The sequence below is a fragment of the Physella acuta genome, unplaced genomic scaffold (genome assembly GCF_028476545.2).
Source record: "Physella acuta isolate Inbredline_101_S28 unplaced genomic scaffold, ASM2847654v3 ptg000164l, whole genome shotgun sequence".
Taxonomy (NCBI): Eukaryota; Metazoa; Mollusca; class Gastropoda; family Physidae; genus Physella; species Physella acuta.
This window is the reverse complement of record NW_026731683.1, coordinates 901,204-962,151: the sequence shown is the minus strand read 5'-3', so window position 1 is coordinate 962,151 and position 60,948 is coordinate 901,204. Positions and strand designations below refer to the sequence as shown.

At 37.3% G+C, this 60,948-nt stretch overlaps 2 protein-coding genes across 2 annotated transcripts; one reads left to right on the top strand and one right to left on the bottom strand.

Annotated features, from left to right (window-relative positions):
* Nucleotides 1–1,661: 1,661 nt before the first annotated feature.
* LOC131936009 (sodium-dependent neutral amino acid transporter B(0)AT3-like) lies at nt 1,662–44,157 on the bottom strand. Its single transcript, XM_059292801.1, has 4 exons — nt 43,995–44,157; nt 4,608–4,742; nt 2,532–2,677; nt 1,662–1,721 (listed from the first exon to the last, which is right to left on the bottom strand). Exons 1-3 carry the CDS (start codon nt 44,125–44,127, stop codon nt 2,544–2,546), a joined length of 402 nt encoding a protein of 133 aa, XP_059148784.1. The 5' UTR covers nt 44,128–44,157; the 3' UTR covers nt 1,662–1,721; nt 2,532–2,543.
* Nucleotides 44,158–49,966: 5,809 nt separating this feature from the next.
* LOC131936001 (cytosol aminopeptidase) lies at nt 49,967–57,093 on the top strand. The gene is made up of 14 exons (XM_059292791.1): nt 49,967–50,080; nt 51,223–51,344; nt 51,662–51,822; nt 52,351–52,419; nt 52,567–52,678; nt 52,904–53,068; nt 53,385–53,540; nt 53,904–54,028; nt 54,405–54,493; nt 54,590–54,692; nt 55,024–55,103; nt 55,204–55,353; nt 55,891–55,984; nt 56,683–57,093. Exons 1-14 carry the CDS (start codon nt 50,078–50,080, stop codon nt 56,739–56,741), a joined length of 1,488 nt encoding a protein of 495 aa, XP_059148774.1. The 5' UTR covers nt 49,967–50,077; the 3' UTR covers nt 56,742–57,093.
* Nucleotides 57,094–60,948: the final 3,855 nt, after the last annotated feature.

Sequence of the window (60,948 nt, the reverse complement as noted above, 5' to 3'; positions counted from 1 at the left end):
TGGTCAATGTTTTCTCTAGTCCCTTATAGACAGACACGTTAGGAGTGGTCAATGTTTTCCCTTATAGACAGACACGTTAGGAGTGGTCAATGTTTTCCCTTACAGACAGACACGTTAGGAGTGGTCAATGTTTTCCCTTATAGACAGACACGTTAGGAGTGGTCAATGTTTTCCCTTATAGACAGACACGTTAGGAGTGGTCAATGTTTTCTCTCATAGACAGACACGTTAGGAGTGGTCAATGTTTTCCCTTATAGACAGACACGTTAGGAGTGGTCAATGTTTTCTCTAGTCCCTCATAGACAGACACGTTAGGAGTGGTCAATGTTTTCCCTCATAGACACGTTAGGAGTGGTCAATGTTTTCTCTAGTCCCTTATAGACAGACACGTTAGGAGTGGTCAATGTTTTCCCTTATAGACAGACACGTTAGGAGTGGTCAATGTTTTCCCTTATAGACAGACACGTTAGGAGTGGTCAATGTTTTCCCTTATAGACAGACACGTTAGGAGTGGTCAATGTTTGCCCTATTCCCTCATAGACAGACACGTTAGGAGTGGTCAATGTTTTCTCTTATAGACAGACACGTTAGGAGTGGTCAATGTTTTCCCTATTCCCTCATAGACAGACACGTTAGGAGTGGTCAGTGTTTTCTCTTATAGACAGACACGTTAGAAGTGGTCAATGTTTTCCCTATTCCCTCATAGACAGACACGTTAGGAGTGGTCAATGTTTTCCCTCATAGACACGTTAGGAGTGGTCAATGTTTTCCCTTATAGACACGTTAGGAGTGGTCAATGTTTTCTCTTATAGACAGACACGTTAGGAGTGGTCAATGTTTTCTCTAGTCCCTTATAGACAGACACGTTAGGAGTGGTCAATGTTTTCCCTCATAGACACGTTAGGAGTGGTCAATGTTTTCTCTCATAGACAGACACGTTAGGAGTGGTCAATGTTTTCCCTCATAGACACGTTAGGAGTGGTCAATGTTTTCTCTAGTCCCTTATAGACAGACACGTTAGGAGTGGTCAATGTTTTCCCTCATAGACACGTTAGGAGTGGTCAATGTTTTCCCTTATAGACAGACACGTTAGGAGTGGTCAATGTTTTCTCTAGTCCCTCATAGACACGTTAGGAGTGGTCAATGTTTTCCCTTATAGACAGACACGTTAGGAGTGGTCAATGTTTTCCCTTATAGACAGACACGTTAGGTCTGGTCAATGTTTTCCATAGTTCCACAGACACGTTAGGAAAAGAACAACGTCACATAAATGAAAACCTTTACCATGGAGTTTAATTTTCTTCCCTTTCAAATATAAATCAAATGTGTATTTTAGTCATATCTTAGATATGTTGATTATATTTGATTATAACAATTATTCCAATCATTATATGACAGAATTACGTGAATAAAGTCCGCTTTTCTTATCGGACTGAAACATTATGGATTAAGGCACCAAATATTTTACTCATATAATTCATTATTTTAAATATGGTGACATATAAAAGAAACAAGTTCTGCCAACGCACCAAATATTTGTACACATTATACTTTCATTAATTTTAATATGTTGACAATGACATAGAAGAAACCAATTCTACCAACTGAAACCATCTATATATATTTTGCACCATGTAATGATTGTAGCAAAGTTTACTTACACAAAATAACTGTCTTCTGGTGTTGTCTTGATGTTATCAAAAATTGTAATCTTAGCTTCACTGAAACAATAAAAAAATGTGTTTTAATATAGATAAAATAAATTACTATACTTTACTTTTCCGGTCTTTATACATTCTAAATTTAAAAAAACAGTTAAAATTTTTTAGTTGTTGAGCATCAAGCATTTAACTTGAAGCAATACTAAAACACCTTCTTTGTACTTGTGTCAGTTTGTCTGTGTTTAACGTTTTAGTGTGTTTCAACGTCTATGTTTGTGTGGCACCTACCAGGGTCAAAGTTCAAGTTTTTTTTTCAATATTTATAACAGCTGGCTAGTGACTAAATGGTCCGGTATTTAGGAGAATTTCGTGGTATTTCTACAGTCTACTAGCACGTGTTCTCTCTTAAAATATATCATTAATGCCATTTCTCAAATTAAATAACCCAATGTGTCCTATTGTAGGGGTGTGTTTCCTTCAGTCGTCTCTGGATGGTGTGGGGGGGGGGGGGGGGGGGGGGAGATTCACGTCATCAGAAACCCAGAAAAATAAAAAAAAATATTAAAGTTTGAATATATGCTTTAATTCCCCTCCAAGGAAGTTAAAAGTTCCTCACCCGGAAATTTCACCCCCCCCCAAAAAATGGTCTGAAAGAAACCCTTTTTGTAATGAATGAACATGTATCTTGATAAACCTAGTTTGTTGTCGTTTATTAAACTTCATCAAATGGGGGGGGGGGGGGGTGAAACGTAAAAAAAAATGCATTTCTTGTTATTTTTCTGCTGTTTTTTCCATGAGGAAAAGATAAATAGATTAACAATGTCAACTGATGATGCGTGCAGCGAGATATGAGGAGAAACTGGTGCTCACTGGGACGACATGTTAACCTCCTCCTGTATCCCCCAGGGGTAGGGCTGCTGACACGAGGCAAACATGTAATAGACGCCATAGCTGATTTCCAGAGCGTGGGTAATGGACCGGAAGTACGTCATGATCAGCAGCGCCCGCCGCTACACCTGCAAGCACAAGGGAAAATTGACACAATGTAAACAGGCGCTGGTGAATATTTGCGGTTAAAACAATTTCCTGGTGTATCCATTGACAGACTAGAGGTTAAAGGAGCTAGTGACAGACTCGCGGGAACTAGTGGGAACTACTGTTGTATCAATTGACAGACGCGTGGGAACTAAAGGCAGAGTTTCTTCCAGGCATCTCTTCGAGAGGGGGGGGGAGACGAAGCCCCCCCCCCCCCCCCCCCCGAAAAAATTCTACCTCCCCCCCCCCCCCCCCCCCCAACGAAATGAAATTTATATAGAAAGTATGTACTTTTAACAGTGTCCGCCCCCCCCCCCCCCCCCGAAGGTCTACCCCCCCCCCCCCCCCGAAGGTCTACCCCCCCCCCAAAGATTTCAAGTGCCCCCACCCCGGAGAAAAAAGTCTGGAAGAAACACTGACTAGAGGAAATTACTGTTGTATCAATTAACAGACACGTTGTTACTGGAATTATTGGGAACTGGAATAAAAATGGAAATGAGAATCAGTGTTTTTCCCACGTTTTCTTTAACTTGCTTTCGCGTCTGTTTGGTTCTCCAATCAAATCTTGCGATCGATATTTCGGGCACTTCCCAGTTAGCTAGCGCGCTGAAATTTTCAGGGAAGCTTTGTTTCCGATGACCATAGAATATTCAATTGTTATTATTACTAAATTGATCCATGGAAACATTTTATTGAGCATTTTAGACCGCTATATAATTGTAGTAAAAACGTGGGGAAAAGGGGACATAACCCAGTAACTGTAATTTGATGAAAACAAGGTTCGGTACTCTCCCTCTTTGCTTACTGAGTAGTGTTCACGCGGTGTTTGTGTACAAACAACCGTAACAAATGGTGGCCAGAATGGGGGAGACGATATGGTCGAGTGGTTGGGCACACGATTGCTATCCCACTCGACACGGGTTCAAATCTATGTGTTCTAGTCAGTAACGTATTCACACAACGTGTTTTTTACGAGTTGTCTTTTTACGAGTTGTCTTCGTTTACCCAAAAAAAAGTGAAAAGATAAAATCGATAGCAAGATTTTAATGCAAACAAACAGACAAAGACTAAAAAGTAGAAAATAATAATCATTAAAAAAGTTTTAAAAAAACCCACGTTTTCTGATTGAACTAAAAAGTAGAAAATAATTGCTATACATCACAATAATGCAAGCGATCACTCTACTATAAGCGATCAAAAACGTGGGGCGCCGTGATTTTCTTACAGTCTCTAATACTGTTGACTCTCTACAAGCTCCCTAATAAAAGTCAATAGTATTATCTAATCAATAGTAATATAACTTTTACTTCGGCGCCCCACGTTTTTCATCGCTTATAGTAGAGTGATCGCTTGCATTATTGTGATGTATAGCAATTATTTTCTACTTTTTAGTTCAATCAGAAAACGTGGGTTTTTAAAAACTTTTTTAATGATTATTATTTTTAATTATTTAACAGAGAGCTGGAGTGATAGTGTGGTCAGTTGTATGGCAGGCCGCAGTTTTCTTAACGTGAGTTAGGTAACCATCAGAACTGCGTGGACTCAAGCCCGGGATTCGAACTCGAGACTTTCGAATTAGCTGTCTTTGAGGATGGGCACCAAGTGTGTAACGAAGGCGGACCTACCTTTGAGGATGCGCGTCAGGTGTGTGAAGAAGGTGGACCTACCTTTGAGGATAGTACCAGGTGTGTGAAGAAGGTGGACCTACCTTTGAGGAAAGTACCAGGTGTGTGAAGAAGGTGGACCTACCTTTGAGGATGGGCACAGGTGCGTGAAGAAGGTGGACCTACCTTTGAGGATAGTATAAGGTGTGTGAAGAAGGTGGACCTACCTTTGAGGATAGTATAAGGTGTGTGAAGAAGGTGGACCTAACTTTGAGGATGGGTACCAGGTGTATGAAGGTGGACCTACCTTTGAGGATGGGCACCAGGTGTGTGAAGATCCCAATGAGGCCCCTCTTGTACAGGGCCCCCAACTTGATCTGGACGTAACATACCGGCACACAGACCAGCACCAGCAGAGTATAGTAGGCGAAGAAGAACAGGCCTGGAGAGTAAACAAAGGTCTCGTTATCATGTGACCATGGGGGAATTTAGCAGATAGTGTGTACTTCATATATATATATATATATATATATATATATATATATATATATATATATATATATATATATATATATATATATATATATATATATATATATATATATATATATATATATATATTCATATATATGAAGTATATATATATATATATATATATATATATATATATATATATATATATATATAATTATATATATATATTTATATATATATACATATATATTATATACGTATAACTTCTAAATAGCTATATTTACATATATATATATATATATATATATATATATACATATATATATATATATATATTGGCACATACATGCATTCATATATATATATATATATATATGTATATATATATATGTACATTTCTAATACAAACTACCTCCCTACTTAGTCAAACCCACTCCTGAATAATGTATGACTGTATGGTTATCATTTATGGTGATACAGAAACACAACTCTAACCCCCCAACGAAGATTTTAAGCTGATGAAAGCGTGATTTCGGGGATTTTCGGACACAATAGATGCCGGGACACGGGCTGCCATAGTGAATACTTAAGTGGGTATTAACATGCCAGAATAAACGATGATCAAATATGCGGGGTGGCGGGGGGCAAGGGGGAAATATTCCGCCATCTCCGGCATTTTTTATTACCAGAGTGGAGTGGAGTAGGGAGATATCCACTGGATATGGTGTTTTTATTGGAATTTCCCAACGGATATAGTAGCTATATTGTGGTATAAGCGTCATCATTATTTCCCTTTCGTGCCCACGACACAAGAGGCAGATGAAGTAGAGTTTGTTTCAGAGGACTTTACATATGAAGGGATAGTGTGGTCGGCACAATGCCCAGCCGTCTTTATTTTCCCTAATGTAAATTAGGTACCCATCAGAGCTGGGTGGACTCTAATGACTTGAACCCGGATTCGAACTCGAAACTTTCAGATTTGCAGTTTAGCGCTCTAACGCAAGTCCACTCCGTCACTATATTGTGATATACCAACTAGATATATTGGGTATACTGCAATATGTGGATACATTTGAATGCACCCAAAGCATATTATATTACACATAATGAAAAATACACTTTGTATGAATGATATTGCCTTAAAATGTTGAATATGAAGCAATATGAATTCATTAACGGACCAGGATTAATGGGACAATTAATAATTATAATAATGATCTGGTGTGATCGTTTGACAACACTTGCGAGAGAAAACTTTCAGCTGTGTAGATGTTTACCATGCATAAAGCCACGTTTTCTTGTACTAAATGAATCCAACATATACGTCGAGCATTTAGTTTCTGTCGACGCTTTAACTTGTGAGACTGTTTACCTTTGAATCTAGTGTTTTATAAGTGAAAGTTCTAGAAGAACCGGGCACGTGATCAGACAAGCCAGTTGTCCACAAGCTGCGGTCAGCTGATCCCATCACGTGACTGTCATCCCAATAATAGAACGATAAATCTTCTCACTAGCTCAAACGTCTCACCTATGACACAGATTCTTCCAAAACGAGGCACCGTGACTAAGTCATGTGAAAATCTCGACAAATCGTCTTCGATTTTCGGAGCTATTTTAAGTCTTGATTGAAAAATAGTGTGAGCATTACTATTATGCATTTTGTAAATATCGATGTCAAAATGCTAAGACATTTCGATAGCGCGAGTAAAATATGTAAAATACGATACAAAAGTCTGTCGATGTATTGTTACATCCACCCCCAATGCGATACCGGGCTCCAGATGTATCGTTATTGCCAGCAACAGAGCGATACCGCCAAGTCTCAAATTGTATCGATATCGCCATTGTCGGATGAATAATTTCTTTGTAAGCATCGGGGGTCCATGCATGATTTATAAGCCGCGAAAGTTTGGCACGGAGCTGGGGCGAGGCATCAAACGCTAAACTTGGAATTGGGACGTGGAATCAAGTGTTCCGACGCTGGAAGGTTAAGCCCAATGCTGCCGGACAAGATGATATATGGTATCGATCCTGCATTTTTTTCTGTAACAACTCGATATTTATGTACATGTCTCTAGCACCAGGATAAATATCCCTGGGATAATGTAAACAGCCATATGTTTTATACAGGCAGGATAATGTAAACAGACATGTGTTTTGTGTAGGCAGGATAATGTAAACAGACATATGTTTTATACAAGCAGGATAAAGTAAACAGACACATGTTTTATACAGGCAGGATAATGTAAACTGGCATATGTTTTATACAGGCAGGATAATGTAAACAAACATGTTTTATACAAGCAGGATAACGTAAACAGATATATGTTTTATACAGGCGGTTATCGTCGTTATTTAAAGCTATCTGTTGTTTGCCAGTTAAACGCTATATTGATCACCACAACAACTGGACTTGCTGCACAAGAAAACTGTAAATACACCAGCACTAAATGACATCTTTATGATAAAAAAAACGTATTAATATTTTTCTCATTCTTTGGCACTTTTCATACAACGAAACGATATTTACCCCCCCCCCCCCCACCTTCACTCCAACTATCCTACATTTCAACATCACATTATAAACAGAGATAAATCGCAAAGTTCAGATGCGTCTGTTGACGTGTGTGCATTATTTAGTAGGGTCTGTGCGTAGGGCGAAACTTTCGATTTGCATAGCATGAAAAAATAAATGCAATGATTTGATGAAACGTTTTTATTTCTATCTGGTCAGTTGGTGGTTAACATTTCATTACTTTATATATACATTTTTGAAGTCACAAAGTAAGCATGAAACATTAATGTCGTGTCAAAAAAAATTTCAAGATTAACCTGTCCCCCCCCCCTCCCACATCATTGAAGACATCTGCTCGTTAACCCAACTCCAAAACATTCCCTAACCATCCAAGACCCACGAGAATTATCCCCACCCAAACCTTAGCTCACCAACAAATACCTCTGCCTATCAGCCCCACTCCTAAACTTTCATTATCAAAGGTCTCTGCCCATTATCCCCACTAAGACCTAACCCAACCATCAAAGACCTCTGCCCATTATGCCCACTACTAGACCTGCCCCCAACCATCAAAGACCTCTGCCCATTATGCCCACTCTAAAACCTGCCCCAACCATCAAAGACCGCTGCCCATTATCCCCACTAAGACCTGCCTCAACCATCAAAGACCTCTGCCCATTATACCCACTCTAAAACCTGCCCCAACCATCAAAGACCGCTGCCCATTATCCCCACTAAGACCTAACCCAACCATCGAAGACCTCTGCCCATTATGCCCACTAAGACCTAACCCAACCATCAAAGACCTCTGCCCATTATGCCCACTAAGACCTAACCCAACCATCAAAGACCTCTGCCCATTATGCCCACTCTTAGATCTGCCCACAACCATCAAAGACCTCTGCCCAATTTCACCAACCATAAGATGACAAACCAGCATTGTGCCACCATGTTGCCTGCACCAGCAGTACAGCTACCCCCTCCCCTCCCCCTCCCGCCTATCACAATCACAAAGCCATTACCAGAACCAGTTGAATTCGATACTGGTGAAATTATCGAAAAATCAATTCTTGAAATGAACACCCGACCTTGGCGTTTTGAAATTCACTACAATCCAACAGGGATTCCTCGTACGATTTATTCTGTCTAATAAAAAGGGACGTTACTAGTGGATTTTCATTTTGACCGTAGTCATGTCCCCGTGATAGATTTGGAACATGTTAAATGTAGGATCCCCAATACGGTTTTGCTGAAGTATTTGAACGTGAGTAGATGAGGCTATAGAGAAAATTGAAATGAAGAACGTGTATATATGATATTTTAGAACGTGTTTATTTGCGATATTACAAGATATTTAGAAGAGGTTTTAGAACATGTTTAGTTTTAGAACATGTTTAGATGAGGTTTAAAAACATATATAGATGAGGTTTTAGAACATGTTTAGAAAAGGTTTTAGAACATGTTTAGATGAGGTTTTAGAACATGTTTAGACGAGGTTTCAGAACATGTTTAGAAAAGGTTTTAGAACGTGTTTAGACCAGGTTTTAGAACATGTTTAGATGAGTATTTAGAACATGTTTTGATGAGTATTTAGAACATGTTTTGATGAGTATTTAGAACATGTTTTGATGAGTATTTAGAACATGTTTAGATGAGTATTTAGAACATGTTTTGATGAGTATTTAGAACATGTTTTGATGAGTATTTAGAACATGTTTTGATGAGTATTTAGAACATGTTTTGATGAGTATTTAGAACATGTTTTGATGAGTATTTAGAACATGTTTAGATGAGTATTTAGAACATGTTTTGATGAGTATTTAGAACATGTTTTGATGAGTATTTAGAACATGTTTAGATGAGTATTTAGAACATGTTTTGATGAGTATTTAGAACATGTTTAGAAGAATTTTTAGAACATGTTCAGACCAGGTTTTAGAACATTGCAGTTCTTTAAAATATCTAGACTCGATGCTGCTTAAAATTTTTAAAATCCTAAATCAAATCCCTGCGTGACCAAACGGTAGTAGATTAACACCGCGCCACTGGTTTAGATTGATTAAGTTACCAAACACAAAGACCGCCTTCTGAAACAAATTCTTGAATGAAATTCACGACAATAATCGTCGACTGACTCTAATTATGAATATATTAATACGATGCCTGATTCAAAGAAATGACCACATGAAGATGCTCTGAAGTCTATCGTCAATTTAATTTTTACAGAATACAAAATCTTACGTCAATAAGGACAGATACTAACTAGCCTGGTAATTAAAAATGATTATGTTATCTAACATAAAGATCAGCGTTAACAATAGTATATATATATATATATATATATATATATATATATATATATATATATATATATATATATATATATATATATATATATATATATATATATATATAGCAACATTGTATTTATATTTTAGAGTTAATTATAGTTTAACACAATACCTAGCGTAAAAAATAATTATAAGTTAATAATAGAGTAGAATTAAAATTTGATTAAATTTTTACTCAAAGACTAGCGTCAAAAATTGATTATAGATTGACAAGCATCCTGGTATTTAAAGATGATTCACCCAGTAATACAATACCCTCTCGCCATCAGCAATTAACATTTTTAACTATCCCTTTCAGAACTACCACAAACATAGTTCCAGCTGTTTCATACTTTACTTCAACACTAGAGAGTTATCCTGGTATTTTTACAATCCCTTTCAAGTTTACCACAAACATAGTTCCAGCTGTTTCGTAATTTACTTCAACACAAGAGAGTTATCCTGATATATTTTTTTCAATCCCTTTCAAGATTACCACAAAAATAGTTCGAGGTGTTTCATACTTTACTTCAACACTAGAAAGTTATCATGGCTTACAACAGAGCAAATACTGTCCCTGTACATTGTAAAAGTGAAGAATCCTTTTAAGACCTAGCGATACATTGAACAGATAGATTTCATATGTTTATTGACCTCGGCATATGAAGGAAAGTTGTGGTCAGCGCTTTGCCCAAACACCTTTGCTTTTTCCCTAACAAGAGTTAGATACCCATCAGAATTGGGTAAACTCAGTAACGTTATACTGACTTGGACCCGGATTTGAACTCGAGACTTTCGGGTTAGCAGATGAGCGATGTACTGCTTAGGCCACGCCTAGTACATCGTACTTGTAACTAAAAGCATAACATGCTAAAAACTTGATTGGGAAAGATTAACATCTAATACAATAAAGCATATATATATATATATATATATATATATATATATATATATATATATATATATATATATATATATATATATATATATATACATATATATATGCATATACATATAATTCAAAGCGATAATGACTGTCTCAGCTTAAGAGATGGAAGAGTGATCTTGAGTCAGTAGTTTCCTACTATGTCCATCTCTCCTAGAGTCAGTAGACTCCTACCATGGAGAATGTTAATGCTACTATAAAATATTAACCCCATGAGCGCTACCCCAGGGAAGATAACTCCCAGCAAATTGTCTCACATGGGATAACTCTTAACGGTAGTTCGTTCAGCTGGTAATCGCGGGGGTACAACACTGGGACACGCCCGTGGAATGGAGGGGACCCTGGGGAATTGAGTGGGGGAGGGGTGGGGACAGTCGCCATCATTGGTTACACATCCATCTTGACACGGTCCTAGAGTGGCCAGCTCACGAGGAAACCAATTATGCCAAACTCGCGGGGCCTTTGTTTAAAAATATTGGCGAAAATATTTTAATTTTTTTAAGAATGTCTTTTCCAAGTGTCTGCAGCGGATTAATCTAAATTATGAAATGGGTTTATATTCGTTAATTTCTGTTTTTGAATTAAATATACAGAAAATAATCCAATGCGAGGAAATGAAATTAGGTTAAACAATATTATTATTTACAAAATTGAATTTATGGAAGATTTGTATCCACTTAAGAGGCTTATTTCAATACAATATTTATCAAGATTATAATATAAGTTTTAAATAAAAACAAAAATAATTCTAAAGTTTCTTGATAAGACGATGGCCAATGCAACCCGGCATTAAACATTGATGGTATGTGTACAGTTTCACAGAGGTATAGACCAGCACAGTTTAAGTAAGCCACCCAATGAAGAGGCGTATCCATGACTTAACAACCAAGCCTAGCGCACCTATTAACACAGGTCGAGACGATGACATTGACCTACGTTCACCCTCCCTCACCCGCACACAATATCCCCCCTGCGCACTAAATCCCCCCCCCCCCCCACCCTGCGCACAATATTCCCCCCATTAATCTTCCGTGCATGTATTGGCCCCACGGTGGCATGACGCGATCGCAGGGGACCCTGACTCACATCCGCCATTGATTTTCGCCTTACGTTGCATCCTGCCAACCATTCTGAACGTGACGGCCCGGCTGAAATGACATTTGAACAAGAGCTAGTCCAGGCCCAACTGCCCGACCCAACCCACTTCTCCTGAAGTCATACAATGACCATTCTACATCCGAGTCGCCTGAGAAAAGTCCAAGATATGCTGGGGTTATCAGACAAAGATTGCCATTGATTTTCGCCAACTATTTTCGTTTCAACGTGGCTTTTTTATCGCAAGATGGGTGAGAATTGTTCCGTTTTTTTTTAAGACGGCTGGAACTGCTAGGGTTAAGTAGGGTTGGGAAATTGTCTTTTGTGTTAAGATGGATTGGAACTTGGCATTTCAGTAAGGTTAAAAACTTTAGGTTTTAAATATGGTTAGAAACGTGTCAAGTTTTGTAATGGATTGGATGTTCTCAGACTGTGTTTAATACAGCGCCAATAATATGGAGATAGTGGCAATCTATCGCTTCTGTAAAGGATGATGTTTTTAAATTCGTTCGTCAAAGTTACAAAAAAAAAAACCACAACTAAAAATTTCAAATTAAAAAAATAGAATTATCTTCGTTTCACATAACATCTCACATACTGTGTAGACTAGTGTTACATTCAGCTCGAATTAGTGTGAGGTTACTTATAGATCAAAAGTACATCATGAAAACAAACACCTACTCATTGTTTCATCGGGGGACGATGGTTAGATAAAGCCAGTTGATTCTTAAAATGTAACACAATCTTGGAGTATATCTATAACAATATTAATATAGTCATTGTAATATAATAGTCGCAGGGATATAGTCAGTAGTATAATAGTCGCACAAATATAGTCCGCAGTATAATAGTCGCAGGGATATAGTCCGTAGTATAATAGTCGCACAAATATAGTCCGTAGTATAATAGTTGCACGGATATAACCCGCCTATGTGCTAACTACAACATCTGTGTTTATCCTAATATTTCCGTGTATGATAGCAATGGTGCGGCCCGCCCCAGGCGACACACAACCTAGGGCCGCCTCTCTACAACAGCACCATCGTGACCACTTTATAACGCTGGTGAAGTTCAACCCGGAAGTCAAGTCTTTTTTTTTCGCTTAATAATGTTTTTTTTGTCATAGAAGACAATGGATCCACCCCTAATAGTGCAGTCGTATGAGCGTGTACCTCGGCATCAAGATTCATGGTCCCTCTCCCGAAATATGCTGTTATACTACACACGAACGCTATGCTTTACGTTTTAAACCAACATCGTTGAAGAAGCTTCCGAAAGAAAACCAAGGCAATCCTGTTAGATTTCGGAGTTTTCTCCCCTTGATTAGCTGCTGTTTCCTGGGTTCCTACTGCCCGTGGTCCAAACTAAGGACAATCTGGTTAGCAATCAAGCGCCCTTCCACCCGACCACGCCGTCCCCTTCCATACATACACTTATCATTTTCTTTACAGCGCTCAAGCAAGATGTATCGTTTCGCTCTGAATAGATGTTTGTAAAATATCTTTCATAGAGTTGTCAAGGGTTCCATTTTTAAGCCAGATCATTTGGAGCGAGTTTTTAGCACGGCCAAAGGAAATTTTATTTGGCTCGAGTTTTAAGTTTTTGAGCCTGCTAAACTTCTTCCAGGGATATAATAATATCGATCGGATAAAAAACGGGCCCTCTGTAATGATTGTATGATTAGCAAACGCAATCAAGAGCGTGGAGCTGGCACGCGCTTAGGGAGAGTTCTAGATTACGTTACCGTCTCGGGGTGTGGGGGTGGGGGAGAGAGGGGGCGGGGGTAGGGTGGTATTGGAGAAACGTTGATAGACATCTGCATAGTGAGAGGTTCGTTAGTTCGGTTCAGCGAGTACATTCATTGCGTTCAAGATAACATTAATTTGCACAATTTAAAATTTAGTGAAACGGAAATTCTATTCAATGTTTTCAAATAATTTTATTTTTAGCCTGCACTTAATAAAATGGTTTTTCTAAACATATCATGTGACACCTATCTCACTAAGGTGTAAACACGATATTTAATCATTCGAATGATAGAAGTAAACATAGAACATGAGACTGTTTTAAGATAGTTTTTCAGGCCATGAATGGTAGTGTAACTGATATGCTAGAATCAGGGTATTTGTAGGATTCCACATAAGTTATACTTTAATTCTAAACAAACTGTAGTTACGGGGACGTTTATTTAGTTTTATTCAAGGTGTCACATGGACACAGTCTTTGAAATATAAACTTGGTACACGCGTGCTACTTAAATACCTTAACAGAAAACACTAGAAAAAACATGACAGAGACACTGTCATTGCTGACATTCGTACTCGAGTAATTCTGACATTGCAACACTTACGATATGTGTTGTCAGAATAACTTTGTCTTACTCGACTAAGGTCAACTTGAGTGCATTGGTGTTAAAACTGGGGCTATTGTGTTAAACCTGGACAATGGTGTTAAACCTGGACAACGGTGTTAAACCTGGACAACGGTGTTAAACCTGGGCAATGATGTTAAACCTGCGGCAATAGTGTTAAACTAATCGGCAAATATATTGAATCTGAGTGTTAAACCTGGGCAAAGGTGTTAAACCTTGATTGTATTACATTTTTTTCATGAGAATTTCGTATTCGCAACACCATTCTCAAAAACTCTATTTTCTCTACACCCCAGTCACTATATATCAATCTATCGTATTCTGAATGTTTCTTTACATCCCGTGTGTATATCAATCTATCGTACAAAGTTTCTCTACACCCTAGTCTCTATATCAATCTATCGTATTCCTCAAAGTTTCTTTATACAACAGTCTTTATATCAATCTATCGTATTCCTCAAAGTTTCTTTATACAACAGTCTTTATATCAATCTATCGTATTCCTCAAAGTTTCTTTATACAAGAGTCTTTATATCAATCTATCGTATTCCTCAAAGTTTCTTTATACCCTAGTCTTTGATCAAAATATCGTATTCCTAAAAGTTACTTTATACCCCAGTCTCTATATCAATCTATCGTATTCCTGAAACTTAATCTACCAGAAAGAAAAAAAAAGCAACGATGCCATCTTTTATTTGCTGACAAATAAAAAAAGCTAACAGATGTTTAAAAAAATGTCAATCTGAAGATTTATCTGGCAACAGCTCGGGGCGTGCAATCAATAGGACTCCACAAGAGCTGTCACAAAGTGAACGATACAAAGATGGCGGGAAAAAATGGCTTTCACAATGCCAGGTTTTTACAATGTAAACAGCGTTTTAATAAACTGCCGGATTGGCTGGGGAAAAAATATTTCTGCTTCATCGCCATCCGTGTTTCGACGATCTGTGTTTAAATGATGTTTGCTAAACTTTCTTAATGACAACCCTATCTGTGTTCAAAGGATATTTGGTAAACATTCTTACTGACAACCCTATGTATGTTTAAATCATGTTTGGTAAACTTTCTTACTGCCTTTACAACAACCCGATTTGTGTACACATTTTTGGAAAACTTTTGTTTTTGCCGCTTGATTATTGTTAAAGCTTACTCGGAGTGCTAAATTTTAACATAACAACTTTTTATTTTGTTTTCAAAACATTACTATAAGGCGTAGTGTCTTTATACCCCCACCCCCATATATAAAGCTTTGGTATGTGTTCGAGGATTGTTCAAAATGAAGCAGATTTTTTTCCTTTACACAATTTAATTCTTATTGAATGTATCAGAATTAATTAAAATCTACTTTAGAAATATATATTTTTTTTAAAAAGTCAAAAAGTTGTTGTGATAGAACAAAACAATTTTTTTTTGCAACAAAACAGTTTTCTTTCTTGTTCAGTTTCCTTAAATATCTTATTCCTGTTAAAACCTCCCGCCCCCCTCCCCCACCCCGGGGGGTCAGTCTGCATAAGGATCAGAGTTTTTTTAATGGCAGCGCTTATTTGCCAGGCTGTCAGGTAAACCTTTTAAAATCTGCTGGTTGGAATGTCAAAAACATTATACGTTAACAGCAGGGAGATGTCAGGGCACATCACACCCAGCTCGTATTGATACATCACACCCAGCTCATGTTGATACATCACACCCAGCTCATGTTGATGCATCACACCCAGCTCGTGTTGATACATCACACCCAGTTCGTGTTGATACATCACACCCAGCTCGTGTTGATACATCACACCCAGCTCATGTTGATACATCACACCCGGCTCGTGTTGATACATCACACCCAGTTCGTGTTGATACATCACACCCGGCTCGTGTTGATACATCACACCCAGCTCGTGTTGATACATCACACCCAGTTCGTGTTGATACATCACACCCAGCTCGTGTTGATACATCACACCCAGCTCATGTTGATACATCACACCCACCTCATGTTGATGCATCACACCCAGCTCGTGTTGATACATCACACCCAGCTGATGTTGATACATCACACCCAGCTCGTGTTGATACATCACACCCACCTCATGTTGATACATCACACCCAGCTCGTGTTGATACATCACACCCACCTCATGTTGATGTGTGACGTCTGACACGTCGGTGTAGACGTCACAACGATGCTGCAGACGTCATACAAACAGTAAAGTGACAGGGTAGACGTCACAACAATGTTGTTTCTGTGACCCCGCCATATAAGGGGATAGTGTGGTCAGCACTTTACTTTCCCTAACGTGAGTAAGGTACCCATCCGAGCTGGGTGGACTCAGGGGCGTCTAATATCTTGGACCCGGATTCGAACATATTTTCGGGTTTGTAGTCTAGCGCTCTACCGCTAGGCTATGCCGACCTATAGCGTCATATCTAGCACCCATCTCTAAATGAGGTTAATACCCTGTATGAAGCCATATCTAGCACCCATCTCTAAATGAGGTTAATACCCTGTATGAAGCCATATCTAGCACCCATCTCTAAATGAGGTTAATACCCTGTATGAAGCCATATCTAGCACCCATCTCTAAATGAGGTTAATACCCTGTATGAAGCCATATCTAGCACCCATCTCTAAATGAGGTTAATACCCTGTATGAAGCCATATCTAGCACCCATCTCTAAATGAGGTTAATACCCTGTATGAAGCCATATCTAGCACCCATCTCTAAATGAGGTTAATACCCTGTATGAAGCCATATCTAGCACCCATCTCTAAATGAGGTTAATACCCTGTATGAAGCCATATCTAGCACCCATCTCTAAATGAGGTTAATACCCTGTATGAAGCCATATCTAGCACCCATCTCTAAATGAGGTTAATACCCTGTATGAAGCCATATCTAGCACCCATCTCTAAATGAGGTTAATACCCTGTATGAAGCCATATCTAGCACCCATCTCTAAATGAGGTTAATACCCTGTATGAAGCCATATCTAGCACCCATCTCTAAATGAGGTTAATACCCTGTATGAAGCCATATCTAGCACCCATCTCTAAATGAGGTTAATACCCTGTATGAAGCCATATCTAGTACCCATCTCTAAATGAGGTTAATACCCTGTATGAAGCCATATCTAGTACCCATCTCTAAATGAGGTTAATACCCTGTATGAAGCCATATCTAGCACCCATCTCTAAATGAGGTTAATACCCTGTATGAAGCCATATCTAGCACCCATCGATGGGACAGTCAGGACGCGGAGATTACAAACGTCAGATCGAAATCTTTAAATCCCACGTCCGAACGTCTTGTTATCAGTGCAAATATGTGTCGAGTTTCTTGTTTGCTTTTGGATAACAAATCTGTCTGTTTGTGTGAGTGTAGTGTTTGTGTGTGTGAGGGATTGTGGTTGTGATAGTGTCATAATGAGAGGGATTGTGTGGTGAACATGGGGGTGTCTCTGAGTGTGTATTGATGTGTTTATGATGACGCATGTATCTACACACCCATATATATTTACTTTCTATTACTTTGTTTTGGTGTTGCGAAAAATACTTACATAATTAGCGGGGATTGATTAAGTGCAATGTTGTAGTTATTTTAAAACTGCCTTTTATTTATTCTATACACTGAACGTACTGTTTACTAATAATTGAAAAAAATCAATAACAGTTAAGAAGCCAGCTCCTAAATGTCCTTTTCGTTTACTTCTTTCCGTTTGCGGATAAGCTTGGGCTATTATAATTGTTCACTGAAACAGGCACGTCCGCACAGGTCATGGTCCTTTATAGATAGGTTTTTCAGAGGCCAGTGCAGGGCCTGGCCGGGATGGCTATACTTCGTATATGAGAAAGCAAAAAAGGAAACCACTTTTATTCTAATCCAAACCTTCCGTATTTTAATATTCGCCTGCCAAATTTCATTAAGTCTAAAAAAATTTTTACAGCATTTTCATCCGATGTTTAATTACACGATTGTTTTTACTATCAGGAGAGAGAGATAAAAATATGCAAGCGAGATAACTCAATTGAATTATCGTAATGAATCCACACGTGCATTCTAAAGAAGTTGTCATCTGCAGTCATTTAGAAAGAGATAATTTTTAATTAATGAATTGGGGGAAACGAAGTTTAGTTTTTGGCAATATAGAACTGGGTGCACGAGCGAGTCAATAAACAAGAGAATATCGTCTGCTTCTAGGTTCATATCTGACCACAAACCTCATGGGTAACCTATGTCAAAGATTTTGAAAACAAAATTGAGATTATTAGAATAATTTTTATAAACATTTTGAAACAGAGATTTTAGAAAGAAATTTTCTTCGGTACTTTCTTGCAAAAGTTTGAGATTTCAAACAGAAATTTTCTAAGATACTTTTTGGTACAGGGTTCGAGATTTAGTAGCGTTAAAAATTATTAACTATAGGCCCTATATGCGAAGGTAATTGAAAAGGCATTAAAATGTTGTTTGTTTCTGATCCTGTACTCTTTTATTCTAGCATCTACATAACATCTCCTTGAATCTGTTTACAATTCAAAGAAGTATTTGTAAGCCTGATCAATCGCCTTCTACAAGGATTTCGTTTTTGTTTATTATTTTAGCTACATCATACCTCAGTCATATTTTTCAACCATATTTACACACATTGCAAACATACAATTTAGTATAAGCACTTTCTAAAACAATATATTCTGGGTTTAAATAAGTGTAATTTATCTAAACGATTACATCGTTGTATCTAACATAGACCAAACGTCGAATGCTATTTTTTTTTCCATCTGTTTATTATTAAAGAATTTCCTAATATGAGAGAAAATTTGAATTGAATAGTCTGAATTTTTATAAGCAGAGAGACGCAAAACTTCAGATAATTCGCAGCCATGACAAATTATATTGACGTTACTTCAGCAGACGGTCGCTCTAACACACAGGCGACCTAAAAACAACACACGCATGCGCAGCTCAGTTGCTCACCCAAGCACGTCCTGATTGAATCAATCAAATTAGACGGGGCGAGTCTGGAAGATGTGCTGTGACGCAAGACTTTTTGTTTCTTTATACCGCAAGTCATTTTTTGTTTCTTTATGACGCAAGTCATTTTGTTGGTGTGTGACGCAAGACTTTTTGTTTCTTTATGCCGCAAGTGTAATGCAAGTCATTTTGTTCTTGTGTAATGTGTCTTTTGCTACTATGCTATAAGCAAGTGTGATGCAAGTTTTATTGATCTGTATGATGCAAGTCATTTTGTTCTTGTGTGATGCAAGTTTTTTTGTGTTCTTGTGTAATACAAGTCTTTTGGTTACTATGGTAAGCAAGTCTACTTGTTGATGTGTGATGCAAGTTTTAATGATCTGTATGACGCAAGTCATTGTGTTGATGTGTAATGCAAGTCTTTTTGTTCTTGTATGAAGCAAGTCATTTTGTTTTTGGGTGATGCAAGTCGTTTTGTTCTTCTGTAATGCATGTCAGTTTGTTCTTGGGTGATGCAAGTCAATTTACTATGCTAAGCAAGTCTTCTTGTTGATGTGTGATGCAAGTTTTTATTGATCTGTATGATGCAAGTCATTTTGTTTCTATGCAATGCAAGTCTTTTTATTCTAGCGAAATCGATTTCGCAAACACAGACATGACATTTGAAACCTCGACATCGATACTTCTGTGTATCTAGAGGATTAACACACAGACTCGATATTTTAGATTCGATACTCCCTTGCAATATAAAGAAGATTTCGATACAAACACGCTAGTCTTTGTGATTCGATTCATCCGGGCGAAACACTAGAAGATGTAACACAAAATTCACATTCTACATTTCAACCGCGAATATCAGAAACTCTAAAAAATAATTCAACAAAATTTAAGTAAACACAAGCTCTACATCCTAACCATGGATACCAATTCTTGTAGAAAAAAAATGAATCAGAAGGTTTAAACAAACACGTCTAGAACTCAACATTTCAAACGCCGATAGTTCTGCAAACGACAAGAGAAAATAGAAAGGGAAAATTTGACAGGTCTGAGTGAATTCTTCCCCGAGTGGCCGTTAAATTTGGTGAATGAGAATAAGCAGGGCTGTGCTTAAGTTAAACAAACGGTTGCTGGGAGATGGTCGTTAAATTTGGTGAATGAGAATAAGCAGGGCTGTGTTCAAGTTAAACAAACCGTTGCTCGGAGATGGTGGCCTACAGTTACTGGGAGATGGTGGCCTACAGTTACTGGGAGATGGTGGCCTACAGGCTAGTTACTGGGAGGTGGTCCGTATTTTATGTTAATCAAATATTCAGTACTAAAAGTTTTTGTCAAAAGACCAGACGACTAAAGTCATAAAGCTAAACATTAGCATTAATTAAATCATCTACTTAGTTCTATTTTAAGTCCAACAAAATGAACTGTTAGTAAAACAGCATTCAAAGTATCAAAATATAAACAACTTACACTTTTGGAAAACTTAATCTAATCTAGCCCTATATTCATCCTTACCACGCTCTTGTTATTTTTTGCCTTGTTTGTTAATACTATGGTAATTATATTTTTGTCTTTATATCTTGACAAATAGAAAATAAATTTAGATAAATAACAAATATTTCGATTGCAAAATTTAAAAAAATGACCTGTGTTCATAAAAATGACAACTATTTTGATTGTAAACTAGAAAATGAAATGAAACAGCAACTAGTTTGAATAAAAAACAGTAATGACATGAAATCATTGAAATGACAACTATTTTCATTGTGAAAAGAAAATGACAACTATTTTGATTGAAAAATAGATAATGAAATGAGATCATTGAAAGGACAACTATTTTGATTGTGAAAAGAAAATGACAACTATTTTGATTGTAAAACAGATAATGACTTGAGATCATTGAAATGACAACTATTTTCATTGTGAAAAGAAAATGACAACTATTTTGATTGTAAAACACATAATGACTTGAGATCATTGAAATGACAACTATTTAGATTGTGAAACAGAAAACAACCCAGAGATGACAACCCAGCAAGATGACAACCCAGCGATATGACAACCATTTTGATTCGAAATGTTTTCTGTCACCAAACCGCGGGCGGAAGTGCAAGCCCTGTGAGGCGGGAGCAGACGAGAACCCAGCAGACGGCATCACCAAACAGTATCAGGGGAGAGCATCTTGGAGCGGAAGTCCCTAGGGCTGTCTGGCTGACGTATCTGAAAAGTGGATCTGTCACAAAGCTGGTCGGTCCTCATAAAGAATTGCCCGGGCTCCTCGGTGAGCATGCTATGGGGGTGGGGGAGGGAGGGTGGGTGAGTGGAGAGGTCGACTTAAGCGCGTGAAACTCGATCTGCCAAACTGGCAGACAGATGGATGGACACACGGTCAAAGAGTGAGAGGTGAGAACAGATCTCGCCTCAGGGCTAATACCCCCACCCCTCTCAAATAACCAAAGACTAACACCTCCACCCCTCTCAAATAACCAAAGACTAACACCCCCACCCCTCTCAAATAACCAAGGACTAATACCCCCACCCCTCTCAAATAACCAAGGACTAATACCCCCACCCCTCTCAAATAACCAAGGACTAATACCCCCACCCGTCTCAAATAACCAAAGACTAACACCCCCACCCCTCTCAAATAACCAAGGACTAATACCCCCACCCCTCTCAAATAACCAAGGACTAATACCCCCACCCCTCTCAAATAACCAAGGACTAATACCCCCACCCCTCTCAAATAACCAAGGACTAATACCCCCACCCCTCTCAAATAACCAAAGACTAACACCCCCACCCCTCTCAAATAACCAAGGACTTATACCCCCACCCCTCTCAAATAACCAAGGACTAATACCCCCACCCCTCTCAAATAACCAAAGACTAACACCCCCACCCCTCTCAAATAACCAAGGACTTATACCCCCACCCCTCTCAAATAACCAAGGACTAATACCCCCACCCGTCTCAAATAACCAAGGACTAATACCCCCACCCGTCTCAAATAACCAAGGACTAATACCCCCACCCGTCTCAAATAACCAAGGACTAATACCCCCACCCCTCTCAAATAACCAAGGACTAATACCCCCACCCCTCTCAAATAACCAAGGACTAATACCCCCACCCCTCTCAAATAACCAAGGAAAATACCCCCCCCCCCCCTCCCATCTCAAATAACCAAGGACTAATACCCCCACCCCTCTCAAATAACCAAGGACTAATACCCCCACCCCTCTCAAATAACCAAGGACTAATACCCCCACCCCTCTCAAATAACCAAGGACTAATACCCCCACCCCTCTCAAATAACCAAGGAAAATACCCCCCCCCCTCCCATCTCAAATAACCAAGGACTAATACCCCCACCCCTCTCAAATAACCAAGGATGAACACCCCCCCCCCCTTTAATTCCCCTTCCCCCCCCCCCCCCCCGTTACTTATTTTTTTTTACCTTTAAATGTCGCGCAATTATTTGTTACGAGAGTGTGAAAACAAAACGAGAAACCATTACAATTCTAAAAAACAGAATCAGTAAGAAGACCGTGGTACGTCTAAATTACGAAACACGCTGATAAGAAACAGAAGAGCTAAGGCTCTGAGACGGATGAGATGGCCAGACCGGGTGAAATGAACGAATTAGCCCAACCGGATATGAGTTAGTGGCTCCCCCGGTCCTGCGCAATGAATGATTCATGAATCAATCAATTTGGTAACTGATCGAACTCCGGGTTATTGCTTCGACTCCATGTCCTAGATTTAGATTTTCTCCTTCTGCGGTGGGTAATTTAATCTGGTGTTTTTTCTCGCTCTCGACCGCCTGGGTTATCGCCCCTACATGGTCATAATTTGTTTAGTCGTATTCGTTATAGAGTACGGGCAAGGGAGATTAGCGTTGTCCAAGTTTTATTTTTTCCCGAGAGTTGCTATAAGGCAGGAACACAAAATAGGTTTGGCTGTTATCTTTAACTCAATATTTACGGAGATAAAAATAAAATACTTAAAAAAAACTTTTTAAAAAACCACGTTTTTCTTGTGGACTAAAAAGTAGAAAATAAATTTTCATACATTTGATGACAAAAAACGTGGGTACGTTCACCATCAAATTTCCCGACCCATCTGCCCGACCCACGTTTTTTGTCATCAAATGTATGAAAATTTATTTTCTACTTTTTAGTCCACAAGAAAAACGTGGTTTTTTAAAAAGTTTTTTTTAAGTATTTTATTTTCTCCTTTTTAGTCCGTTGCTACACATGAAAAACGTGGTTTTTAAAAAAGTTTTTTATATAGTTTCTTTTCTACTTTATCTAATGACTTGATTAAGTATGACTTGACTAAGTGTTTATAAATACACGGACTAAAAATCTTGAGCGACCAGGATTCGAACCTGGGTTGTCGCGGCCACAACGCGAAGTACTAACCGCTATACGATCACGGCCAGCGCGCTCACATCGATTGGGGCCGAAGTAACTGTGGCAATAGGCCTCCAGTCTTGTCGGTATCTTTAGAAATCATGTCCTCGATTTTATGGTCCTTGGGGCGTAATTAAATTAAGCTAATTACGGTCTGTAATTGCTAGTTTTTATGATTGCATCTGAAATTGTTAGGCGAAAGTAGCATGCATGCCAAATTTCAGATCTGTAGAGCAATCAGAAGTGGGCTAATTTTCGATGTCAATTTTAACAACAAACAAACAAATCCACAAACGCGAAGCTGAGTTAAGAAAAACGTGTTAAAATAAACTTCGACGCTTTTTTAAGAAGAAAAAAAAATTGTTTTTTTCGATTTAAGTTAAGCACTATTAAAATAATTTAAAAAGTAAACTATGTTCAGAAGTAATGTTAATGCATATGGTTGGGTCTCAACTATTAGGGCACATTAAACATTTTTTAAAATATAATGGCACATAATGGAGATAATTTAAGATGTAAATCGGTTTAGGGAGAGGGTGGTACCGCATGACTCACAGCCGAGACGCCCATACTGTAGCCAAAATCTTATAAAACCAGTACTACACAGAAGGGAAGGTGATCATTCTTATTAAACCAGTAGTACACATAAGGGAATGTGGCGATTCTTAAGAAACCATTACTACACATAAGGGAATGTGACAATTATTATAAAACCAGTACTACACAGAAGGGAATTTGACAATGCTTATTAAACCAGTAGTACACATAATAGATCGTGACAATACTTATAAAATCAGAGCCACATTTAAGGAAACGTGATAAGATTCATCAAGTGTTAGGGAATGTCACCAAAAAATTTAACTTTATTAAATAATTAATAATTATTCACGGCGTGGTTGAGCGTTTGGCTGCTAGCCCGAAGGTTTCGAGTTCGGATCTCAGTTCGGACTGGAGGATGTCCCAGTGTCCACTTGGGTTTGATAGGCACCTCAGTAACATTGGGGGAAGTAAAGGCGGCTGGTCATAGTGCTGACCACATTATTCCGTCATGTCAAGAAATATATGTATTCTTGTTTTTTTTCATCTTCCCAATGGATCTCTAGGTCTAAAGAGAATCTTTTGTATGTGATTAAGGCAACCACATTGAATTCAGATTTAAACATGATAAAATATAATGATCAACTAAAGCAACACTTCCAATGATCTGACTATGCAGCATACACCTGATACCTTTTCTCTGATATTTCATCAGGTTGATGATAGACTTGATCTGTTAAATCAGATAAATGTTCAGATAAGGACCTCAATAATGTATAACAAATTTCAAATCACTGCTGTAATGTGTGGCTGTTTTAACGTGCTTTAGGACTTAAATGTTCAAGGACTTTTTGGCTTCGTTGTATCTGATCTTAAATGTTCAACGACTTTTTGTTTAGCCTGCATCAGTAGGCATACTTAAGTGACCAACGACCTTAGGCTTGGTTGTTTTAGTAGGCCTACTTAAGTGACCAATGACGTTTGAGCTTGTTTTCAAATAGTTCAAACGTTTAGTGCCTTTTGGACTTGCATTAAAACTCAAATATCTAAAACTGTTGTGCTTTTTGCTTCACAAATAAAAATATTGGAACTCTAATTAATTAATTGCCGTTTAATTAAGCACAATCATTACAAAAAAAAAAAAGAAACAATCTCTAAGGAATTAGGTTACAAGCAAACAAAAGATCAATGTTTTTTTTTCATCAGATTAATGAAATAATGAGTTTTAAATATAACTCATCAAAACGTCCCGTAGCCTGGGTTCTATTGGACAACGTTTACCGTCTATGAATTATTTATAGAAAACAGTAATCGCCCAAATGTAAACAATGTCTGTGGTACCGCCCGATGTAAATTTAATGAGCATCGATTCTGGGTTCTTGTAAACACGATACTTTTGGGGCGATACAGCGAGTTTGGTGACTATTCAGCTTGTGTTGAGTGAGTTGGTGTTTTGGTGTGTTGGTGTGTTGGATGAGTTGGTGTGTTGGTGTGTTGGATGAGTTGGTATGTTGGATGAGTTGGTGTGTTGGATGAGTTGGTGTGTTGGTGTGTTGAGTGAGTTGCTGTGTTGGTGTGTTGGATGAGTTGGTGTGTTGAGTGAGTTGGTGTGTTGTTGTGTTGGATGAGTTGGTGTGTTGAGTGAGTTGGCGTGTTGGTGTGTTAGATGCGTTGGTGTGTTGGTGTGTTGAGTGAGTTGGTGTGTTGAGTGAGTTGGTGTGTTGAGTGAGTTGGTGTGTTGGTGTGTTGGATGAGTTGGTGCGTTGAGTGAGTTGGTGTGTTGAGTGAGTTGCTGTGTTGGTGTGTTGAGTGAGTTGCTGTGTTGGTGTGTTGAGTGTGTTGGTGTGTTGGATGAGTTGGTGTGTTGAGTGAGTTGGTGTGTTAGATGAGTTGGTGTGTTGGTGTGTTGATTGAGTTGGCGGTTAAGTGAGTTGGTGTGTTGAGTGAATAGTGTGATGTGTGATTTTCGGCGTTGAGTTGGGAGCATTTGAAGAAAAAAATCAACATTTAGTCGAACAAATATGTCGTAAAAATAGTGAGATGTTTGATTTAGTAATGATTGTCAAGTGAATGTATAGATTTTCAAATTGCTGTCCACTTAAAAATTGTAAGTTAAAGTAATGGAAGTTTTTATAAATCTCATATTATAATCATTGCTTCACTTTTTTAAAAAAGATGCTATTTACACTTGTACAAATTTTCTGTTTATAAAACTCGCTCAAAAGAATTCTACCCGATGTAATTTCAATGACATTTTTATTGCCTCGGAGCAAAAAAATACAAACTCTGGCGGAGTCGATGAGTAGGGAGGACGGTATCGATACAGTAAAGACTAAGTCTGGCAGTATGCCATGGTAGGGAGGACTGTATCGATACAGAAAGTCTGGCGGTGTCGACTTGTTGGGAGGACGGTATCGAATCTGTAAAGACTAAATCTGAGATGTCACCATGTAGCGAGGACGTTATCGATACAATAATTATTTCGTCCAGAGTCGGTACATGAATATCGACTCACACATTTATGCCGAACTCGAATATTTGTTTTAAAAAAATCAGCTGCTGCAACCACCAGAATTTGTCTTTAGAAAACCATCTCAACCGACGTCCTACAATATTTGTCTCAGAATGTCTCTGTCTTCTCTCGACCTATCAAACGACATCCTACAATATTTGTCTCAGAATGTCTCTGTCTTCTCTTACCCTCCCACTTGTAAAACTTTTATCTCACTAGCAGCTTCAGAAGACAAAAAGTTTAATTAAAGCCTACAGGTAAAAAAAAATTCCAAGTATATTTTTGTCCTCGCATCTCTTTTTAAAACAATTAATTACTTGCATAAATGATGAAAACAACGGGTTTTTTAAAATTACCTAAATTAAAATTTAAAAATGAACAAAACCCAAGCAGATTCTGTTTATATTACTCATATTAAAAACATAATTTTGAAGGAAATTGTTATATTTTGTAAGCAAACAAAAAATCGGTCATAAAATTATTTTAACTAATGAACCGTAACAGTGCTGTTGTCACATCGATTTCAAAACCCGCGACCAAGTGTCATACTATGGCTATCAATCAATCAATCAATACTTTGTTTAGAATGTCAGAATGCGTCGGTGTATTGTATGCTACACAACCAGACCGTGCACCCCCCCCCCCCCCCCGCCCTCCCTCGCACCCACCATCATCTCCACTACGCCGGTTTCACATCGACAGTTTCTAAGTGAAAGAACCAACTCTACTCTACAGGAGTTCCCCTCCCCTGTACACAATAAACACGACCCCACGCTGGGGTCAGTTCCCCTCCCCTGTACACAATAAACACGACCCCACGTTGGGGTCAGTTCCCCTCCCCTGTACACAATAAACACGACCCCACGCTGGGGTCAGTTTCCCTCCCCTGTACACAATAAACACGACCCCCACGCTGGGGTCAGTTCCCCTCCCCTGTACACAATAAACACGACCCCACGATGGGGTCAGTTCCCCTCCCCTGTACACAATAAACACGACCCACGCTGGGGTCAGTTCCCCTCCCCTGTACACAATAAACACGACCCCACGCTGGGGTCAGCTCCCCTCCCCTGTACACAATAAACCCGACCCCACGCTGGGGTCAGTTCCCCTCCCCTGTACACAATAAACACGACCCCACGATGGGGTCAGTTCTGCTGCCCCTAGAAGCAGACGACATCAGAATGTAAAAAAACAAGCCCGGACAAGACACCCGCACTCAGCGAGATCAAAGCAATTAGCTCCCCTTGCATGTCAGGAATAACCGAGTTACGGGACCTGGCTCGGCAAACAATCCTTCTTAAACTATCGATCAGAAATGGTTCAAAGACAAACCAGCTAAAAATAAACCAACAGACCACGTGATTTTTTTTTTCTTTCGACCAATCATGAAAAAACCGAAACATATTACGAATTTGTAACCAATTTTTACTTCCATTTTCACGCTTAAAAAATACGTGTCCCCATTTAAGTAAACAAATACAGCCATTGCTTACTCAAGCAATACGATTTTTACTGCGAGTAAAGGACGGAATTGATCGTTTTTATTGGTATTTTATATACTCTAGAATACCGCCTCAGTTGGCAATAATAGGCTAGGCTTGTTCTGGCCACTCGTAGCGCTGTGACGTCGATAAATGATACAATCCACCGTGTTCATTGATCAAGTATCAGTGACGTGGAAACATTGATGTATGAGGTGCTAAAATACGGAGCGTTGTGTAAGAATAGGTTCAGATGTAGAGTGAGTCAGAACAAACGACTCACGGGTTGATTGGATGAATGGAAGGGTGGGATGGGGAGTCAGTAAGGGGTGGAATGACTGGGAGATGGGGATGGGGAGTCACTAGTTGAAGGAAGGAATGGAAGATGGGGATGGGGAGGTGGTGGTGCTGTAGTTACTGAGTGGTGAAATGATTAACAGGGCAAATTTGGTACTCGTCTATAGCTACTATTAGGGATTTTTATTTTAAAATTTCTGTTTTTTAGCCATCAGTAAACCACAAGTTGGTTCCTTTGAAAGTCTACAGAGCATTATAGTTAAAACAAGAAGTTGATATGGTATGGGTATGTCACAAGAACTAAAAGTCTATCCAAATATCCAATACAATAATGCAAACTCTGTGCAGGTAGGGAGGGGAAGGGGGAAGGCAATGACATCATTGTATGGAGGACATCAAAGATTGGACAAGGCTACCAGTTGTAGAACTACCCAGAGCAGCATACGACACAGACAGATGGCGGGAAATTGTAAGAAAATCAACTGTGGTTCCTTAACGACCACAAGAGTAGATAAGGGATGATCGAATGATTGGTTAAAATCGATAATCACATACTAAATCAAACGTTGACACCAAACTACGTATAAAACTTATTTTAACCTGAACACTAAATCAGACAGCAATGCTCGCATGCATCTTACATCTAAAACCTAACTTTAAATTAATAATACCGACATCTAAAACTGAACTTTAAAATTAATAATACCGACATCTAAAACCTAACTTTAAAATTAATAATACCGACATCTAAAACCGAACTTTAAAATTAATAATACCGACATCTAAAACCGAACTTTAAAATTAATAATACCGACATCTAAAACCTAACTTTAAAATTAATAATACCGACATCTAAAACCTAACTTTAAAATTAATAATACCGACATCTAAAACCTAACTTTAAAATTAATAATACCGACATCTAAAACCTAACTTTAAAATTAATAATACCGACATCTAAAACCTAACTTTAAAATTAATAATACCGACATCTAAAACCTAACTTTAAAATTAATAATACCGACATCTAAAACCTAACTTTAAAATTAATAATACCGACATCTAAAACCTAACTTTAAAATTAATAATACCGACATCTAAAACCTAACTGTAAAATTAATAATACCGACATCTAAAACCTAACTTTAAAATTAATAATACCGACATCTAAAACCTAACTTTAAAATTAATAATACCGACATCTAAAACCTAACTTTAAAATTAATAATACTGACATCTAAAACCTAACTTTAAAATTAATAATACCGACATCTAAAACCTAACTTTAAAATTAATAATACCGACATCTAAAACCTAACTTTAAAATTAATAATACTGACATCTAAAACCTAACTTTAAAATTAATAATACCGACATCTAAAACCTAACTTTAAAATTAATAATACCGACATCTAAAACCTAACTTTAAAATTAATAATACTGACATCTAAAACCTAATTTTAAAATTAATAATACCGACATCTAAAACCTAATTTTAAAATTAATAATACCGACATCTAAAACCTAATTTTAAAATTAATAATACCGACATCTAAAACCTAACTTTAAAATTAATAATACCGACATCTAAAACCTAACTTTAAAATTAATAATACCGACATCTAAAACCGAACTTTAAAATTAATAATACCGACATCTAAAACCTAACTTTAAAATTAATAATACCGACATCTAAAACCTAACTTTAAAATTAATAATACCGACATCTAAAACCTAACTTTAAAATTAATAATACCGACATCTAAAACCTAACTTTAAAATTAATAATACCGACATCTAAAACCTAACTTTAAAATTAATAATACCGACATCTAAAACCTAACTTTAAAATTAATAATACCGACATCTAAAACCTAACTTTAAAATTAATAATACCGACATCTAAAGCCTAACTTTAAAATGAATAATACCGACATCTAAAACCTAACTTTAAAATTAATAATACCGACATCTAAAACCTAACTTTAAAATTAATAATACCGACATCTAAAACCTAACTTTAAAATTAATAATACCGACATCTAAAACCTAACTTTAAAATTAATAATACCGACACCGACAACCGAACCCGATCAATTGCCGCTTTACCGACTGTCAAATATGGCGGATAGCCAATCGATTGGAACCGTAATTTAAAATTGATCAGTGAACCATGCATGACGCTTGAGAGCCTTGGACTAATTATTCAGACTAATTGCTCTTTTTGAAAAAGGTAATTTACCTTTTAAAAATGACACTAATCAGCTGTACATTAGGTATGATATTTAACAAAAAAATATTATGCAAAAACACAATAAGTGTTGTGTAAAAGTGATTGGGTGTGATTGGATTATTGTTGTACTTGTTAACTTACTGGGTCGGTGCTGCTCACTGTTAGTGTTGGTGTTGTGGTCTGTCTTCACGTTGTTGGCGTTTTGTTTGTGTTAGTTTTAGCACGGGTCTTTGTGTGGGTCTTAGTGTGGGTCTTAGTACGGGTCCTGTTCGGGTCTTATACAGGTCTTAGTGTGAGTCTTAGTAAGGGTCTTAGTACGGGTTTTATATGAGTCTATTGTGGATCTATTACGGGACTTATTGTGGGTCCTAGTACGGTTGTTATATGGGTCTTATACGAGTCTTAGTGTGGGTCTTAGTAAGGGTCTTATTACGGGTCTTAGAGTGCGTCTTAGTACGATATTAGTACGGGTTTTAGTACTAGTATAGATCTATAATGACGGATGAAGTCTGAACGGAGACCGCTCACTCCAATGTTGAGTTATTCTCTACTACCAAGTCCACATAAGATTTAGTATAGGATATTGAGTAGATGGTACTGTTTTCTACTCTAGTGTTGCATCACTATACACGGTGTCAAGTGTTAGGCTCGATAGAACAGATTGTATTTCTGGTATAGTATCTGTGTACATTGTTTATTTAAGATTGTATTATTGTTTACTTATAACAAGACGTTGTTTCCTTTAAGTCCAGGTGTTGGTTACCAGTATGTATTCGTGTTTGTTTGTCCTGTGACACGCTTTACTACACTTAATTTGCTTGTCTCTGTGTCTAAAGCAGTAAGAAATCTATACCAATAAAAAAAATGCTTTATCCGTTTTCTGTATGGCTATCGGAAATTACCGCTTCATTCATTGTGTTAAATACACATTTTCCCAGTTTGAAATTTCATTCCTAGGCGCAGAAGAAAGTTATTCTTGAAAAACTACCAAAAGTTTCTGTTTTTGAATTATATAATTTTACATGATGAAAATTATTTAAATAACTGTTAACTTTCAAATTTTAGCCTAAAATTAAAAAAAAAATCAAGAGAACGTTATAAATCTAACATGTGTTGGGGTATTTCTATCGAAGAAATAAAAAAAAAATAATTATAACTTTTATAGGTTAATACCGTTTTTTAATTTCATAAGAGCGTCTATAGATATGGTATTCTTACAGCTTCTTCAGATAACTTCTCTATTTAAAACAAACTTTCTACAGCCATTTTTACCCCAGCTATAAAGACCAGCTAAGGACCTACCCATAGACACGCGAGCCTATTAGTAAACCGCTGATCGTAATGAGAAGTCTCGCTGGGGCCAGCGGTCGTTCTGAAGCTGACCATCGGTCATTCCCGAAACATAGGGCATCTATCAAACCGCGGTTAAACGGCCCGCGTTATGGGGGAGACTGGGTGTCCAGCTAGGGCTGGCGATGACCAAAATAGTATCCCATCAGCCCGTGTGTCACGTGGTCTAGGTCTGACAAACGTTGTCTCAGGACCCAGTGGTCAGTTTGTGGTCAGTCTGTGGTCAGTTTGTGGTCAGTTTGTGGTTAGTTTGTGGTCAGTTTGTGGTTAGTTTGTGGTCAGTTTGTGGTCAGGTTGTGGTCAGTTTGTGGTCAGGAGTGTATCGAAATGATGCGGCTCTGAAAATCGAACTGCCATCGACATTCTACTCACGATATTATATATATATATATATATATATATATATATATATATATATATATATATATATATATATATATATATATGAAGAGAGAATAGAATATCAGTTACACTTTTACACATTTTTTAATTACCAAGTTGCATTCAAGCTCTTGGGTTGTAGGTTATACCTGGATCTTCCACGTCAAGTTACATGATGGCTTAGTTGGGAACTCTTTAGTTGTAAGGTCACATAATGACTTTAGGGTCAAGACAAATTTTGGTCTATGGTGTCCAGTACTTCAGGGTCAAGACATATTCGGTCCATGGTGTCTAGACATTGGGGGTGAAGAGATATGTGTGTGTATGGTGTCAAGAACTTTAGGGTCAAGTTATTTTCGGACCATTAGGGTGAAGAGATATGAATGTATGTATATGGTGTCCAGAACTTTAGGGTCAAGACATAACGGTCTATCGTGTCTAGACCATTAGGGTGAAGAGATATGTATGTATATGTTGTCCAGAACTTTAGGGTCAAGACATAACGGTCCATGGTGTCTAGACCATTAGGATGAAGACAAATTTCGATCTAAGGTAACGGAGACAGAGCCAGCAAAGAAAAGATAACAATGTTGAGAAGTACATCACGCTATCGAGATGCTGAATAACAAACTAACAAGACAATTCTTCCGTTGATTGAGTTTACTGTAGCGAACTTTGCTTGATGTAATTCACGGGGTCAGCGTTCTAAGGCTTAAATTTGGCTGGGGACAAGGGCAGAGAACTGTAGTGTTGCAATAAGTGGAATTCGCTCCCTTTTCTGTGGATTCTCTGTTCACGGTTTATTTTTTTTTACAATATAAAAAATGATATCTTGTTTAAGAGATAGACACTATTAAGTTTAAAAATGTGTAAACAAATATTTCAACATATATTTAGATAAATAAATAGAAAAATCGTAGAGTACGGAGTAATATTATACACGACATCTTTAAAAATATGAAAGGAAAAAAAACACACCAAAGAAAATTTCTCCCTAAGAAGCTATTGTTCCGCATAAACCCTCTATCTATGATTGATCTCCATTGAAGTGTCTTGGCTATACAAAAACTAGTCTGAGACGGGAAGCGCTCAACTAGCGGTATCAATACCGAATAGATCCAAGCCTGCTTGTTTGCTTTCTGTGGCGGGTGTATCGACCACCTCGTTAGAGGCGGCTATTGTCAGGGAAGACGCTCTATGTGGTATCACCAACCTACACGGCACTAGGAATATGTCTACAGAACTGGCACAATTAAATCTGTCTCTTGCTGGGTCGACTAGGGTCACCTGGGGTCGGGGGTTAAGGGAAAAGGGGTGAAGGTTATTTAGGGAGGGTTTTTGAACTAACGAATATCATTTTGGAAGCGACAGCTAAATCTCAAAACTTAGCAATAAAAATAAATGTAGTGAATGCCAATAGTTTGATTACAATAAATGTACTACCCAACTTAATAAACATATGTTTGATTCTATAATAAAGACTTTAAAAATATAAACTATAAAAATATGGACTTTGTATCTAACTGAATATACGTTTGTATTTTTTGCCTATTTTATTCACAGACATGTTTTGAAATGTATAGAAGGAAAGAAAAATTATGTTTCTTTAAACTTTTGATGGTCTCAATTTGACATCGTTTCTGACAGTTGATGTATCACAACAGTTTGTCTAACCCTTAACGCCTTTTGTTGCATGAATGCTACATGCATACATGACACTATATTGTCACTCAAGAACCCACCTTTCTTTTCCCTCACATTCCAATAATTTCATACTTTACGAGAACGAAATGAACATCTAATTATCTTGAATTATATATTTTTCATGAATTTTCTTTTTTTAAATACTTCAAAAAGAGTTGATAAAATGTTTTAAAAATTAAACGGAAAAAATAACTCATTAGGTGGTCTATGTTTTTTTTTTTACTTTCCCATTGAGATGAGAAGGACTTGGAACAATGGCTGCTCTTGTATGAGAGTTCTTTGACCAGGTTCTGCTGCAAATGGCTAATAGAGGGTTAATGGGTGCTGGGACTAATGGAGGCAGCTCGCTGTATTTACACGGCTACTTTACTCGCTCGAGCATCTGATAAAGTGTCCTAGGCCGGTGTATCAGTGTTTATGTTTACGTTTGTTTAGAGCATTGGTAATGTATGCGCCGTTCACATGGTGCGCAGTTATTTAGATTTATTTAAAGCATTTGGTAATGCTTGCACCGTTTATATGGTGCGCAGTTATTTAGATTTATTTAAAACCTTAAGTAGTGCTTGCACCATTCATATGGTGCGCAGTTATTTAGATTTATTTATAACCTTTGTCAGAGCTGACAACGTACTCATGGTGCGCAGTATTTTTCATTTGTTCCTATTATTAGACAAACCAACATGTTTTGCATCAAATGACTATGTTTAGCGTTATTGATATTGATTGAAGTTGTAGTGTAGAAATGTTTACTTGAACTATATTTCGAGTAAACCAACAAAACAACACAGTTCGTTAAACGTTGTCCTACATTGCCCTGTTTGTAATCTTTTTCTACTTAATATTGTGTTCACTATAAGGCTGAACCTCCACATTTTAGCGTATTCAAGATTAAAGCTTCCCTCCGAGAGATGCAGATATTCTCTAAATCTATAGCATTAAAAGTTGTGTGGGCGTCACTCCCATCATTTAGCTGTATGTGGGGGAGGTGTGGGGAGGTGTTGGGGAGGGGACGATTGCGTGAATGGATTCATTTAGGGACGTGGACGCGTGTGGACGGGATAAAAATAAAAAACATACATTCATGTGCATGGGCTGGGCACAATAAAACATACACTTACGTTCAGACGTAATTGGAACATATTCAATGGGAAACTGATTTGGGATGGGTGCAAGGCGGCTGTTTGCTGAAATGGGAGTTGGATGCAAGGGAAATAACTAGCATCGCAAATACATCTTGAAGGTAGTTTTTTATAGAATTAATTAAGCTGTTTGTGAATCGCTATCTAGATCTACATCTAAATGAAATCTTCGTCATTTAGTTTAGATAAAATCGCATCTTATTTGCCCCTGTGAAACGAAATATTTTTTTTAGCTATTTTCGTCTGAATACTAAATTGTATTTGGAAATATTTTGTAGTTTTGGTAGGGAATTTTCAAACATAGTCCAACTGAAAAGTTTTCCGTTTGTCATAACCAAACTGAACAAATACAATAAAGTTCACTTAAAGGAAGTGTTTCATTCATGTTTTATAAGTTCGGTACCTTAAGGCTTTATGGGAAGGATTTATTTTATTGCGTTTTTTTTATCATCCCAAGGCGATCCTACAATCTAGAACACACTCGAAGGCTAGCAAACTTTCAGCTTCATCTTTTAAGTGGACTGTTACACTACATCAGCACTACAAGACCAATATTTTATCTTCTTCTACATTGTTGCTTTTTTTTATATAAACTAGGACTGGGTCAGACCAATCATGTTTTATACCCCAGTTATGTTAAAACCAATATGTTTTTAAATATCTAAGTTTTTGTTGAGTACAAAATTCCGTTTCCGCTTTAGTGAAAATATTGTTATTCTCAAGCTTCAGTGAGACCAATATTTTTATACCTAAGCATCAGTAAAAGCAAAATTTGTAAATTTAAGCTATAGTGAAGTAACATTTTATATGTCTATGCATTGGGTAAAGCAATATCTAAAAAATAAAAACTGCTTAGCTTTCTTGAGGTATAAGGTCCAACTTTATTTTCAATTTGATCCAATTACAAGGACTTTTCCTTATGGGTTTTGCTAAAAAAAAATTTGTTCGTTAAAAATGTAGAGCCTATTTCAAAGGTGAAGATTGTATATAAAAATACGAAAAGGCACATCTTCATTGCACGACTAATGAAATATTGATGCCATTTTTTAACGCTGCGAGCATTCACTTTCTCCCGGGTCGATAATTAAAGAGGAGAAAACCCATTTTATCTAGAGTTCTGTCCCCTGCTCTAGCGTCTTTGCTCTCTGTCAGGCGGAAATTGTTCCCTTCTAGACACGTTCTTCAATGCCTACATCTGCCCTCCAATGCCCTGATATGCCTTCAACTGCCCACTTGAGCTAGCGACGTCAAGCTCAGACTACATACAACTTTTACATAACCATACACTGGACATTAATCAGAAGAAAAAGATCTATTTTTTTAGTTTCTTTAGATAAGATTGTTAAATAACAATATGTCGTATGTGATAATTTTTTGCAGTATTTATTTGAAATTTAATGTAAAACAAAGTTAAATAAATATCACTCAAATGAACTTTCATGATCTACCAGCAAACATATCTTCAAACAATTTTAAACCATGTAATAAAACAAGACGTTTCGTAACCGTTTTTTAAAATAAATTTGAATAAATTTAAATTTGAATTAAATATTTGAAAGTAAGTATAAGAACAAATCTCACAGTTGGAGTGACGTGGTCACTAAGAAATATCTAGCAGGTACTTTTGTTCTCTTACATTCGTCAAGTGTTTAAGCTTCTTTAATGCTCATGTACCAGGTGTAATCACATTGTTATATATTTAGCAGATAATATTTGGTACGCATCTTCCTAAGTCTATGTAATCATCTATATACTACTAAAAGTCAAGTTTGTTTACATGTTTGAATATTTATTTGTTTGCCTGATCGAAAATTGTGATATGTTCGACTCTGTCTGGAAAGCTGTAAAATGGTATGCAGGTAGAGAATAATTTTTTAATGCAGACAGACTGTTGATCACAAATTTATTTAAAGACGTTAATTAATTTATTGATTTATTCCTACGCAGAATAACCCATTTTTTTTTAAAATGTTAAAACCTTGACTAAACTTTGTGGGAATAGTGACGTCACAGGTTTTTGTTTACTCTTTAGTACAATAAAATGGCGGCGTCTATTGAAGAAAATTGTGTTCCCATTCAAAAGTTTAACGCGTTCTAAATCTAATTTTCTGTCGGTCATAACTTTAACAATACGTCCGTTTGCTGTATTTATTACGTCCCAACACTTATATCAATTTTCAACTGTCTTTTTCATTTAGTTTTACGATAAATTTCTCTAGATCTAAAGATCAGCTATCGAAGGAAATTTATGAATCTAGCCTAGATCTAGATCTAGCCTAGATGTAGGTCACTAGATTCAATGTAAATTCTACATCTAGAATCTATTTCAGGCCTTAATTATTTTATATAAATCTTTGTTTGGCTTATTTAAGATAAAATTTAATTTGAAAGTTAGTACTACTAGACTTATTTTTAGATCTAGATCTAGAATCTATACGCGTAAATCAAGTTGCATAAGGAGACACATAGTATAGTATAAAAATTCACTTGTGACGTCACGAGTAAATAGCTAAAATGGTAGCGTAGTCAGCTCTCATGCAGGAGGCACGGGTTCTAGACCAATATGTCAATGAAATTTTTTTTTTCAATTTTTTTTTTAGATGTGAATGATAACGTTGCCTATCTGAACTTGGCAAGATACAGGGCAGGTGAAGTAGAGTTCATCTGTTTCTTTGTCCTAAGCATATGAAAGGATAGTGTGGTCAGATACATGCTCGGCTGGAATTGTTTTTTAAACGATAAAAACATGTTGTCTGAGACTTGGCAGGACACTGGGCAGGTGAAGTAGAGTTGAGTAGGTCACCTGTGACGTCAGTTTATGAATGGATAGTCCGAAATCGGTGTTTTCGGTGTTTTTAAAAGATAAAAAAACATATATTTGAATGTGGAGTCTGTTTTTTGTGACGATAAGTGACACTGCAGTAGCGTACCGAGGAGGGGGGGGGGGACGGTAGGGGAGGGGAGGCGGGGGGTGGGGAGGGGAGGCGGGGGGTGGGGAGGGGAGGCAAGGGGTGGGGAGGGGAGGCGGGGGGGGGGGGGAAGGGGGGGTGGGGAGGTGGAGGGGGGAAGGGGGGGGGACATATGTTGGGGCGCCAAAATGGTTTGGAAAAATAAATTGATAGGTTGAGGGGGGTTCAAATCGAAAGTTTGAGTGGGGGGGGGGGTGCACATCAAAAGTTTGAGGGGGGGGGGGGGTTCAAATCGAAAACTTTGTCCCCGGGCGCCGGGAAGGGTCGCTATGCCTCTGAGTGACAGACGTGATGTTTTTTGATGGATGACCCCCGAAACCCACAGTTATCCAACGGATGACGGGTATTCTAGTAATACTTAAATCTTACTGTTAAATTATTGAAAAAAATCTTTTAAAAATATGGCAAGCGATAAAATTATAGCTACCTTTGTAAAAAAAAATTAAAGCCGTTTTAGGAACCATCGATTACACTCATTTTTATATTTTTGTATCGAATATAAGCCGTTGAAATGTCTTTTAGAATTATTTTTCATTTCAAATATTTTCAAAAACCGCCCTCAACCCCTCCTTGAAGTCAACCGGAATGGCCAGGGAGAGTAAAACAATAATAGTCAGAACAAATTTTTTTCCTTGCTTTCTGGCAACAAAAATTTGGAACCAGCTTTTCCAGTCTATAGTAAACTACGTTTTCTGTACAAACTGGACGATATTGCACACACATTTTCTTGATGTTTGTATATTGAAAATATCATTTTTCTAACGGTGTTGATAAGTATGCCTGAAAAGTATAAAATAAATTATGCTCTTGTTAGCTAAAAATATATGCTTTACTTTATTGTGTATAATTCTTCTCTATGTTATGATGTTTTTATATATTATTTCTATATATTGGACATATGCCTTGCCTATAGTTTGTATTTTGTATTCAAAATAAGCACGTCTTTCTATTATGAGCATTATAAAAATACGCGCATACTTTAAAAAAATGTTTGACTACAGAATTATTTCTCTTACAAGGATTTTCCACTTGTATTTTACTTTTCCTAAGCTCACTTCTCTTTGTATGTAGAAGATCTTCTACCCGTATTTTCTCTCTTTGTACTAGAGCACACACCAATTATAGCCTACAGATTATACGAAGGCACTAAATCCCCTCAATACCAATATGTGGGGAGGGAAAAAAAAGTAATTTTCCTCAAGAAAACAAATAAGACGGTCTAATGCCGAAGCCCTGGGGGAATGAATCTTTACAAGATAGATTCTACAGGAGCATAAATAAATTATGTCTCGGCATACAGGCGAGTGAGAGATCGGGTAATTAGCTGGTGCATTGGTGGGGGCTAGATGGGGTAAGCGTGCGACAGTGTCACCGGCACTAGCATATGACATGTCACTGGAACTAGCGTATGACATGTTAGTGGCACTAGCGTTTGACATGTTTGTGGCACTAGCGTATGATATGTTAGTGGCACTAGCATATGACATGTCACTGGAACTAGCGTATGACATGTTAGTGGCACTAGCGTTTGACATGTTTGTGGCACTAGCGTATGATATGTTAGTGGCACTAGCATATGACATGTCACTGGAACTAGCGTATGACATGTTAGTGGCACTAGCGTTTGACATGTTTGTGGCACTAGCGTATGATATGTTAGTGGCACTAGCGTATGATATGTCACTGGTATTAGCGTGTATCAGTCTCACTAGAGTGTGACAGTTACACTGGAAATAGCATGTCAGTGTCATAGGCACTAGCATGTGTCAGTGTCATATATATATATATATATATATATATATATATATATATATATATATATATATATATATATATATATATAAATATATATACATATATTGTAAATTAGCATACAATTGAACAATGATTTTACGCCCAGCAATAAATAACTTTATGTGGCATTATCAAGAACATCTGTACTAAGGTTCAGCCAGACTTAATAAAAAGTAAAAAATATTTTACAGATGTTTTAAGCTATATGAACTTTGACATTTTGAAAATTGATTTCAATGAGACTTTAGTCAAGGATTTATAAAGTAAAATATACCGTATTATTACTTTAGTGTTTAGAGGACAAATCTGTATAGAAATGCCTGAAGTCAAAAGAATTTAAAAAAAACACCCACAAAAATATTTTGATTAAAATCTTAGAGTTACAGAACCTGAATAGTCTCCCTTTGATATCTCTACGCATTAGTCGCATACGTACTAATTCTCTTGAGACTTGGGTTTTGGATTACAAACACAACAAAAATGTTACAAAAATAAAAATATATATTATAAATGAAAAAGTAACGAAACTTTTTAAAAACTAGAATCTTCGAATGATACATTTAATAAGACGGCTTTTCAGATTCGAAAGTTTTTTTTCAAAAGCAGCTATAGTGTGAGTTGAAATAGTTATTCCATTTTTACGCCAATGTCAAAAGTTTTAGTAGCAAAATATCGCATGTTTAGATCACAATGACTGCATGTGGAATCAAACAAGTAAAAAGAAACTATTTATGCTTTGTTGGTTCAGTTTTTGCTCATTTTCAAGAAACTCGCCAATACATTTTATTTTGTAGTGGGTTTATAAAACACCCTCGCCCATCACTAACTATAGCCTTCTTCTTTTACTTAATTAGAACATTGGAAGGCATATCCTCCACAAAAAATTAAGCATTATGTGTTAACATGTTATGCACCATATAGACAGTTGACTCAGATTTCAACCTGCTTATCTTTTTGGATTAGCTTCCATAGCCTTTGTCTATCCAGTATTTCTTCCAGACTTTTTTCTCCGGGGGTTCACTTGAAATTTTCGGGGGAGGGGGGGGGGGGCGGACAACAATTTCCGGGGGGGGGGGGGGGAGGGGACCCACTCTCAAAAGTATATATTTCCTATGTAAATTCCATTTCGTTCGGGGGGGGGGGGGTGCGGTAGACTTTCTTCGGGGGGGGGGGACGACGACGGTGCCCCCTTCCCCCCTTGAAGAGATGCCTGGAAGAAACTCTGTGTCTATCTAAGAACAAACTACAAAGCAGCAGTTTTTTTTAATATTCTCTTCTAGATCAGTTGCTATCAGCCTTCAAGCCTGAGGGTTCGAACAAGGGGCTTTTGGGTTTAGTAATCATGAGCTTTACCGACTCGACCTAACTGTCGTAGTTTTAGTAGACCTTATCGCTCGCCATCCTATCTTTAAAATTGTTATCACAACTATATCACATCACATAAGTAACAACGACCGTTATACTAAGCTTATTATACATTTAACCCCTGTATCGCTAGCACAAGAATCGAGCCTGTTAACTTAAAGGCAATAATTGATTTTTTTTCCTTCTGTCCTGGTTATCGCTTTCATCTAATGGATCTCGCATTTCCTCACCAACTCGCGGTGATAGCGTTTTATTACCTCCCCTGACCGCACCGTTCCCCATTATTTACGTGTGTAGAGTTTTTTTTTTCAACCAAACAGCTTGTGTGTTTTAGAGAATATGCTTACAGCAACTGTATTTTAAAGCCAGTTTTTTTTTTAAATCAAACAGAGAAACTACTACACATGTATAACGCTTAGTAGTGCTTCAAAAAATGTGTTAAGAAAATCAAGTTGAAACAATGTTTATTAAAAATTATTATTAAAAAATTCTAGCATAATGTGGTATTTTACTTCTATGTAACATCACATTTTGCCCTGGGTAAAATAACATGGATGTGCCGTGCTGGGCTTCCTTTATACTTGGCCAAGACTAGAGTACACGCATGATAATGTTTTGTGTTCTTTACCATTGAGCGCTCTAGTTTTTTGTTTTTATTTTCGTGATTATAGCACTAATTATATAATGAATATAAAAATCAACGTAATAGCACATATTGTACCGGCTAAAGTAATACACGTTTTACCCTACAACGTGACATAAAACTTTGTACCCACCAACGTGACACAATATAATGTACCAACCGAGGCCATACGTCATTTGTACCCACTAACGTGACACAACATAATGTATACACCAAAGTGACAACATAATGTACGTGACACAGGATGTACCCACCAACGTGACACAACATAATGCACACACCAACGTGACACAACATAATGAACCAACCAACGTGACACAACATAATGCACCCACCAACGTGACACAACATAATGTACCCATCAACGTGACACAACATAATGCACCCACCAACGTGACAACATAATGTACCCAACAACGTGACACAAAATATTGTATCCATCAACGTGACAGAACATAATGTACCCACCAACGTGACACAACATAATGTATCCAACAACGTGACACAACATAATGAACCAACCAACGTGACACAACATAATGTTCCCACCAACGTGACACAACATAATGTACCCATCAACGTGACACAACAAAATGTATCCAACAACGTGACACAACATAATGTACCCACCAACGTGACACAACATAATGAACCAACCAACGTGACACAACAAAATGTATCCAACAACGTGACACAACATAATGTATCCAACAACGTGACACGCCGTATTGTACCCACCAACGTGACACAACATAATGCACCCACCAACGTGACAACATAATGTACTCACCAACGTGACACAACATAATGCACCCACCAACGTGACAACATAATGTACTCACCAACGTGACACGCCGTATTGTACCCACCAACGTGACACAACCAAATGTACCCACCAACGTGACACACGATGTACCCACCAACGTGACACATGATGTACCCACCAACGTGACACAACATAATGTACCCACCAACGTGACACACGATGTACCCACCAACGTGACACAGGATGTACCCACCAACGTGACACACGATGTACCCACCAACGTGACACATGATGTACCCACCAACGTGACACAACATAATGTACCCACCAACGTGACACACGATGTACCCACCAACGTGACAACAAAATGTTCCCACCAACGTGACACAACTAAATGTAACCATCAACGTGACACAACTAAATTTACCCACCAACGTGACACAGAATGTACCCACCAACGTGACACAGAATGTACCAACCAACGTGACACAACATAATGTACCCACCAACGTGACACAACATAATGTACCCACCAACGTGACACAACATAATGTACCCACCAACGTGACACAACATAATGTACCCACCAACGTGACACAACATATTGTATCCATCAACGTGACACAACATAATGCACCCACCAACGTGACAACATAATGTACTCACCAACGTGACACAACATAATGCACCCACCAACGTGACAACATAATGTACTCACCAACGTGACACGCCGTATTGTACCCACCAACGTGACACAACCAAATGTACCCACCAACGTGACACACGATGTACCCACCAACGTGACACATGATGTACCCACCAACTTGACACAACATAATGTACCCACCAACGTGACACACGATGTACCCACCAACGTGACACAGGATGTACCCACCAACGTGACACACGATGTACCCACCAACGTGACACATGATGTACCCACCAACGTGACACAACATAATGTACCCACCAACGTGACACACGATGTACCCACCAACGTGACAACAAAATGTTCCCACCAACGTGACACAACTAAATGTAACCATCAACGTGACACAACTAAATTTACCCACCAACGTGACACAGAATGTACCCACCAACGTGACACAGAATGTACCAACCAACGTGACACAACATAATGTACCCACCAACGTGACACAACATAATGTACCCACCAACGTGACACAACATAATGTACCCACCAACGTGACACAACATAATGTACCCACCAACGTGACACAACATAATGTACCCACCAACGTGACACACGATGTACCCACCAACGTGACAACCAAATGTATCCACCAACGTGACACAGAATGTACCAACCAACGTGACACAACATAGTGTACCCACCAACGTGACACACCGCGTTGTACCCAAACTTTCTACCCTAGCGTGACACAAGAATGTACTCACCAGTGTGTGCATAAACGTAAAACGGAAGTGACGTAAAGCCGCAGTAGCCGAGTGAGCTAAAAGCGCAGATGGCACTAATCTGCAGCAGACTCCACTTGGAAGGGTTGGGGTTCAAATCCCCCGAGTCAGACATGGTGAACCCTGTTTGAACCACAGCCTTAAAATCCACTATCCCAATCCAGCTTAGTAGGCCTATCCATACCGAATCACACACAAACTAACTAAAGCTAATATTTCACGGTAATCACTTTTCTATAATCGATTGTCAATATTTTCTAATGTAATCTTAAAAACAAGTGTTAAAACTTCAATAGCATTTTAAGATTTTAAAGATAGATATACTATAAGCTCTAATGAACAATTCTATCGCGGTGTATTGTAATCAAACATATATTGATCACAAATAGTATAAGAATCCAGTATGAGTAAATCCAGCGAAAATTACAGCGGTTCCACACAGCCAAGTGATGATTAGTCAGTCCGAGCGAGTGCTGTCCCCTTTTTCACGCGACGTCCCGCCAAATTGCAGCACAGCACAAGTTCCTCACGCGAGCGCGAGATTTGTAGAAATGGCCCCCTGCCCCTAGTGATTGCATGCACGCGCGCAGTGAGGCGACACGTCCGTGGGTCGGGCTATAGGTAACCTACTGGCTTTTGTTAGTCTGCTGCTATCCACGCGCGCGACTCAATGCAGACATGCGCGCCGCGAGACAGAACGCTGTCACCTCCGGCCATGACGTCATCTCGATTCGATTTTTGTTTTCCTTGTCGTATTAGGTCAGTAAGGCTGAATCAGACAAATAAATTCGTCTGCATAATATATATATATATATATATATATATATATATATATATATATATATATATATATATATATATATATATATATATATATATATATATATATATATATATATATATATATATATATATATATATATATATATATATATATATATATATATATATATATATATAGGTTTCTATAGAAACAAGTATTTTTAAATATAACATTCATAATAAACTTAAATATTCAAGACATTATATAGACTTTTTAGAGCTTTAAAACAACACATTTTTTTTTCAAAAAAACTAAAAGTTTTTTTTTTAAAATCAATTTCGTGCATCCAATCAGGTGCATCGGTGAAATCACGTGACCAAGCAATCAGCCCAACAGGGGAGATGATCAATGCATGACTCACTCAATTTTACTTAACGTTCGGATTTCTTCATCAGACGTAATGGGGGAAAAAGTGAAGCGTTCATTATGCTAGTTGATTAATCAGACTCGAGTTAAAGATTAGCATTCGTCGGTAGCTTGTGTGATTGCTGCGTTCGATGCACGTCCTAATGTGATCGACTGCTTTTGAATATCGATAGTGCTGAGCCCGGGGCAAAAGACTCAGCCGCATTGAGTGATGGGCATTTCTTTTCTCGTTCTTAATAACACGAGTTTCTGTATAAAGAAAGGTCTGTATTAGTTTTACTGTGCAGCGGAAAAAGACATACAGTGCACATTTTCTAAAGAGTATGTGGTTAGGATTTATGAAAAAGTGCGTAAAGAGATAAACGAAGGAGTTATGACTGAGAAGACAGAAGGAGCATTTGACTGAGATGAATAAAATAGTATGTGACATATGACTGAAAAAATGTGTGACTGTAGGAGTATTTGACTGAAGCGGTATGTGATTTATATTTGACAGTGCTCTGACGAAATGTTACATATTATGACCTTTGTCTTGTATTCTAGATTAAAACTCGTCATAGCATTTGAAAAAAAAGTAGATTCTATTTAGAGGAATTTAAGCAAAACTTCTGTTATGGGTATTTCATAAATAAAAGGTTGAACTTTAAATCTATGTTGGCTTACAAAAACTGTTGGTAGAGAAGATAAACGGAGGGTGTCACGTTTTAAACGGAATTTCTGTGAAACAAGTCAAGGCGTGTAGTCTACAGTTCCGTCCTAATGATAGCAATTACTTTTACAAGCTCACAAAAATACCTTAACTACTGCCGTTCATCTTAGCCTAGGGTATAATTTCTTCCATCATCGTCCATTTAGCGTCTTGTTTAACTTCTTCAATCATCGTCATAGTTAGCCTCTGGTTCAACTTCTTCAATCATCGTCCAAGTTAATCTCTGGTTCAACTTCTTCAATCATCGTCCGTTTAGCCTCTTGTTTAACTTCTTCAATCATTGTCCACGTTAGCCTCTTGATTCTAGTTCATCTTCTTTAACTATAGTCCAAGTTAACCTCTAGTTCAACTTCTTCAATCACCGTCCACGTTAGCCTCTGGTTTAACATCAGAACCCGGGGTCGTCCTAACAAAGTTTGACACTAAAAAAAAACAGCGAAAGTGATACGATAAATAAAACGATTTTCGGACAACTTTTTCCTGTCCAAATTTCTCGGCTATTGGAGAAACTTGGACAGCTTCATTTCCGGTAGCCAACTTTGCTGTAAACAAAAAAAAAAAAAAAAAAAAGAAAGAAAACCGCTGATGAACCCGCGTTTCAGTGAGAAAAATATGTGTAGCGCTCTTTGCTCTATTATAAAAACTATAGCGCAGAATATGGATAATTTATTCAGTGCTTGAGACTCAGCATTTATTTTCTCTTTAACGTAATGGAAATAATAAAACACGTTATGTTTGTAAAAGTTCTTTAAAAAACTAAATCCAATCATAATGTTGTATTATTTAACAAAAAAAGTACAATATTTATTTCATTTCGACAGATTACAAGTGGAAAATAAAAAGTAAATTGTATTTACAACGAGCCGGCCCGCGGCATAACATACGCCGCTATTTAGTTGTTTCTAATTTTCAATAATTCATAATTTGTGAATTCGACAGTACCAACGCTGACACTGAAAATATTTCTTTAAAACACTATAAGTAGCTCGTTAAGGACCATAACCCCCCCCCCCTTCCTTCCCTCCCCCCCTCCTCCCCCCCCCCCTACGTTTAAAATCGTTGGCTCTGCTTGTAAACATTTAGAGTGAACACAGCTCACTAAAACCATGTAGGGGTGGGGAGGTAGGGAGAGCGTTTGCAGCTTGTTTTCTAACGGCTCGAAGAAGAGAATTATATATATAGATAATTACTAATTACAATTACACTATTTTAAATACTAGAGTGCTTTCAGTAATAATTTCGTAAAGACGCTTTAGCCCGTGATGTTTTTATCAAGAAGCCAATCAACCTCACTCACTCAATCAAATATTACGTCACTCTTATTTCACAGGAAAAGAAAAAAAAAATTTGATCGTAAGTTTTCACCAATAACGAACTGATGACAGGAATCAGGTTTTAAAAAGTTTGTTTTAAATTAAAAGGCCAAGTTCGCCGTATTTAGACATTAAAAGTGAATTGTTCAAGCGAGTTTGAATCAGAGCAAGTTAAATAAAAGCTTATTTTAAAATGCCATGTTCGCCGTACTTAGATATTAAAAGTTTGTTGATCAAGTAAGTTTGAATCAGAGCAAGTTAAATAAAAGCTTATTTTAAAATGCCATGTTCGCCGTACTTAGATATTAAAAGTTTGTTGATCAAATATGTTTGAATCAGAGCAAGTTAAATAAAAGCTTATTTTAAAATGCCATGTTCGCCGTACTTAGATATTAAAAGTTTGTTGATCAAGTAAGTTTGAATCAGAGCAAGTTAAATAAAAGCTTGTTTTAAAATGCCAAGTTCGCCGTATTTAGACATTGAAAGTAAATTGGTCAAGTGAGTTTGAATCAGAAGGGTATGTTTTTAGTGTTGAAGACTACCTTGCTCATTTCTAATGTGGAGTTTTAAAATGTTTAAAATCTTCCGTGTAAAATAGATGGGTTAGTTCAATGTGAGTTTACATTTCATTGATTGACCTCTCCCACAGCACAAAATATTACCTCACACGGTGCATAAATTATGGCCTCACACTTTGGCCTAATATATGGCCACACTCTAAGGCCCAAGTTATGGCCCCCCACAGCTAAAACTATGGCCACACTCTAAGGCCCAAGGTATGGCCACCCACGGCCAGAGTTTCTTCCAGGCATCTCTTCGGGGGGGGGGGCAAAGCCCCCCCGAAAAAATTTTACCACCCCCCCGAACGAAATGAAAATTATATCATTTATATAGAAAATATATACTTTTAACAGTGTCCGCCCCCCCCCGAAGAAAGGTCTACCGCCCCCCCCCAAAAATTTCAAGTGCCCCCCCGGAGAAAAAAGTCTGGAAGAAACACTGCCCACAGCTCAAACTATGGCCACACTCTAAGGCCCAAGGTATGGCCACCCACAGCTCAAACTATGGCCACACTCTAAGGCCCAAGGTATGGTTTACCATTGTGCAAAAAAATAATGGCCCAACAACTCTTCGCTCTTCTATAATTTATATTTCTACATAAAATAGAGCATATGAGTTATAAAATCATTTACTCTATTTTAAGGAATTTTTTTTTAAAAGTATTAAGAGTTTAGTAACAATTGTACAATAATTAGTTTTTTTTGTTTGTTTTGTAGGAGAAAAAAATGTTTTATCGGCTATAAAAAATTATTTATTTAAATCCTATTTACTGCTTATGAAATCAAGGGAGAATATTCACTAACTGTAACTGTTCAAGATTATCAACAATTCTAAATTGTCTCCCTTTTATTGTAGAAAGTTCTTGATATCTAACTATTTGTATTTTATTTTGAACAATCGGCTGATCTCCAAAAGCTAGCTTTGTTAAGATGAAATTCTTTAATTATAAAGACTAGCACACGGACTTATACAAACATAGACACCATCAGTTTTGCCGAAATCTTTTGGCTGATATTGCAACAAAGCCCTCTTACCCTATTAGTGGAAACGTTTGCATTAAAGTTTAAACCTAAACCTTGTTCTAAAATATTCTAAATCTAAACCAGCCAAACATTTCACTGACGAAAATTGTAACATGTAGATAGCTAGTTGCGTAGACTTGGAGGGGGGGGGGGGGGGGGGGGGGATGGGGGTAATAGGGTAGTGCTCTTCCTCCCTGCACCCCACCCCCACATTGACCATAAAAATAACAGTTATCTTCAGCTGACTGATGTTAACGCACTCGTATCGGTTATTACTTGCAATCGCAAATAATAATAATAAAAAAATAAATAAATTAAAATAAAAAAATATTATGTTTAAAGAAACTTTTTTAAAAAATATTTTTTTTCTTTTGCTTTCAGTTAAGGAGAAATCACGACAAAAAAATATTGTAGACATATACTAATATACAAATTCTGCATCTTTATTATCGATTCACAATTTATAGAAGTCATTACAGCTATTATTGCCTTGTATTTCGTGGGACGAACCTTGGTCTGTTTAAATTAAGAAAACCGAAAGCCATTCCGTTAGGTTCTTTCTGGTGACCTTGATATTTGTCGTGACCTTGGTATTTGTCGTGACCTCGGTTCTTAAGTGTCTTGCGATAATAGAAAACAACAACATCCTATTTAACCTGCCCTTCCCCCCCCCCCCCTTAAAGAGATGCCTGGAAGAAACTGCTTATAAAGATTTTGCCCATTATTTCCTAAACACTGGATGTATGATGTATGTTCTAAGCCCTAAGTTGACATGAACCAGGATTAGAAAACACTGACGTCCTATGAGAGATTAGCACACAATAAAAAAACAAGCTTTAAAAAATGTAACAACGGCGAAACTAACTAATCAATTTTAGAAACATTAGACCCTAACAAAATATTGTTGCCGTCATGAGTTTTTGCTGATTGGGATGGGCTGGGGCAGGGGGGGGGGGGGTCTACAAGTTCTAAGAAAACAAGAACTTAACTTTTCATCTAACTAATAAGACCATGAAACAGAACTGCCCTGTAAAAGATATTGTGTCGGAGCTGGGTACTGTGACCAACAGCGTCTAATGAAATGTGCAGTGCTCCTAATTTGAATAAAACGGTTTCCCTTTAAAAGGGTTGGATCGATTAGACAAGGCACTGTATGGGTGTGTAAAATATGACCCGTGTTATCTATATTTTGTTATCCAGCAAAAAGTTAACGTTAGATCTAAGATAATTCTGTAAGGCAGTGGCTTGTAGTCTGACAGAAACCTGCAAACATGGTAAACATTTTTTTTTTCTTGTATGTCAACGTTTCTTTATGGTGAGATTTGAACGGGGTTGATGACGTGTTAAAATTAATTAATGCACAATGCCATTATTTTTATACTAGAAATAGTTTGTTTACTTTTTACTTTGCCATCTCCTGAATTCAATGTGGTCATTGTACGTATGAGCCAGTTTGTAACATAAAACAAAAGGTAAGGTTTAAGTTAAAAGTGCGTCAAGTATGGTGAAGACTGCAACAAAAGTCTGTTATAGGATAACTCTATACCACTGACAGAGGCGTCGCGAGGCGGAGGCAGGGGGTCGGACCGCACCGGGTGACACCATTTAGAAATGTGACAACAAGACAAATTATTGTAAAATGTATTACAGAAAAATACTTTTTACCAGCTTATTTAATGATTAATTAATTAAAAAGTGTTAAGTGAAATCAAAGATTCCGACATTGGTGAGGGGTGACACCTGGACGTAAACCTGCTAATTATATAGAACTTTACATTCAGCTGTATTACATACAGCTATATATATATATATATATATATATATATATATATATATATATATATATATATATATATACACATACATATACCCGACTTAGCGACGCCACTGACCACTGTGTCTCGGCAATATTTCAAGATATTTCTTCATTTAGCCTACAGTATGAAGATGGTCTCTGTTTCTGAGAAATTGCACAAGCTTACACGTGTTTCAGTCACCGATGTAGCACAGCAGCCGATTTAACAGTATAGATAACACTAGTCTATTTTTTACCATAGGCTCTTGCGTCCCACGTATTTGTCTACTGTTTGTATACAGTTGGCCAACTGGCAACTACATAATACACTCGCCAGATATGCCAACCTGATAGGCCTACACCTACACGCTGGCTAAATTAAATTAGCCCGTAATAAATTTTAAATTGCGATTTAACAACAATGAAAGATAGATAACTAAGTCTTATATTTAAATCTACAAGTGCATTGAGCACACCCCCCCCCCAACTGTTTTTATTTGTTTTTAAAAAGACGATCTAGATCTAGTTTTTAAAACAAAAAGCAAGACTTATTGTTGGTTACACAATTCTCAACGCTCATCAGTATTTTTTAAATCTTGTTTTTGATTTTTTTCTTTTTAGAGCAAAGGACTTGTCTTGGGTGTATATGAGCCAAATGAAAAAGATGGACCATTTATATTCTCTCCATCTGCTAAAAGCTTTGATGAATCTACTGCTGGAAAACTTGAGTCTGTTTTAAAGATGTATGTAAACTACTAGATCTAGTAGGGCCTAAAAATACAGGTTATTTGTTGTGGTTTATAATTATATTCGATGAGTGATTTAATTAACTGAGTTGAAAAGTTTAGGTATCCTGTTTCAAAGGTCCTAGATCTAACATCTTCTGAATTGCCAGGTGGCCTTCGCGCAAGGGAAAAACGTGTAACAAATTTAAAATTGGAATAAACATTGAATGTAGCTTTAGTATGCTAGGGATGCTGACCTGTAGTTTGAAAAAAAAAAGGATTCACAATTAGTTTTGTTACAACTACTAATTAGCTTAATTATTTTATTATGTAAGTGCTGGTAAAACCCTGAGCTGTGGTAAAGTCCGTCTGCTGTATGGCCTTGATGAAACCTACTCTACTGTGACTGTAGCTAACCTTGGGAAACAAGATGAAGGCTATGATGACACTGAACAGGTTGATCAGGGAAAAGAAAATGTCAGAACTGCTGTTGCAAGTCAGTCTTGGTTTATTTTATTTTGTTGTTGTTTTTCACATTTATTTACTAGTGCTTTTATTGTTGCTTGTTTAATAATGCTGCTAAGGGGTCACGCTGTTTTTGACGATTTTTACCCACCCCCCTCCCCTCCGTCACACGTCGTCACAAAAAGCCAGACCCCCCCCCCAGACGTCACACCTCAGCCAACAACCCCCTAAAAATGCTGTTGAATTGTTCTTAAAACATCGATGATTTTCCAAAATCTTGTCAGAACTCTGTCAACAGAGTATTTTGATCAATTCCTATTACAATTGATTAAAACCGTTTTCTAAAACGCGAAATAACGGCTAAAACTCGTTTTCTAACATTGCTTTTTTTTATAATGCAAAAAGTGACGCCACACCATCTGAACCCCCCCCCCCCCAATCACACACCGTCACAAAATTACGGACCCCCTCTTCCCTACGAGTGTGACGTCATTTATTCATTTATGGACGAACCCTAAGTAACCATACAAATAAAACGTTACCATTTGTTTCTCTTCAGGAGCAGTTCTAAGTTTGTGTGAAGTGGGAGAAACAGATGTGGATGTAGATGCATGTGGAGATGCTGAAGGTAACACTTGCACTTTATGCATTTTTTTTTAATTAGCAAAGGTTTGGCCCTTAAAAAAATTAAAGTACGTCTTTTATTGCTTGAAACATTCCTGATAATGTTATTTTATTGTTTGTAAATCACTCCATTAAACGTCTTCATTTTTAGCTGCTGCTGAAGGTGCTTTTCTATCACTGCATTCTTTTGATGATCTGAAACAAGAAGACAAAAGGAAACCGAAAGTGAATGTCACTCTCTACACTAAAGGCCTGGGAGATGAGTAGGTTTGGTTTTCTGTTTAAAATATTTAAAATATTCAAAAAGGCTTTTGATGTTCGTGTAAATCTGGTACAGCAGAATCAGTTCCAATTGGTAAAAACCCAATGAGCTGATCAGAAGCACAAAATTGTCCCCCGCTCCCCCCCCCCCACCAAGCCAGTAAAAAAATTACACATTTACGTATCAGGTGTACAGTATAATACAGATTAATGTGTCTACTATATAGGTCAAATGCCAAGGCACAGTGGTCAAGAGGTCAAGTACTGGCCACTGCCCAGAACTTTGTCAGATGGCTGCAAGAAAACCCAGCTAATCTCATGACTCCTACATTCTTCTGCCAGCAGGTCAAGAGGAATTTAGGAGATCTTAAAAATGTCAAGGTAACTGTGAGGTAGGTTGAATTTCCTAATGTCAAACTTACTGTCAGATATGTTGTATAGATCTTCCTAATGTCAAGATAACTGTCAGATATGTTGTATAGATCTTCCTAATGTCAAACTTACTGTCAGATATGTTGTATAGATCTTCCTAATGTCAAACTTACTGTCAGATATGTTGTATAGATCTTCCTAATGTCAAGTTTACTGTGATGTATGTTGATTGGAAGATCATCTTAATGTCAACATTACTGTAAGGTTTCACCATACCAATGCATTGTATAGATCTTCTTAGGATGTTTATATCTTTAAAATATGTGAAACTTTCAGAGAAAAGGAATGGGCTGAATCCATGAAGATGGGATCTTTCCTATCAGTAACCCAGGGATCAGATGAGCCACCAAAGTTTCTAGAAATTGATTACCAAGGTGGAAAGGCTGATGATCCATTTGTTGTATTTGTTGGCAAGGGAATCACTTTTGATAGGTTGGTAAAATTATAAACTACTATTGATGTTTATGTGGGATGGCTTGGCCTAGCAGTAGAGAGCTAGACTGCTAACCTAAATAGTCTTAAGTTCGAATCCAAGGTCAAGTCAGTATAACATCCCTAAGTCCACCCAGTTCTGACTCATTTTAGGGAAAGCAAAGGTTGACCACACTATTCATTCATATGCCGAGGTCTCTGAAACTTATGAACTCTACTTCATCTGCCACATGTGTTTTGGGCATGAATGGAAAAGATGATGATTGATGTTTATATCAAACACTCCCGTTGTTTAGTTTTGATATGGTTTGTATAAAAGAATTAAAACATGGCCTCAAGTTCCAGAAGATGTTAATATTTCAGTGGTGGAATCTGCATCAAGGCATCACTTGGTATGGATGAAATGAGGGCAGACATGAGTGGTGCAGCTTGTGTAGTCAGCAGCATTCAAGCAGCTGCTAAACTTGGGCTACCTATCAACGTGAAAGGTAAGTTTTAAAAAATATTTATTTGAAGAATAATTTTTTGCCTCTATAAATAGTGGAATGTTTAATGGATTATTTTACAATTTTATATTTAGGTCCCTCGTGGCTTTAGAATATAAATTTCCTTTGTTTTGTAAAACTTTAAGTTTAAAAAAAATAAACATCTGACAGTTTATTTCCTATTCTGTTATACTGTTTCAAGCATAAATTTGTATAATTGCACAAAGCCTTAAATAGGACATATATATATATTAACAAATTGACTATTGGAATTTAAAAAAATATCTGCACATCTGATTTTAGTTTCATAGCCAGCTGTACAATTTAATGCACATATTTTTATGCACTACATTAAACTGCTTTAAAAACTATTGCTAAGGTCTAGCACCTTTATGTGAGAACATGCCTAGTGGAAAAGCCACCAAACCAGGTGATGTGGTCACGGCTATGAATGGGAAGACCATTCAGGTAAGAACTGATTGTATTACAAGTTTATTTTATCATGTTAAATACAATCTTGGCAGTGGTGTTTATTTTGTTTTAATTTAATGATTTAATTGAAAGGTTAATGACACTGATTATGAGGGCAGGCTAATACTGGCTGATGCTTTATGTTATGCTGAAACATTCAAACCAAAGCTAATTTTGGATATTGCAACTCTAACAGGTATTTAAAATTAAGCTTATAAAAGTCAAGTATTATATTATTAATGTGTTGATCAAATGTAATTATGTAGTTATTTTACAAAGGTTTACATTTTTTTTTCTACAGTAAACCTAAGGAGTCACCTCAATCAATTTTAAGTTTACTTTATTCCCATAACTTAGTTTATTATATATTTATACACTCACACACATGTATACAGGTAAAATATAAATGTATGTTTATATTGGTATAAATATATTATGTATTTAAGCATACATATGTATACAAATGTCAAATAAATTATTGTTTCACATTATGAACATTACATCTGATATAAATATATTTATAACAGGTGAAGTCATCATAGCCTTAGGAGCTGCGGCAACAGCAGCGTATACAAAGTCTGAAAATATTTGGGAAAATTTGCACAATGTAAGAACAATATCCAAATTAAGTTTGGTAATGAGATATAGGTTTATTTTGATAAGCCTTCATTATTTTTTGTTTTTCAGGCTGTTTCTTTCTATTTTAGGCAGGTAAAGCAACAGGTGATAGGGTGTGGAGGATGCCGTTATTTAAACATTACACCAAACAGATGACTGAGTGTGATTTGGCTGACATTAACAACGTTGGCACCAAGGGGAGAGAAGCAGGGAGTTGTACTGCTGCTGCTTTCTTGAAGGTAAATCCTGATTTTATCGAGTAGGTTTAGAGAATCTGATTTCATCAAGTAGGTTTAGAGTATCTGATTTTATTAAGTAGGTTTAGAGTATCTGATTTTATCAAGTAGGTTTAGAGTATCTGATTTTATTAAGTAGGTTTAGAGTATCTGTCTTTATGAAAGTGTAGGACAATAGTGTGATTGCATCAAGTATAGTCTATAGTATGATTATATCAAGTATAGGCATATAGTTATAGTATGATTGTATCAAGTGTAGGTCTATAGCATTATTGTATCAAAATGAAATGTAGGCCTTTAGTGTGATTGTATCAAATGTAGGCTTTGAGTCTATACATATATCCATGAACTATACTGACAGATGACCGGCATGATACTTATTTCCTTGCATTCCTTACTCTACCATTAGTTGAGGCAGATATAAATCTATACTATGCCATATACTATAGTATCTGACTTGATCAAGTGAAGCTGTATAACAATCTAGTATTTAAACATACTTTCGACTTTGTTACTTACCTCTGTAAATTCTAAATGCAGGAATTTGTGTCAACTGACAACTGGGTCCATCTAGATATGGCAGGTGTTATGACAAACAATGGTGATGTGCCATACTTGGGTAAAGGGATGTCAGGTACCTATACAAAACTTTCTTAACTTTGTGACACATTTTGTTAAAAAGATAACCTGTTTGTGCCAACTTGGTGAATGATCTCTTGAAGCAAGCAAAAGCAGAGTCAATCTATTGGTGGTTCAAGTATTGCCCTATTGAGAATGTTGAAAGAGAAAACCATTTCAGACTCACAGGAGTCTGAAACGGAGTTGTGAGCAACTCAAACATGTACCACTTTACTGTTTTAACCTTGAGTCACACATAAAATATCATTTCTACTAAGTATGCTAGAATTTCAGCCTAATAGATGCTGGGTTAATTTGGTTGTAATATCTACGCCTTTTTTTTTGTTTTTGCTGGAGTACTAAAGTTAATTCTTTTAAGGAATTATTATAACGAAATACACATTTATACTTCCAGCTAATTTCTTTGATTTGAATGAACTCTAACATTTTCTTCAAATGAGACATACTCTTTCTCATCTTTTGTAGAGAAATGTCTCAACATCAAATAATGTAGGGCCTACTATAATAAAATTATTCTTACAGAATTTAACTCATTTTTTGGATGTAGGCATAATACTAAAGTGGTAGCTATAAATCCTGCATAGTTACTGTAACAGAGAAATATAAATCCTACATCAAATTTATAGCCTAACACTAGATTGCACTGAAAGAAAAAATGTTCTCCATAAAAATTTAAAACATTTTCCTTTTCAGGTCGCCCTACAAGAACCCTAGTTCAATTCTTGGAAAACCTGAGTAAACAGCAAGCTTAATATTTCACTAAGTTTTATTCAGTATTATAAGAAATGATGATTTAGGTAATTAATTAGAGAGCAAGATTTAACCATAATGTGAGTCAGGAGCCTATTAGCATGGTTGTGAAAAGGGGACTTACTATGAAGAAACCGAAAATGGCATACACATTTTAAATTATTTTTCTGACAACTAATTTTCAGATGCAATGGTGCTGATCGAACTGTAAATGAATTTTAAAGAAAAATGTTAAGACTGATTTCATTGTAAGAAAACCATAAACAGAAAAATGAATAATGTAAACAAAATTAAAGGATAGTATTGTTTTGTTGAACTAAATGGCATTGTTTATCAAAATAAAATTAATTTATCAATAAAAATGAATAAATCAAACTTATTCACATTAATGTATAATAGTGACAAATGTATACTACATCACATTTAAAAAATATTTTTCCTCAAAGATGTAAACATTTTAAACATGGTGCTATTAATCAAGAACATTTTTCTAATAAACTCATCAGATTTTAAAAATATTTTTGCTCAAAGACGTAAACATTTTAAACATGGTGCTATTAATCAAGAACATTTTTTCTAATAAACTCATCAGATTTTTAAAATATTTTTGTGTGTGCTTTAGTACAGACACATTTAATCATTAAATAAAATTATGCTTATTCTAACCTAACAGGATAGGACGCATGGTCGAATGGTAGAGCATTTAAATGCTAACCCAAAAGTTTTGTGTTCAGGTCAGTGGTCGTAGCACCTCCCTGAATCCACTCCCTGAATCCACTCCCTGAATCCACTCCCTGAATCCACTCCCTGAATCCACTCCCTGAATCCACTCCCTGAATCCACTCAACTCTGGTGGGTACCTAACTTTTGTTTGGGAAAGTAAATCATCGTTCTGATTGGGTGAAAATGGTTTAAGTTCAAGACAAAACCCCACTAGTGATGGGTATGGGAAATCATCAGTGCAGTCGTTTGTGTTAAAAATGTGAATAAAGATTAAAGATTAAAGAATGATGCTAGGGAGATGGTGGAGAAGTGAGATAAAGTTGGGAAGTAGAGGATGACACAGTATGTAAGCAGAGGCGTAGCGACCGGGGGACAAACTTTTCGATTTGCATCCCCCCCCCTCAACATTTCGATTTGCACCCCCCCTCAAACTTTCGATTTGCACCCCCCCCTCGAGATTTCCATTTGCACCCCCCCCCCCCCCGCTCAAACTTTCGATTTGCACCCCCCTCAACCTTTCAATTTATTTTTCCAACCCATTTTGGTGCCCCCAAAGGTCGGCGCCCGGGGACATATGTCCCCCCCCCCCCCCGCCTCCCCCCCCCACCCTCGCTACGCTACTGCATGTAAGCTGTGGATGGTTGTTTAGTTGGAGCCTGGCCTACTGGAAACTAGACTTGACTGGAAGGATGGAGCTGTTCCTTTTTTCATCCGGGAGCTCTAGCTGTGGGGAAAGTTCATAAATAACATGGGTCTTTTTTAAACGACAATAAAAAATCAGATACACACTTAGAATAATGTCACACTTGGGTGCTTCCAATCCCCGAAATGAATAAAAAAAATTCTAACATAGTAAATAATTAGTAATACAATATAAATATCGAGTTATTTCCCATTGGCAAGGGGAAATAATCAAATAAATATGTAGCTAACTGTTGGCTAAGTAAGTTTGGTTGTAAATATCACCATATTATATACTGATGCACAGTTTAGAAAATCCGGGTCGTGTTATTGCATTCTTGAAAATCACACGTAAAGATGTGCTAAAAAATTTATGAATTTAAAAAATTTAAGTAAAATTAACACTGTGTAGCGTCACAGTTTCTTATTCACCCCCCCTCCCCCACACTCACACACATCCAAAGACCTCCACCCTCTTTTACACAGGAGTGTGGCGTCTTATAAACTAACCCTTGGTCCTGGATAGAGGAACATGCACACAGTGGGCTGCTACGTCTTTAGGTCGTTTGTGTGGTGGCATCAGGCCATATCGTGTTTCCTCCGGTTTTGATTGGATGCCACCTCCGGTTTTGATTGGATGCCACGCCCTAACAAACCCTAAAATGCTGTTTTTATTTGACATAAATTGCTCTATGTAGTTTTACAATTTCCCCTTATGACAATTTTCTTAACTTCGGCGGTCAAGCGGTTTGTGGGTTTATTCAATAGTTTATATTTATGTAATGGGGTCGTCCATAAATGACGTCTCACACCTTTTGGGACGATGTGTGACGAGGGGGAGGGGGGGGGGGGTAGAGACATTGTGACCTCACGTTGTCTTAATCTCACGAATTGATTAACATGCATTTTTTTAATAGTTTTTAGAATCATAAACTTTCTAAATACTAAATAATTGTTTACATTGGTTCCGATACTTCTAACAAAAGGTATACTTTTGTGTAAGTTGCCAAAAGATTGTGAGATACATCGTTGTTCTAATTAAATTGCCCTAAAATTTGACGATGTATGTTGTGTAGTAGACTGCCGTATTTGCAAAATTGTCAATAGTGCTATTTGACTAAAGGTCGGAAGCATGTCAACTAGTAAGAGTAAGACAGGGGTAGCAGTAATGCTTGCTATTCTTTGAAGTTTACCGAGTAGGGCAGTCATGATAAAACTTTAAACCCCGTTCCCCGAATATTTTGTTCAAAACTATTTACAGAACTTATGTTCACACTTAGGGCTGTGACTCTTGCCCTTGATGACACGCCTTGTCTCCCTTACATCATGGTGTTTCTGCAGGTAGCTCATGTTAGTGCAGGGGTCTCCAAACTTTTCAGCATGAGGGCCGCATTAACTATCAAATATCAGTTCGGGGGCCAGAGTTTCTTTCAGGCATCTCTTCGGGTCGCCCACCCCCCTCCGAAGAATGTCCCCCCCCCCCACACCACACACACACACAACGAAATATAATTTATATAGAAATATATACACATTTCTAGTGTCGTCCCCCCTGGAGAAAAATGTCTGAAAGAAACACCGTCGGGGGCCGACAACACACTCGAGGTCCAAGTTCGTTCTCAAATTGTCCTTCACGTATTTCATTCTTGGAAGTGTTTGTTCACTCAAGCATTTTGTTTCAAAATTTGAAAGGTACTTTAATGCAAACGTTTTAATTTCTGGAAAGTCTTCATTGAACTTGTCTCTAAGGAGGTAATTTGCTTGGTTGAGCCCATGTGACCTTATTAAATTCACCATCTTCGCCACAGGATTCAGTACACTGCTAATATCCACACATTTAGCACATAAAACTTACAGATAGATCTAATAATAATCGCATATATTCTGCTTAAAAATGCAACTATTAATCATGGTTAGAAATAAAATGTTCTAGTGTATTTTTGATGCCTACGTGCTGGCATATCCTAAAAAGTGTAAAAAAAAGATTTGCAAAGAAGAAGTCGTTGAAAAGTGGACTCAACTAAAAAGCGATTCAGATCTGCACTTGAAAGCGGAGGTCTGGCTGCAAGAGCTAAAAGCAATTGCTCACTTTTGACGTTTTGGGCCAAACAAACATCTGTATCTTCACCTACAAATAAGAAAACACCCTAATTTGTCAAAAGAAATAACTAATAAGTCACTGAAGTCAGATGAAAAAGTGAACGATGCTCATGACGTCAGTGATTTCAAACCCTCTACCAGCAAACTATGAACATCTAAGCACGCTACAGTCCAGATAAACTTACAATCAGAGATTGAGCATCTGAATTTCAATCAACTTGTATGAGCGACAAACTCGCGGAATGTTAACACATGAACAGAACATGGAGCTTAAAGAAAAGAAACAGAAAAAGAGTGATTTGGAAAAAAAGCTAAAGAGGAAGATATCTGATCAAATAAGATCTCAGAAAACTCGAAATGAAAAGAAAAGAAAACTGAATACTTTGTTTGAAGAAGGGACGGAGTGGTCTAGCGGTAGAGAGCTGGAATCCGGGTTCAAGTCAGTAAACCGTCCCTGAGTCCACCCAACTCTGATGGGTACCTAACACATGTTAGGGAAAGTAAAGGCGGCTGAGCATAGTGCTGACCACACTATCTCTTCATATACTCCGGCCCAACATACATATCAATCAGATCTGGTAAACATTCCTCATCCACAACACTTACTCATAGACTTGACTTTGAAAAATTACTTACTTTACATGAATTTGATGATATCACAAAGATTGGTGTGGATCAAATTGTTAAACCAATATTAGTGTTGAC

Bases quoted from the DNA above. Each gene is read 5' to 3' on its own strand.
- LOC131936009 (XM_059292801.1), bottom strand. From the start codon at position 44,127: ATGTCTGACTCGGGGGATTTGAACCCCAACCCTTCCAAGTGGAGTCTG. The intron at 4,743-43,994 runs GTGAGTACATTC...TTTACTCTCCAG, and splicing joins TTACGTTTATGCACACACTG to GCCTGTTCTTCTTCGCCTAC. The intron at 2,678-4,607 runs GTAGGTCCACCT...TTGTGCTTGCAG, and splicing joins CCTGGTGCCCATCCTCAAAG to GTGTAGCGGCGGGCGCTGCT.
- LOC131936001 (XM_059292791.1), top strand. The intron at 52,679-52,903 runs GTAGGTTTGGTT...TCTACTATATAG, and splicing joins ACTAAAGGCCTGGGAGATGA to GTCAAATGCCAAGGCACAGT. The intron at 54,494-54,589 runs GTAAGAACTGAT...TTTAATTGAAAG, and splicing joins TGAATGGGAAGACCATTCAG to GTTAATGACACTGATTATGA.